We start from the raw sequence: 72,089 nt of genomic DNA on the forward strand, positions 1-72,089 counted from the left end.
TATTATTTAACACCAAGCGTTTACTTGCTTGTATGTGGCTTTTATATCTGCTCAAGTCTTGGAACTCCCCTGGTTCTCTCTGCTAAATATTTGGTTTAGAATGTGATTAATGTTTATTAATACTATATTTGATCTTTGTTTTTTATTCTTCCTACAGTTAGCAGTACTCAAGCCAAGAACCAATGAAAAATATTCTGTTTCCAAACTTCACTAGCTCATATGCTGCATGTGATCATTTCTAATGAATGACCTTATAATCTGTACCTTATAATCTGTACCTAGACTTGTAAAGCACTTACTGCTGTAATTATGATCTAATGAGCAATAACAGTAATTCTTAACAACAATGTGTTCATGTTCTTTTGCTTTTTTTTTTTTTTTAACAAAAGATCCAATCACAGCATAGGTTACTAAGGACCAAAGGACATTTTCACACTGAGAAACCAACCATCACATTTAGGAGTTTTCTAGCAGTCCCATATAGAATCGGTTCTGGTTCTGGTTCTGGTTCTGGTCCTGCGAGTGAAGTAGAAGAACTGAAAACATCCACATTCATTTTAACAATAAATATTTATTAAAGTGCAAATAATCATAAGAGCAACATCACACGAAAATAAAAAAAAACACTAGAACCAGGACTCAGGGGAGGCAGCAGTGCAGTGGTACAGAAAAGGCTCCTATCTGGATCAGTCCCAGACATTGTAGCTTTCATATGAGCTCAGCTAGTCACAACTGGGCTTAGCTAGACATCACAGAGGCCACAAACTCTGCTGCTACTAATTAAGCTTATTGTGAAGCCAGAATAGCCTGAAGTGCATCTGTTACACTGCAGGAGCCGGGTGATTATAACGCACACCAACTAGAGCTTTAACCAATAATAATCACAATGTCAAAAGCTTCAGTTTGGCACACTGCCAAAAATCTATAGTTAAAAAAAAAAAACATAAATAAAAAATATATATGTTTAACTGGGGTCTTAAGTGTAAAAAAAAAAATATATATACAGATACAAAAACTCAAAACGCAAGCTTTGGAATAGTGTTCCGTCAATTGTAATCAATTGTTACATCATGAAAGAGATAACAACTGTGTCTCTAAATAGTTAATAGTCTACAAAGAGCAATGCAACTTTATGGCTATATAAATACCAAGGGGAAAATCATTTGGTTGGTGCCACATGAGAAGTAAAGAGGTTTGTGTAATTTCCATATAAATGAACTGTTGTGCTTCACAATGTTGCACAACAGAAAAGAACTATCAGAATCCGTTGCTGGGGCATTCCTGTCTGCCGATCTGTAGGTCTGCCAGGTCATTTGCTCTGTAGTAGTTTACAATGCCCAAACTATAAAAAGGTTTTAGAAAGAACCAATTGCACATGTACAGTACCATTAGATGAATACGCAAACTGGCCTGACTGTAATAATACATGTCCTAATACAATGAATAAAGGGCACTGTACATGAAACTAAAATAAATTGGTTCAAGTGGCAGGGTTTTCTAATTGTTTTTTTTTTTTTTTTTTTGCACTGATTACAAAAACATTGCAATAGCTTTAAACTTTTTTTGATGACATACAAAAACAACATATACAACATGGTGCAAATACACAGTAACCATCTGTGGGCATGCTGTCTTGCATACAGTGTGTACGGTACAGGGAGATTAAACATTAAACCCGAAGCACAGCTGTTCAGCAAGCTGTAGGATCAATGGCAGGACGGTGAACAATGCCAACAGTTCCCACAAGTCTGTATTGATTTTTTTTATTTTTTCAGGATGTAAATCTATGTTTACTAGATTGACATCTGGTTTAATAGACCCCCGATTAGCACTAGTCATGGATTACCTTACCTAAGGTAATCATAAAAAGATTTTAAATCAATGGAAGATTCCTCATAAAACAACAAATTTTGGTTAAAGGTTTAGTGAAAAAAAAAAACAGTTTATGTTTTCGTTAAAACTTTTACAGCCTTAACTGCTCCCATCGTGCAATGGACAGCTTGCTTTCCTCCCCGGCAGTTAGTTTGATCGGTGAGGTTAAATCAGATATTCTACAGTACTAAATCAATGCACATAAATAAACAGGTACAGTACTAAAATGAAAGTTTGTAACAAAGAGAAAAAAATATATATATGTACTTTTAAGGCAACTTCAGTGGCTGTCCTTGGTTTTGTAATCCTGTACCTTTAACGTTCCTGGGGCAGATCCCAAACCAAGCGTACTGTGTTTGCCAGGGTTATCATCACTGATATTTTAACTTTGCGAAGTGTCTTGAGATGCTTCCTTTACAAGGTTCCAGAGAAAGGTTTTGTTTGCTATTCTAATATAAGCAATGCACAAGGGAAACGGAACACCTAATCTGTCTGGGAGTGCATTGCCTGTAAAAAAGCGAGATGTGAGAAATGCCTATGTGCAGTACCAGTAATGCATGATGACTAAGCATTGCAGATAACGTGGCACTCTTAACACACATTATGTGCCTGTTAGTTATTTATGTGAATACCCCCCTGACAATAGAACAAAGTGGTTTGGCTTGCATATAATCAGGTTACAGCTATTTTCAATTTAAAACTAGGACAGTGTCTGAAGCCAGTAGATTGCAGCAGCTACAGTCATAGTGATTGCTTCAGCACAGGGGATTCTAGGGTCTACAAATCAAGAGGGTCATCAATTGCCATGCATTTGCTTCCTGTGTCACTCGAAATGCAGTGCAACCCCAGCAGGGTATCATTCAGGACTACATTTCCATCTGAAGAAACTGAATGCTCAGAAACGTGAAAACCTTATTGATCACAACCAGAACCTGTTTCATTTACAGTAGATAATTAACATTAGTGAAGAAGCTGCATGCAGAAGGATTGTGCAGCAAACCATTTGATTGAATGCATGTTTGATTGACTTTACCAAGTAATGATTGCTCAGTTAAATCCATTTAGCCCCCACAAATCTAGGGCAGAGCAATATTAATGTGACAGTGTTGACACTGGAACACTAGTGTCAGCACTCAAATGCAGTAGCTGGAAACACGTCTCCTGATCTATCCTATACACCAGCTATCAGCTTACGTGGTTCAGACTCCAAGCAAATAAAATAGGCATAGGCACTTTATAGGAAGGCAAAGTCTTAAAATATCCTCTTGGGGGCACTGCTAACATGAAAGTATAGCGCTGTCTTTAAAATTATCGGCATGTACTTGACATGTCTGGCAAGCCAAGGCAAATTTCATTATAAATGAATAAATAAATAAAATACCATTTTTTTTCCTCTTTATGGTTTGAAACCTCCATTCTCCAAAGGAACCAGGGGCGTTTCTAAAGCGGATCTGATCAGATCATTGAGTTTTGAAAAGTGATACTGCATCTCAGTCAGTCCAACCATTCAACTGAGATTCTTCAAATACAAATCAATAGACCATGCGGCCACTACCTACTGAAACACTGACCCATTGAAATGGAATATAAACCTCAACTAATTACTGACACACATAAATAAATAAAAAACAGATAATAATAATAATAATAATAATAATAATAATAATAATAATAATAATAATAATATAGATTCAAATTATGCTATACAGAGCGATAGACTGCAATCCAAAACATCATAAACAGTTTTAAAAATCGGACTACAGTATTAAATCCTAGCTGAGGTATCTCAAATAATGGGCAGAGGAAATCAAGCGCAACATCCAGGCAAGCTAGCATTGCACACACGCGATGAAACTGCGGGCACTGTGCCCCACGTTGAAGCAGTGTACTGTATTTGAGTAACTGTGCTGTACAGCACACAAGAGTAGGGTGGAAAGCTAGGAGAGGTGATTTTAATCTCTACTCAAGCATTTTTATATCACTGCTTTCCATGTGCTGTTAACGAGCTGTTTCCTCTTAACCACTTGTGCAAGACTAGGATGGGTGAACAGCAAGTCCCACCTTAACTGAGAGACGGAGATACTGAGCTTAGGTTGAACTGATTGTCTGCTCTGTACATAGAGAACACAATAGGGTTACTGAGCATCACCCCATTATTTGTTTTTGTTCATGTAATTTTGGTTTGCCTTTTCAGAAGCCTACAATAATGTGTCGTTAAATAAATGATCAAATAAATAAGTGATAAAACATAAAAACGATATTCATTTATAATAACAGTATTTTAAAATATATAAACTGTGACCGAACACTTTATTTAGTATTCCTAATTTAATTATTTTTTAAATGGTTAAAAAATATAATTAAATTTAAAAAAATCAAGTATAGAACAATGCGTGGGCATTGGCTTGTCAAGCACAAATGGGTCACATCTCACATACTCACAGGACGCGCTAAAAAACCAAATCAAATAAAAATACCCATTGCTATAACGCGGACACACCATCGCCGGATCCCAGCTAGCGAGCCAGCATGGTGATGATACTGGCGCACATCTCGAAGAAGTCCATGGTGTGGCTGCCCTGGCGCGGTGTGATGGAGGGGGTGCTGCCTGTAAGCGAGCCCGTGAGAGAGCCTCCGAGGGACACGCCGTCGCTGGCTGCTGCATCGAGGCTCAGCCGGGGTCTGTGGAGCCCAGCCAAGGACCCTGAGCGCTTAGGGGTCGAAGAGCCCGACTTCTGCTCGATGACGTCATCTGAAATCATTTATCAGAAAACAACATACGAGAGTGAGGAGGTAGATTATTCACACAGAGAGAGAGAGAGAGAGGGGGGGGGGGGTTTATACAAAGAGTGAGGATGTGGATTACACAGAAAGAGTGTGAGGATGTGGATTATACAGAGAGAGGGGAAAACCCACACTGCTGCAACATGCTTTTCTCTCCCCCCTTACCGTCGATGCTCTTGAAGTCCAGGAGATAGCTACGGCTGTCGACCTGGTACAGCTGCAGGCTCATTTTCACAAAGTTCCCCGTCACAGGATTGTTCCGTCGCACTCGCAGGTGATACGGATTCACCACCTGGAGGTCAAGTTTCAACGTGTTTTAAACAGGAGGCCAGAGGTCACAAAAACAAGATTAGTCTGTCAAATTAACAGGGAACCCACAACAAATGCATGACCTCATAGTGTAGTCAGAATCCAATTTGAATTGTGCACTGCTATCCATATAGCGTTTAAGATATGGTCCAAATGACAAAACTGTGTTAAAGATTTTTTTTTTTTTTTAAGATTTTTTATTTTTTTTTTACATTGTAGTTGACTTTTTGTAAGGTCATATATGTATTTTTGTGTATGTGTGTGCATATGTATGCACATATGTTCATACATTCCTGTGTATACCTAGAATCCTCTGGTTTGTTTTCCCTTACACTCATACTCAAATACTATGTAGTAAGGTTCCCTGTGGAGCAGGTGGATTTTATGGAAGGGTTTTGTGTTTAACAAAGAAATAAAATAAGCAACAGCAGGATGACCTACAAACCTTCCAGTCGTACTCCAGCTGCTTCAGGGCCCGGTACACCTCTGCCATGATGTCATAGGGCTTGCTCTGGCTACGGATGCCCAGGTGCCACTTGGCCTTCTTGACCGTCATGGGTTTTGGCTTGGTGGTGTTGAGGGCATCGAGGGGGCACCGTGCCTTGGGGCTGTCTGCGAGGAGCGGGGGCATGCGCTCCGGGTGGGGCTTGATGCCGGGGGGCAGCTGCATGCTGTCATCCATAAAGGAGCCGGTGGGGGGGCTGGAGGCCAGGTAAAACTCGCTGGCCTGGTTCATGATGCGGCGGTTGTCGATGATGAGGTGGTACGCCACGGACAGCTGGTCCTGGGGGTCCCCGCTGTAGAGGCTGTTGCTCACCTCCGACTCAGTGCACTCAAACTTCTCGCACACCTCCCGCACCGCCTCCTCATCTAGCACGTCGGTGTTGTAGGCCGCATCCTCAGGGAACAGGTAACTGGGCAGGTCCTGCTTGAACCACTCATCCTCCCTGTGAGGAGGGGAAATGGGGGGGGTCAGTCAGTTCAGGTGCATGCTTAACTCCATATTTGTTTACAGACGTAGGTAAAAATTATTTTTTAAAATTGCATCAGTGTTAGCACTAGCCTTATTTCTTACCAGTATGGCCTCAGTATGTATGAATGGTTAATGTTATGGATACACAGAGAATATGGGTCTCCTGTCATTGTGTCTGTTTATCTGATGGGGGCTCCAATAGGACACAACAATAAGGGTCCTTCTCTCTAATAAAGCATTCAATATTTTGCTCTATATACTGGCAACATAAATCATTCAAGCAGCTAATGGAAATTGATTTAAAATTGCAATCTGCACCACTGTCAGAAGCATCTTACTTTGGACTGTTTATCTCTAAATGGTACCACCTGTTACAAATACAAGTATAACCTCATTAAATAAATACACCTCAAATAGCTGTACCACAAACTCAAAGATAAACTGATACTGAGGTGTTGGATTTGAGTACCTGATGTCTTTGATGGTGGCTCTCTTGAGTGGGTCCACCTGCAGCATCAGCATTAGGAGGTTTGCTACTGAGCGGTTCAGGTACTCGGGGATATAGAAGACTCCTCCTCGGATCTTCTTGAAGAGCGTGGGGACGTGGTCATCATCGAAAGGCAGCGTGCCGCACAGGAGAGCGTACAGGATGACTCCACAGCTCCAGATATCAACCTCAGGGCCGGCGTATAACCTGGAGACCAGAGAACCAATACACCATGGTGCAGTCCATCAGCTGTGCATGCACTTTAAAGAGAACCCGGTCTGGTGCTTTGTACATAACATATCACATCAGTGAAATAGTATGATCCCCCACAGCTGAGCTCTTTCGTGGTAGTTTTAAAAAATCGAAAATGAGAGTAAGCTTTGCACTGGTGCAAACGAATGGAAGATAATGTCAGTGGAAAGCAGCCAGTGTTTCTGCCTCCAGTTCTCACCTGCCTGAGATCACCTCTGGAGCAGCGTAGTTCGGGGAGCCACAGCTGGTTCGAAGGAACTCCCCATCTGACATCATGTTTGAGAGACCTGCAAGATAAAGGGGTTGAAGGAAATGTCAGCTTTACACATAATCCGCAAAATATGAAGACACGTGAGGAGTCTCTTTGGGGTCTACTGAACTGATTAGAAGAGCAACATATCTAAACAAGGACATACAAGTATATCAGTGACAATCACCCCCCACTTCAATTAGAGTCACCAGCAAAATGAACAAATAATTCACTTGACTTAGATCCAACTTTTGAAGAAGTTTGACATAAAGACAAAGGACTTCATATACCCCAAAATTCCGATACTCAATAACTAACTCAATGTTAAAAAATGCTGTAAACAAGGTTCATCATCACAATTGGATAAGTGCTTCTCTAGATATATGGATGCATGTACAGACCTCCTTGTATCCCTGGATTCTGATACTTATTAACTTGTGCAAAACAATGACAGTTTCACACAATTTGATAAGCAGTTCTCTAGATGTATTTAAAACTCATTCCTGCCATGGGATAATACACCACTACTAAAACACTGTTGGTTGTCAAAACATTAGTGCACAAAGGGTCCAGTGCTATCTCAGCAGCAGTATTTAGATCAGTTGATGTTTGACATAGACCCCTTTGCATAATATTTAACACATGTATGTCAGTGATGTCGTTTTCTAAGCAGAAGGATGTGGACTTCTTCACTTCAAACCACATGGTCACCGACACAGATAAATTAATCACTGGTTCCACACAATAAGACAGCAGTCAGATAGGTGCAGTTGTAGGGTATCATAGAGCACACCCCCCCACTCCCCTGTAACATGCTCTGCCAATCAACACTCAAAGTGACCTAGCTACCCGTGCGCTGCGTGGCTTACACATTCCTCACATAGGCAAAGTGTCACATACCAAAGTCAGCTACCTTGGTGTTCTTGTTGGCATCAAGAAGGACATTCTCTGGTTTCAGGTCACGGTGGACCACCATGTGTCTGTGGCAGTAATCCACGGCTGAGATTATCTGCTGGAAAAGGCGGCGTGCTTCTGTATCTTCCACCTAGCGAACAGAGAAACCATGTGGCTGCACAGGCTTTGTTGAAGCTGTAGAGCTGCACTCAGTTTTAAAGAAAAATAAGATCACTAGGTGCACAGTGAGCCCTTTCTGGCTCACCATTGTGTTTACATAGCCATTACAGCCATAGCTGCATGCACACAAGCTCCTTCCTAGCCATATGCAAGCTGTTTTAGCTTGCAAAAACTATAATGTAAATAACCTAACTGCAAAGTGGACCACTGTAACTGGCCCTTTAGGAATGATGTCCAATAGATACAAGAGTTGTTGATAGTATAATGCACACTGACTAGTAATACATCAGGAACCCCTTCCACATGCTGTTCACTGGACTCCCAGTGTAATACAGAGGCTTGGAGATTCTTACCCGTCCATGTTTACAGATGTAATCGAATAGTTCCCCTCCAGACACATATTCCATCACCATGAAGAAGTCAGTGGGTGTGCTGATGACCTGGTATCTTAAACGAAGAAGGCTCTGGTTAGTGTCATGCTGTTCTGCTAGAAATGGATTGAACTGCTGGTGTGCGTCCGGCAGCAGCAGCAGCAATACTCACAGTTTAATGATGTGAGGGTGGCGAAAGAGCTTGAGGTTCTGAATCTCTCGTTTGATCTTCCCCACCACATCCAGGCTTCGGATTTTCTGCCGATTCAGGATCTTCACTGCCACCTTGTGACCGGTCAGCTGGTGTTCTCCAACTAATCAACCAATGAAAAGTTGTACAACGATTACATTCCATAATATCCTCATAATAGCTTCTGTGGTTCAGGACAAACCCCTCTGACACAGACTCTGTAACAAATGTATTTGTGTCGTGTTTATGAAGTTCGGGCAAAGTTGAAACGATGGGATCAAATACACTTGATTTAAAGGCCCGTTGTCGGGCCATTTGGACGAGACAATAGACCTCTTGTGGATAACCATTGGTTTCATTGAAAAAAGGTGTGATTAGTTGGTGGGTATTATCTTTTTTGAAACAGTCAATGTAATTTGTAAAGGCCATCTACTGTACTCAATTTCATGAATAAAAATCACTAAACCATGACTACAAAAAAAAAAAGAAATGCTCTAGAGAAAAAACTGCTTAATCCACATCCATCCATATCAATCACAAAGAAGCTTAAGCAAATAGATGCAGCTTTACAACAGATGTAATAACTGGCAGTGATGTGGAGAGGTCATACCCCTAACAGTGTGCCAGGCAAGTGAAGGAATGTGCTCTGTGTGTTAAAGAATGGAGCCGGGATAAGAAGGGGAGCAGCAGAGATTTGCAAAGCTGCAGATTACTGTTTGGAGCCTTTTGTGAGTGGGGGGTGGGGGGTCCTTCAGTACTTTTCCTTTCCTTGTTTATGTTAGTACCATATGAATTCCTTATGGGCAGAGCGTCTGATTTTTTTTTAGCAATGCAGAGTTACATTATGCAGCTACCACAGTACTTCCCCCCACATTAATCCCGGTATTCCTCAGGCTGTGCTATTTTCAGCCTTGCCTTTCCCAGCTGTTAGAGGGCACTGGATTTCAACTTTGCCTGTAGGTTTCGCACTGTAATCACAGCACCTACATTAGAGCAGACCTATCTATATGACCCCTTCACTCTGCTGTAGCTGCTCCACGAGACAAGGTGAGCACACAGTGAAGCAGAGCTTCAGCCGTACTGTGGGGGAAGGCAAACATTTCAAATGCAATAGCAGTAGCACATTAGCAAACCACTAGGACACTTCTATATAGTGCTAATAATAGCAGGCAGAAACAGGAGCTGCTGCCAAGAATTCTTTCCTTAACGTAACACAAGCTTCATGATATAAAAGCTCTGTAGCAGCTATCTAAGATCAGCTCTGCTAAATCGTATGGCAGGCAGCTAGAGAAGAAGAGCAGCTCTGAACGCAGGACAAAGAACCTTAACACCGATTTACATGCAGAACCATGGCTGAGACATTACTTGTTGACTTGGGACCCTGCAGAGACTAACTACGTTTAACTACACTCTCTGGTAAAGAGTAATGCTGCAGCTTTGGGCTGGTAAACACAGTCCTGTAGCCACACAATATAAGGTGAAAAAAAAGACCAACACAGCTCATGAGGTCATCAGCATGCACCTGTCATGGTCTTTTCCCTCGCTGTCAAGGTCATGCATATTGCAGTAGGTGTGGCAAAATATTTACCATTCATGTAAGTACAACACACAGAGGTCTAGAGATCTGGCGAATCACAGCCGTATTCAGGACTCCGGGAAATGGGAAGTAGCTGTAGTCTAAACCAGGATATCATTTTTATTTTTTATTTATTTCTTTATTTATTTTTACACTTGTCTTTTTACCCCCAAACCTGGTGTTTTCATTTTAGTGTCTCCCTAATGTTTAGGTCCGTCCACCCCAAGGTAGCCCAGAGATAACAACAACTCAGGGGTGGAATTATTTATCTTTAGGGGTGGTTTGGCGGGCACCGCCCCTGCAAAATACTTGTTTTAAAATGTGTTGAAGTCAATGCAAAGTTACAGAAGAAGATTGATTTATTATTTTTATTTGGAATTAAATATTGCAATTCTATTGCCAAATAAATGTTCTATGTTATATTTGTGTGTGTGTGTGTGTGTGTTCTGATAATAAGCACAGCTATAAACCACGCACTGTAGAACATGCACAATTTAATGTACTGTTAATCGGCCTGATTTATACACGATGTGTTCTCTTTTATTCTCGTTCAAGTTTTTGCTGCAGAAAAGTGCTGCAAATCCTGAACGTATATCCTGTTCCTAATACTGGTGGAGCTGACAATAAACAGCGCTCTTACTGGTACAAAACCAGTCAATGCGAGGCAGCTTTCCACCAGTTCTGATGATCTCTATAATATAAAACAAACACTGTGTTATTTAAAATCTGTAGGCCTAACCAAAATGTAAAATCGCCAGTCAGTGTTTTCGTCTGTCACCTCCCTGCGCACACTGCGACGCCACATCCAACGGGTCACAATAATATTTACAGGAGCTGCAGCGGGGCCGCCCCTGAGCTGTGTGTGCAGCCTAGCGAGGAAGAGATGTACGCAATGTCACATCAATCCCAATTCTCCAACACCATTTAACCTATCCGCTTAATTTAAGACATTCTAGCTTCTCTCAAGGCTACGCTACGCAAACGGCGTAGTCTTCAACTGTCACATTTTACTATTACAATCCTTGTTAATACACACGACATTACCCTATGGCATGCAAATACAGCGTAATAAACGAAAAGCGCACTTAACTCTTTACTTTTCCGAAGGTGCCAACTCCCAGGGTGTCTCCGAGGACGTAGTGTCCTATTCTAACCCTGCCTTCGTGCTTCGCTTTCTCAGCCATTTTACCATTGGAATCTGTGCGGAGTCTACCCAGAGTGCAGAGAGAGGGAGAGGGAGAGAGCGGAGTGGAGCGCACTCTTGTCAGGGGTAATGCTTACCCTGCGCCAGGCAGCCGAGGGTTACAAGCGGAGTCTGGAGCGCCAGCACTATATATGGCGAGACTGTGTCATGCAGGTTGATTCTAGAACGTCGAGGCACAACGCTTATCTCTACTACGTCTGCAGATTCTAAATTTGATGACGTCGAATTTGTGAACGTTCAGGTGTCTTATTATGACCTCATATGCTAAGTCATGAGATACGTATCATGAATTAGCGGGGGGAGGGGCTGCAAAATCCCTGGCAACGTGTATAAATCCTGTTGCACTTTCTTCAAACTAGCACCTCACTGTGTTTATAATAACGTGTCTACGTTCATTATTATCTCCATATTAACATGTGTATGTTTGATTATTGAGTGCAGCGGGTGATTTTAACCTTATCTGCTGTTCTATTTTGGACAAAGTGGAAAGGCTTAAATACATCTGCTTACAGACTAATGTGCATCAAAGCAGGTATTCCTGCCTATCGATGGGAGTAACAAGAAAGGACACGTTTTCTTTGAATAATTATTTACCGCTGGCTTTCAGTTCCAGACGCATTCTCCCCGGATTTTATTTGTCATATCTACTACAAGACACTAGATGGCAGCAATTGCTCACGGTTAAAAAGAGAAACTTTGAAAGGGATGCTTTATCCATCAGGCACAGACAAGCAGGGTAATAATAATAATAATAATAATAATAATAATAATAATAATAATAATTACTGCAGTAGCAGTATTTTCAGAATCCTAGATATGCCAGTATTTTCAGAAGGCCCCCGTCCTGGATATGCCACTATTTGCTCATTTAAATAGAAGAATTCAGCTGGAACTTGAACTGTGGTTTCTTGCTGGTTGTACTGTTAAGATAAAAAGGTGCCTTTGTGCACTTGCTTCGGAGTAGTGTAGTCTGTGTTTTAATTTCATTGGAAGTGTTAATAAAAAGAATGAAACAGAACTCCTGTCTGTCCTGGTCCTCTGAACTAGTCCAAGTGCTTCGGACAACCATGCAAACAACACATTGCCATACACAACATGCAAAAGAAAGAGCTTCAGCTGTCACAGATACTCCCGCAGATTGTTCCACAGATAAGGTTAAGTATATACTAGTTTTTTGCACAAGTGTTTTTTTTTTTTTTTTTTTTGTTCTTCACCCTTCACTCAAATGATGGTATCTACTACTCGCACAGCTGTCTAGAAACACTCAAGACACCTGGGTTGGCTGCAAAACAATGACATCATAGGAAGGTTAAAATTTTCATAATGCTTTAATACATAAAGTACAGTAGGTGTGTCATTATACAATGCAATATTAGGAACTGGAATGCTGTCTTTGCTAAGAGGAACGTGTATAAGGGTCTATTTTAATAATCTTGAATCTTAACCCAATCGTCCTAAAACTCATAACCCTGCTTTATTACCCCACTGCATTTGTATTTCAAGTACTATTGTTAGGGACACCAGCAGGTATATGCTTATCATACTTTCTAATGAACCGGTCTCAGGCAAACGAAAATTCTGTTCTCTGCTGAAAAGTTCATCTGTGTGAGAGATAGGTGGCGCCACCGGCTCAGGCACTAGACTTAGCCTCGCTTGCCTTTCACTTCACTGGAGGTCTTGGTTTGAATCCAGACGCTCAGGTCACCAGTTAAATTTGATGGTTTGTATCAGCGCAGTTTCCCCCACAGGGGGAATAATCCATTTCAAAAAGGTACTGCTCAATTTGGCACAGAGCAAGTGTCAGTCTCTGCTTGAGAGGCACAGGGCTGAATGGGTGTTCAGGTCAGGGTTGAGATGAATGGAATTACAATTCCTCTTTATACTGTGACAGGATATACTATGATATATATATATATAATATATATATATATTAATATAATATATATATATACACACAGAGAAGAAACTTGACCTGACTAAAATTTTTTGTTTGCGTGTGCGTGTGTTTGGGTATATTATTGATACGGTGAACATATAAGATAAAGTGTCGGGTCAACTTTTGAGCTAAGGGTCGTCGACAATCAAATCACGCAAACGAAATAAACATTCTACGTTCCACATCGCACGTCCTCTCGCCCGTCGTTGCCGAGAGAGAGAGAGAGAGAGAGAGAGGGAGGGAGGGAGAGAGAGAGAGAGAGAGAGAGAGAGAGAGAGAGAGAGAGAGAGAGAGAGAGAGGAGAGGGGGGGGAGGTGGGGGGGGGGGGGGGGGGGGGGGGGGGGGGGGGGGCTCATTAATTATCCTTTACACGTATGCGAAGCGCCTCGCTCCGCTCATTTACACTTCCGCTCCGGTCTCGTGGGCTGATCAGCGGGCTTAAATCTGACAACTTTATGCCAATTGATGTTTACTTGTTTACTTGTTGACTTGTTGATTGATTTTCAGCACTCTGTGCGTGTTATTACTTCTCAGTGTTTTTTCAAGGCTGGTCAGTTTAACACGTTAACATGCTAACAACATGTTTTCTGAAAAGCAGTTCTAATTGTTATTAGATAAATTGTTCAAAATCAAATAAAAACAAGAGTGTAAATATTGATTTAGTGTTCTAAAAAACGCACGTTAAATAAAACTTGAACTTGTACAGAGAAAACATTCTTAGCACGAATGCATTTCAGCCTCAATTGTTTTATTTTGTAAACTTAAATTAATAGTTACTTGACCAGGGATGTTATTATCACAGAGCATGAGCCCGCAGCAGATTTAACAACAGCTGGGCTCTGCACAATGGAGCTCTATTATTATTCTATACTGTAAAATATGCATAGGGTGCCAAAAATGTATTATTCAACCATTATTACATTTGAACGTATAATTGGATCAGCTTGTTTATATTAATACATTTTAAATATGAACACATTATTTGAAAATATTTCAAAATCAATTTATAAACAATAATAAATCAATCATTAACATAAAAGATTTATTCATATTTGATTATGTGGAATAAATTCCCTTTTGGTTGGTACCCAAATATGAACAACACATTTTAAAATTTCAAACGATAATAATAATAATAATAATAATAATAATAATAAATTAAATGTTTGCTATGTCTGTTATTATTCATTGATATTTACAGTGCAGTAATAAAAGTAATATTATTTTAGGGAGTGCTGCTTTCAGTACAATATAAAGTACAGGTTCGTTAGAGATCACCCCTCAGAAGAGTGTGTGGAGAGGAGGGTGTACACGCGTATTATTATTAACTTTTGTACTGAACTGTGTGTCTGTCTGTCTGTCAAAGCTACCCTGCGCGTTCTCCTAGCGCTGAAATAATAAAACGTTCCCGAAAAAAGGGGCTGAACCTTAGGATTTGGGGGAGGAGGAGAAGATGAAGGATTCATAAAACAGGAGGGGCAAGACAAAGTGCAAACACAAATAGAGACGCTGCAGTTAAATACATGCCCTTTTTTTTTTTTTTTTTTTTACTATCACAAAGTCGTTTTCAGCACCCATTCACTTACAACTAAACAAGACCCGTTTTTAAAAAAAAAAAAAAAAAAAAAAGCCAAGTACACCTACAACGATAAAACAAACAAAAAAAGAAAAAAGAACGGCACAGCAACGAGCTTAAAGAAGCCGACGTTCTTTTTTTCAAAACAGAATAAGAAATACTCTAACAAGAGATTCAACAAGACTGGGAAACAACTCGGGAGTTTTACTGGAGTGAACATTTACAGAAGTCTCCTGTGCTCGACAACAAAGTCGCTAGAGAAACAACGTGTTTGCTTTGTTCCTCTTTACAAACGCTTTTGTTGTTTTGTTTGCGGTAAAAGAGGGTCACGCTCGCCGCTACATTTTAGTTTTGTCCCGGCTAAAAACAACAGAAAAAGAAAAAAAAAAGTTTTTAAATGCAAAACTACAAGTACGACAAAGCAATGGCCCCAGAGACCAGAAACGGTGGAAATCCGACCTTAAATAACAACAGTAACGGGAAAGACAACAGCAAGAAGGGCTTGCTGGTCTGCCTTGATCTCTTCTGCTTGATTCTGGGTGAGTACAGTATTACATTTAACAACAAATGCAACATTCCCCAGTATTGTATGTTTCATTAAAGGGTCATGAACAACGGACAAGATGCGCTCATTTTCTAAAATGCTTTATTTTTAATAAATAAACTGCGTACAGATGTTTGTTTTTTTAATGACCTACTTCAATCACATTTTATTATTATTTGAACCATACGAGTCTAATTAATGGCACCGTTTATTTTTGTTCAGAAATATGGGCTATACTGTGGAAGTTTAAATTTTTGCTCATGCAGCTAACCATGTGTGACAGTAGCTCTGTCGATCCAATTCCCTGCCACATAACGAATTTCTGATATAATTGCTTTTGCATGAACAATTTGTCCGAGTGTGCTGAACTTTCCTGGTTACAGTATTACAATACCCTGTTGCAGCGCAGACCCGAGTCTGTTGGTGCAGCTGTACACTGGTGCATGCTTTGTTACAATAATAGCAATTTGACAGAGAGGTGAACGTTTGGTCGTTGTGCGAGGCAATAGCAATAAATCATCCATCATTTAACACGTTTGCTGACAGTAGAGACATTGAGATTCCCATGTTACATTTTTTGTAATTCGATAAACACTCGGTTTATCTTGGGCGGTGAAGGTTTCAGCACTTTAACTTAATTCCTCGAAGTTGATTACTGTAGTATCGGGTCAAACGGACACATTTACGTCGGATAAAGTAATCTAACGCAGAGTCTGCGAAGTACCATCCCCGCCAGTATTTTGACAGTGCGCTTTGGCAAGCACTGGTTAATACTCATAGTATGTAATTGCACCAGACTAGCGGCTTTCACGCTCTTTGCGGAAGGATTTCAGGTGTCTATAAAGACGACAAGAAAAGAGAGTTTAAATATAATCATTAAATGAGGAATATGCCTTTATAATAGTCATTTAGAAATGTCACCATAGACGTTCAATCTCAGACTTCTCTGTGTTAGATCCCCAGGCATCATCAAGTGCATGCACACACTGGGAATAATGTCATTTCTCTGGAAAATAACAGTGATGTGAGTACTTTAATTCATTTGCCAGTCAGCCACATGTGAATAGCATATCTGTGTTGGTCCCGTCACATTTGATGTTAAGTGTGTTTGTCAAGTTTATAACATTTGGTTAAAAAAAAAAAAAAATAGATTAATTACAAGAAATTACCCACCCCCCCCCCCCCCCCCCCCCCCCCCCCCCCCCCCCCCCCCCCCCCCATTCTTTGTCAAACGTAGTTTTTTCTGTAATGTTAAAGTTGCTTTTTTAATAAATTAGCGTGTGTTCCCAGTGGCATGTCCTCCTCTGCCTGAGACATTGAAATCTTGCCTTCTGTTGTGGTATTTTTTGGAAACAAAGCACACAACTTGGGTACAAACAAAAAAAAAAAAGAATGTGTCCTGCAGCGTTTGATTCTGGTTCCCTCTATGCTGGGAACCGGATTCCTGCTCCACCATGTTTTGACTCAGTGGGCTTTGCAGCTGCTTCTGATTACCTGCTGCAGAGATTTTGTGAGGCACAGCTTTGCAAATTCTTGTTTTTGTTCCTCTGCGAATGGGGCTGGAGGGATGAAGATAGGCTGTTGAGGTGTTCTCTTAATCAACAGAGTATTCTTTTAGATACTTAGCCCTGTGTCTTTCTTTTGATGCCAAAACACAAACATGTTACATTTATCAGAACCCTAATGAGTCTTGTGCGGATCATATCTAGTTATTCTGCTGTCCAGTAGAATAACAAAGAAGCAACTATTACAGATGCATTGAATACCATTTTCTGATCTAGTATGTCCCTTGTGCTGTCCTTCAACGAGGTGCTTATACGAATCCATAAAAAAATAATGAAACACACATGCAAACAATTTATTCAGAAAGAATGAAGTCATATGTATTCTCAGTACGACTGATAATAAATATGACTTCGCCCTTTCCGGAGAATATTTACAATAGATGCTTCTATTACTGCTTCTAGTGTATACAGCAGCTACCACGTTGAAGCTGTGGAAGTTATTTTAGCTAACCTGACCATTGAAGTTTACTGTGGGGAAACCTCCCCCAACAAACACTTTCATCTGACTATTGTGAACTTCCAGTAACTCCTTCACTTGTGTCTTACTGTGCAGCCCTTTATAAATCTTGGTCACATTTCGTCTCCAGAAAGCGACTTTATAAAGGTCGCGTTATGCTGACGTATATATATATATATGTAGATATATATATATATATATATATATATATATATATATATATATATGACATACCAATACTGGCATAGTTTGTACTTTTTAAATACATATATTTTTGATGCGGAAGTGGCAGTGGTCCGTGTAAGAAGGTGGTCGCTCACTGCCGCGGGTCAGGCTGTAATGAAAGTGGTCTCTCCCCTCCAAACCTCATTATTGGGGGTTGTCTTTGATCTCTGTTGGTGACGGCGGGGTCAACGGCAGACCCAGCACAGTTCATTTTAGTGTTTGCTCTGGGTAGCCGGCTCCTCCCGCTGGGAGGATTTCTGACACCGGGATCTGTTAGATGTTTATTACCTCGGAAAGCTGATCGCTGGCGTTGAGTTATTACTCCAGCTCCACTAATGCTTTTCACCTACAGGATCATTGTGTTCGTTTCTTTCTCCCGTAACACAAAAGCACTGGGAACTCATTCAAGCTTGAACTGAATCTTGAAATCAGGTCAGAGTTGTTGTGTTCCAGTTGTAAAGTTTGTTTACAGGAATATATCACCCTATTGCCCTTTCTATAAAAACCTGAGGTTTGTGCTGCCCCCCACACAACCCCACCCCTTGGATATCATGCTGGCAGTAAAAATAGAGTTGTCATCCAAGGGTGATACTTAGCAACATTTCACTGGTTCAGATGTGAGTATTGTACTCAAGTTTAATATGTTCTAGAATGAAATAGGCACAAGATTCTAATAATTAACTCTGACAGGAGAGGGATTTTAAACAAAATAAAGCCAAACATTGGGTTACAAACCCCTTTATTGAGTTAGCTAAAGCAACAGTTATAAAGTAGTACCAATAAACATAGTAAAGACCTATGTGCCTTTGGTCAATAGTATCTTTTAAAAAGAGTATTTCCAATGCACTTTGCAGTATTAATGAAATAACCCTTAAGAGGCTTTTATTGCTAATTTACCCAACTGCAGTTTGGAGATTATAAGGAACTATACGTTTGCTCTGTGTATGAAGTAGGCCACTTAGTGGTTTAAATCTTCATATTTTTTTCAGTTAAATTATTGTCCTGGCAAAGTTTGTTGTTTTTTTTTTTTTAATGTTTTCAATTTAATTCGGTTTCCTGGTTGTCTAGTAGCTCTCAGCCAATACACTTTCTCATTTTAAGCTGTGATCAGAAGATTTACTGTTGCTTTCACAGCCCCATTCTATAAATATTTCCCATATTTCTGACATTCCTCAATTTAAGTGGCCAGAGACCCCTCTTGATGTGACATCTGGAATAATTTTAAAGGGGGTATTTCAGGAAAGGCTGGTATACTGTAGGTAAAAACAAAAACAATGCCTGGACTGAGGTGTGGCCAAGTTTGGTCAGAGATGTGAAACTTTATTGGTCAGCCTATTCCCACTGCACCCTCTGTTAATTGCTGGATAATTGCTCAGACTGTGATCCGATACAACTCTCTTCAAGGCAGAATTCAAAGGCTTTAATAGGTTTATAGACCCTTAAGCATTTGATTTATACACCTCGGCATTGACATCTGCAGATTTAGTGGTCTGATGGCTGAGCGAAATGTTGATATCAAGCCTCCAGCTCCTATAAACAAGACCTTGTTCTGCTGCAATTGAAATGAACTGCTTCGCATTTTAGGAGATTTGGGTGGCCAAAACGCTGTATACGTTGAGATCTGATATGACCATAGCTGCACAAAACCACAGCCTCTTTAAAGAGGTTTCATTATTATTATTATTATTATTATTATTAGTATGATTACAATGCGCACACCACCTACAACGTTAACTTCCGAATAAGCTTATGTGCTGTGCATGTTATTTAAATTAGACCTGATTCTGACTACACTGTCCACACCGTCCAGTTATGTTGCATGACAAACAGCTGCTATAAAACTGCAGTAGAAATCTCTGAACCCTGTTGAGCACTGCTCTGCTGTACAGCAGAGTGCTTCATGCACAATACTGGGACATGTAAAGGGTGCTGGAGGGGCTGTGCTCTCTTTTTTTATGGGAATGCACAGCTAGTTTTAACGGCTAGGTTTCTTTATGGTTGATGCACGGTAGTGCTGTGTGCTCCTTCTGTAACACATTTTCACAATTCATAAGCAGCGTGCTGGTTTAAAAAGCCTTTGGTTTTGAGGTTGGTTAGAACATGACTGAATTATATACCTACAGAATTTTACGAGGGAAGAAGCTTTACTTAACGTTGTAATTAAAAGGGCATTTACAGCAAGCATGTGGGATGTTTGTATGTGTTTCCTATCCTAGGTTTACCTCTCTGTTTATTTTAACCATACTAGATACTGGTGTGTTCAGGATTCTAAAAACTGTTGAGAAAGAGCATGTCTAGATACTAGTGAAGTGTTACAGGTGACATAAGTGGTGTTCCAGGACCACATGTTCTTAGCGCAGGTAATCACCCTGACCACAGTGCACCACACACTAAATAATAGCTTGTTTTAAAAAAGAAGGCTGATAAACTTCTCAAGGTTTTGGAAACTGAAATGCACTCAACTTGTAACCAATGTGAATGTCAGAGAAAGTAGCCAACGTCGCTCGAGATAGTATATGTATATATCTAATATATATATATATATATATATATATATATATATATATATATATATATATATATATATATCTATATATATATGGTCCCTGAAAGCTTGTGTCCAGAACAGGGCCCAAAACACGTGCAAAGCAGTGTGGCTAAAGTGAGCTTAGCACACCCTGGATATCTTCCTCTTGACTGTCAACGATCTCAGTGAAACTAAAGGTACACCATGACAGAAGAATTAGTTTCCTGGTGTTAGCTGATGAAATGCTGCAAGCTAAAGATAACTCATTGCTGATGCTTTGACAGTGTGAGTCCCCCACACCCTGCTTTCTGCTTTCAGGCAGGACTCGACTCAGCATCCCTTAAATTAGTAAACTGGCTCACCCCTTTGGGATCACAGCGGTGGAACTCAGTCCCCTGAACAATAACTCTGAGGACAGTTAGAGGCGCATCAATGTACACAATGCATTCTTTTGTGTCGTCACGGACAGCGAATTACCTACATTAGCATGTGAACATAGCCACCATGTTGCTCTGCCTTTAGCTCAGATATATTCATTTCAGAGCAGCCATTTCTGATCACTCAGGACCTTTTATTGGAGTGTTTCTTGCATGGCATTTGCAACTCGCTCAATGTACAGTGCCATTGCCCTGGATACAGCACAGAACACGGTGTTCTTTTGCATGTGGTGCAACAAAACTGAACGTGACTAGGAAGATCAGAGCCTGTTCATACCAACAAGCTTCGTAGGTAACCTCAAAGAAGGGCGTGTGTCTGTGTTAAATTTACATTAAGAAATCTAAACATTCTTTTTTCTCTGTTTGGCAAGCATGATTCACATTAACGAAAGCATGAGCTACAGACAAAGGCTTATTCGTGTGTGGCTTTTGTCTTAACCTGTGTATGTTTATTTTCTGCTTTAGCACTTCTTGGCAGTGGAATGTCTGCTTTATCATATCAGCAGAAGCTGAGAAGAATTATATGTTGAAGGGTGAAGGTGGTGATTGGCTTTCCCAGCCCTGTAATGACTCTTAATTAGTTTATCAATGGGCTGTGCGCTTTGTCAGCAGTCCCAAGCTAAAGTGAAGGCAGGACATCCCTTCTATACGTCAGTCACTTTAATTAAAGCAAGGTTCTTCTTTTTGATTTAGAGGCCCCTGGGTGCGTCCTCTTACTAGTGGCAATAAGCAACATCAATCATCATCCTTCATGTGATTCTGGTTAAGTTGTGGTAAAAGGGATTTACCATGAAAAAGGAAGTGGCCACTTTCGTTTCCCACCTTCACAAACATAATCACTGCACACACAAGCTAACCTGTTACTGTTGCTGAATCCACTTCATTGTTAGGTAGCATTATCCTTAATGTTTTTCTTTCCTTTTTTTTTTTTTTTCCAAAAGAGGACAGTTTCGCAAATCGTTAAACCCTGCCGATTATTTGTTTTGATTAAGACTGAATGGTTCTGTGATGCCTCACTGGTGGCAGCCATTGTTATCCTACAATCTTTACTTTTTCTTCTAAACCAGAGTTTTAAAGCACCGCCTGTTCGTACTGCCCATTCCCTTAGCTGTTTACACAATAACGTGTTTACACAATACATGCAGACATTGAATCTGAGCAGCAGGTCTGTAGATTGATCCATTTGTTGTGTTCTCTGACCCCCGGATTCATGATGTGGCCCCTGTATCAATGAAAAGAATGTAAAACAGGTGCAGGAATTGTGTCTGATGTTTTGTTTGTTTGTTTGTTTGCCAATTTCCTATAGACATTACAATATATGGTTCCCATTTATAAACTGACAGATGCGGCCATAGTATTTAGGTACTAGAAACATACTTTTTGCAGTTGTAGAAGAGAGCTTTTTTCTGTACAGATCTGTATCTGGATACAAAGCATCTTTAACAGTTGATCACAATCTCTGTTTTTTTTGTTTTGTTTTGTTTTTTTAAACCCTAATTGTAATTCTACCCTCAAAGCCTGTAGTGCATTGGTAATTGTAACTGATTTTCACAAATCACTCGAAGCATTTTAAGTAGACAAAAGCAGTGGCTTTGTATGAAAGATCTGAGGCATTCGTTTTGGATGGGCTGACATGGATAATTCCATTATTGTTTTGAAAAGTGAAGTGCTTGCTTGAGAATTGTCTTTCTTTTTAGGTGTGTGTGTGTTTTTTTTTTTTTTTTGTGACTTTACAGATTTAGCATCTGAAGAACAGAGTGTAAGTTGAAGGGGATTTCTTGTGTGTGTGTTCTGAGAACTTTCTTAAACTGTAAATAAAAAATAATAATAATAATAATTATTATTATTATTATTATTATTTTTATTTATTTATTTATTTATTTGACAAAGTAGTGTTTTAATCTCTAGCCACACACAGACAGAATTGCATGCTGTCCCAGAATGATTAGTTTCAGGGTCATGAACCTTCTGGCACATTAAGTGGGGATGACCATATAACCGAAGAGGCTGCCAGCTGTTCCTCACTGTAGTAAAACTTGCAATGGACTGTACACACCTCTCCCCTTCAGTACATGCATACTCTTTTAATGGGGTCTAGAAGGATTAGGCATGAATCTCAGATGAGGTACAACAAGGACCGACCTCTTTGAAGCAAACGCTGCTTGAAGCTATAAAACACACTCATTCTTAATATCTCCTGAACACACAGTACTTCATTCAACAAATTACACCATTGTTATCCTAAAATAACCTTCTATTTTACTTTGCTTGTGGACTAAGGGAGGGAGTTTCACGAGTATTGAGTTTCTGCTCTGTTTAAACTACTGTACGACCAGAAAGTTTTGTTTAGTTCAAATTATTTTATAGTTGAACACACACACACTGTACTGGTTTCAGTGTTTTATCTTGATGGTTAATATTGTCCTGTTTGTCTCTTGATGTAATAAAGTAGGTTAAATGAAATTGTAAAAAAAAAAAAAAAAAGGAAAATTAAAATTCTTTCACGGCATTTCAAACAAGATTAGAGAGATCAAGGTCTGTTCTAATTGAATGCTTGATAAGTCTTTGCTTGGCGTTCTCATCTGTAGTGTATTACATATTTTGATTAAAGCTGCAATTATTAAGCTGCCACGCAAGAGGTAGTGCTGCGAACAATTTGGAGTCATTTCGTGAAGTTTTTTTTTCTTAAAATGAGAAAGTACTGTATTCCCTGGAAACCTTCGGCGCTGAAGCTCTTAGGGTTGAGAGCAATTATGTTGCAGTGACGAGGCAGGCAATTGACTGCACAGCAAGGGAACTAGAATATTGGAAAGCTTAGGGGTTCAAATGCAGGATAAGGTGATTTGGGAGAGGAGGTGGGGGAACAAAGACATCTTTCACTGTATCTGAAACGTGCAGGAGTTCAAGTTAGTGAAGAGTCCTGGGACTTGGAGGGTACACTCTCCCTCACTGGGGAATCCCTCACTGGGGCATTTCAATTGAAGGACTGGCTTCGTACAGTAATTGATTGAGGATTGTTCTGCATTCCAAGAAATATTCTCTCATGCTTCGTCTGGATGGGAATACTGCATACAGTTTACAGTGTCAAAAATAAAGAACTAAATTCTTGTATAAAAATGAACCGAATGTTGCGAAGGGTCATGTAAATATGGAATATTTTTATTAAGCCCCTGTGTGCTACTGTGCCTACAAGAGCAAGCAGCACTCTAGTACTCATGTGGATAGATTGTGTAGATAAAACTGTACAGAGCTGTAAACCAACATCATGAAACCAACAGAACCACCTATAAGGGAAAGTTTGTGAACTGGTGGCTGCTTTTTAACTTCTATTAAAAAAAAAAAAAAAAAAAAAAAAACCTCTTAGTAAGCAAATGTTTTCATGACTGGACTGGCCCTGTTTCCTGTTTAATGTATTGAGAGAATCAAAAAGGAAGGGATTGGCTGCCTCTCTCTAGCCTGTTGACATCAGCAGCTTTTTTAGACAAAGCTATCTGCACTGGACTGGTTGACATTACATTGCTTTGGAGTGCTGTCTATAAGGTGGAGGGATGACTGGACAGGGAGAAGTGCACAAAATTGTGGCAACTGTAAAAGACTGTGTTGCAGAACTCAAGGTTGTAATTGCTAACTCAATACAAGGTAACACGTGGTCTTTGTGCAGTTTGAAAGAAACAGACTGGATTCGGAAACTATTGTTAAACATAGAAAAAAAGTGGGTTTTTTGGGTTTTTTTTAACTGTGCTGTGCGTTTTATGCACGGAATGCCATTTAGACACAGGCATAAGACATCATGAAATTCTGACAAATCCCTTACCAGTGATTTTTCATATGTGATTTATAAGAAACAAAACCACAGCTCCTAACTATACCCCTGGCTCGACCAACTAATAAAATCAACAAACACAGAGGCATTCGAGATCTAGCCAGTGCAGACACACCCATTTATAATGGTTTTTAAGATTCTGTTTGTGGGAATTAATCTTGGCGGCAGAATTCCCTTGCTGGTGTACCAGTGATACAGCTTAGCCTTCCTTCTGGCTTGTGTTTTCTTCTGATTCTGTGTTTTTACTGGTTGTTCTTCAACAAAGCCGTGTTTTGTCCTGCCTGTGGGAATTGTCACCTTAGCATTCTGTCACACAAGCACTGGTTTCCTGTGATGTGCAAAACACTGCCATGCATTCCAGTGAAGGTGGTGGAAACATCAGGTTTAAAAGGCCGCAGAGACCAGCATGTCACATCAGTCCAGCGATCTGTCCCGCTGAGTAAAGAATTATCTTTTGAATGGAGGTTTCTTAAAACCTACCCACTTTCAGAAGAGGGGTGAGAGGTCTGGGGCCATAGCAACATTAATCTGTGGGTTTGGATGTAGAAGTTATCATCCACTCTCCCAAGATCACAACATGGATTCCTCACGCTGATCTTCCCACTGAGCCTGTCTCTCCGACATGCGGAATGTGACACAAGAAGATGCAGACGTCTCAATCTGCACCACCTTCCTTGTCAGGACTAGGCGTCCTGGTGATGTGATAATTACCACGTGCCCCTTCTCCTCGCTATTCCCTAAAGCCTGTGAAGTTTACTAATTAACATACATTTCCCAGCTTCCATTCCCATAGTCTCACTTTTGTTCGGTTTTGAGCTATTGGTCTGCTTAACAATAAGCAAAAACTCACAAGAAACTTGTTGGCACACTGCCAATTTACAACAAAAAAAATCCCAGTGTTTCTCAGGAGCAGACACTGGGAACCAGCCTAATACAAAGATTGCCATTGATTAGTGTCATTTAATAATGATAATGAGAAAAACAACATATAAAAACAAACATTTCTTACAAGTCGCTATTTTGTAGCGTATTTGTGGTGAGATATACTTGTTAGTAATAGAAAATCTTCACAGTTTGTCAAAAGCCTGATTTTTATATATATATAATATATATATATATATATATATATATATATATATATATATATATATATATATATATATATATATATAATGTTTTATTTTATTTTATTTGTTTATTTATGTATGTATTTTTATTTGTGAAAATCAGTTGAATTGGATTTAAGAAGCAGCACAGGGAAATGTCATAATCACTAGGGGATGAAGATTGAATTGTTTTTAATGTAGAAAACAACAGAAATAAACTACTAGGGCAGAGGCCCTTCATATCTTTCACAAACATACAATGTTGCAGTTAAGCACATTCCAACAGAATGCCAGCCCTTCTGTGTGTTTGTTCTCTCCGTTCCCAGTAACTGACAGGCTGGATGGCTTTTGATCCGTGTTACAAGTGAGGGTCTCAGTTACCAGGTTCAGGTCACATGAGCAGTTGAACCTGCCCTGCCAGCTATAGAGGAGCTGGTATCACTGCACCCATATACAGGTACAGTGTGACACTGAAATAACACCTCTGAACAGAGCGCGTGTGTGAGTGCACAGCCTGCAGTGGGGCGGGTAGACAAAGGTTGGCCATTTATTGCTCATTGTTTCTGTACAGGTGAAAGGTCATATGGACAGTGGCGTGGTGGTCACTTGCGCTCTGGTTAAGGCTGTCAGCTTTGGGAAGATGCCCTGTTGGGAAGCAGGTTGCTTGGAGAAGAGAGAAAGGGTTAAAGGTACACTCACACTGAAGGGTCAAGGAAAGGGAGAGACTTGAACAGAGTTTCTCGGGCTTAGTGCACCTCTGTGGAGGACCTGCACATCTACTTATGTTCATGGCCTTTTCCTTCTGAAGGCCTGTGAGGTCACCATTTGGTCCATGACCTGATTTAATCAGTCATTGTGCTGTCGGGCAGGGATGTGAGAAGGAGGTCCGGGTTAATAGATTGTCAGAGTTCAGAATGCCATGTTTCCATTGCACTGTTTTTTTTTTGTTTGTTTTGTGTGTTTTTTTTGTTTTTGTTTTCTTCTGGAGAGAATGTCAAAGAAGGAAGAATAAAAAGAGGATACCCCAACAGGTGTACAAGAATAGCACCCGGAGACACAAACACAGAAAATCAAATGGTTCTGCTAAACTAAAAACACACAATTGCCTAGCTTGAAATTTGAATACCAGAAAAGTGCCAGAATACATATTCTATTCTCTTTTCTTTTTGTTTCTGTCCCCCCCCTCCATTCTTTGGTCTGAAGGATATTTATTTTGGCTGTTTATTCTCTGAAGGGTTTCTCAGTTCACATGCTCCAGTAACATTGCCTACCAAGCTGGAACTAGTGACTCCTGCATTATGAAATACCTCTTGGGAATGGGTAACCCCTAATTACCCCCCCACCCCCAGCAACATGCAACACAGCCCCATCTGATGGGTGTGCAGAATTAATGTTCTGGACATGGTTATGAAAATTGAAAATATGCCTCAGAGACCAGGTTACTAGGACTGGCAAACTGTGCTGGCAAAGTAAAAGGACTCCTGTTACAGAGCTGTTTGTTAGTTTATTTATCAGGTACCCCCCCCTCCTTGGTCAGTCTCGCTTGCACGTAAAGACAGGAAGTGAGGTCACAATCCACTCCAGTGGCTGGTCTGGCCTGTGAAAGAAGAGTCTGCTGGTTCCCAGTCCCCTTCACACCCGGCAGTGTTGTTGCATTATGCAAGAACCTGGTTTGCATGTTATAGCAGAACCACACGCACAGCCTCAGCTGAGTTCCAACTCCACAAGATAAACTTCTGCCAAAATCAAACTTAATTTCCAAGATTTTTTGGTGTTTAAACTGTTTCACTTTAAGTATGCAGCATTTTCAAGAGGCATGACCGTCTAACGACCGGGGCACTCCGCTGCTTTTGAAAATAAACTTTAATCGTGATTAAGAAAAGCATGCTTCATTGTCTGACAAAGAGTAAATTGCATTCGGGGGGCTGATAAGCAAATATAGTAATTGTACTTGCTGAAGTTTTATATGGAAATGCATACCGTACTGTAAATGCATTGACGCTTGTGTCTACCCGGTCTAGTCTCGTTGTTTTGTTTAAACAAGCTTTACATGATCTTGTTTATGCAAAGAAAATCCAAACCACTTGAGTAAAATGAGCCCCATGCTTTTTCCCTTTTAAAGATATTTGGTTTAACATGCGTGTTTAGTACATTAGCATTTGTTTAGCTCAAGTTATGGCACTTGCATTTTTTTTTTTTTTCATAACAGCAGGCGTGAGGGGACTGATATAATTGAAGTGCTAAAAGCACAGAGGATGAATTCACAAAAACACAAACCAAGCCAACATTTCAGCTATTAGGTCTGGACTTCATCATGGCAACCAGCTGCTTGTCGTTGCTTTCTGTTTGCGCTGATTTTAGAAGTTTTTTTTCTTGTGCATGTATTTCTCTGACTCAGTTTTTGCTGCAGTAAACACCACAGTCGCAACACAAGTGTGGGGTTGATTATATAACCAAATGTCTTGAGCGACTTGTAAATTGTTATATATTTGTATTCTTCTACTTTGCAAACAGCAATTTAAATCGGGTATCACAGATCTTTTGAATGCTGTAATCCATTTCTTGTATAAAGGGCTGCCTAGTTGAGCCTCCCTATTTTTAACCCCCCCCCCTCACTCCTTACGCACACACTCAAAACGCTGCAGCCTAAAGGCCTTGATTGGCGGAATCACTTTAACATTTCTGTTGGGTCTTTTTTGTGTGTGTGTGTGTGTTTTGTTTCTGTGAATTACACAAAGACACTTGTTGTTTTCCCCTTTTGAAGAAATCTTAACATACCAGGCAGCTCTCATGGCAATGCCATAGACGGGTAAACAGCGTTCCCTGGCATTGTGGCTTCTGTTCGCAGGGGAGTGGGCAGAACAGTGGGGCTTTTGTAAAAAGAAATCACAATACGGAGAAAGAGGCTGCCATTCCCTGGGGCTGCTTGGGACCCCTTTGTAACGTCCCTTTCACGTATTGTTTGACGGCAGGGCACTCCATTGTTGCTGAAGGTCTCGTTATGGAAGTTGGAATTGGACTTTCTTTGAATCTTAAAGGGGCAGGGTGCACTTTGAGTTGCTCGCTTTGTTGCCTGTGCTGTCACTCCAGGGCACTACAGTGTGAAAACCCATCATTATTTCATTGAGTTCCTCATTCTGCAGTCCAGAGTGAACCTAACCATTTCATTTTAATCATCATTTGTCAGTGGATATCCAAGATTGTAGAAGTTTCAGTATTAGCAGAAGCTTCCAAAGTATTGCATATATTCAATTCTGACAGTGTGGAATTTGTTTGAATTAGGGGAGGGGAGGGAAGCACTCTGGGTATGCATTGATTAAGAAGTATCTATCAACTACACTTATCCTAGGTCCTCTCCGAGCCTTATAGCTTCCACTTATAGCGACCACTGGAGTATTTAATTGGTTTGGTTAATTCCCTCAATGGGCATCCTCAATTAAACCTGTGATTCAGAGGGAGGAGACTTGGTTTTCACTGGCGTCATGAACACTGCAGGTACAGTGTAGTTTACACTGGGGCCTTGAGATACTCCAGGGTGTTAAGCACAATGTTTGTTTTTATCCTGTACACTTGTTACAATGTTTAGTTCTTTACAAAGAAACTTATTTAAGTTTATTTCAATAAACATTGAAATAATCCGTTAGTTAGGACAGGACAAAGGAGCATACAGAAATGAAGTCAACACTGAAATTTGACTGAGAAGGGGGTGTTGGTGGGTATAATGGTCAGTGTTTCAAGACCCCGCTAAAGGATTAGCTCTGGCATTGTACTCTGCTGCATTAGACCGTTGCTGTTAGAGACTGTTTCAACATCTTGAATGCCACACATCACTGAAATGGTCTTTCTTTGTGTCCTCCGTCTCTTTCACTGCCTGTGAACCTGGTGCTTGCGAGTCCTTTTGGGAATAAAATGCCACAAAATTGTGTTGAGAGAAAAACAGAAACATGTGACACAGATTGTCTTGGTTGCTGTTCTCTCCAGACCTAGAATTTAGGGTGGTTACATTACTGGCATAACAGAAGAACCTCAGTGTTTTGATTAAATAGATTCAGATCTTGGGAAAACACTGCTTCTTGGATCTTTCATTTAGCAAGCGTACACAGCTGCATGCATCTGTCATTTAAACGTTATTACAGAAATCGGACGGTGATTGAAATACACTAAACCAACCCAAAACAAGAATACAAATGTATTCATTTCTCATTGTAGATTAAGTATCACTACTGTATTACAGCCAATTACTGATCCACTTCTGAGACTAAACTCTTAATACATGATGCATTGCTAATCGGATACAACGCCAGAAGAAGTAAGCAGTGCAAGATCAAAAGGATGTAAGAGGTTCCTGCAGGAATGATGGTAATCCGGGTGATGCCTGGCCTGGAGTTTCCATGTTGAAAGCTACGCCTTTCTAGGCTCCAGAGTTTGTCATCAGGTATCGATTGTTCCAAGATGACAATGAACGTGCGGACAGATCAGGCTGTTGTCTGTACTTATCTTGACAGCAAAGGAAAGTTTGAATTGGATCCAGCTTAACCCTGGTGCCCACAATCCCAGCTGACAGAACAAGGTCATTGCGGTGGGTTTTCTGAACAGAGTTCATGCCGTTGATGTCCCTGAAGTCTAGTACCTCCACCTATTTAATTTTAGTTATGATTAAATTGAATAACGACCGTTACCGTTTTGTTTAATGTTTTAATTACCGAAAGCACATTTACACATTCACAGCTTGACGTTGATTTAATGCACAGCAACATTTATATATGGCACTGAATGTTCAGTTATGTAGTTTCCTTGTATAATAAGTGCCACTTTGTTACAGTGCTTCGCTGTGCCAGATAAGCATTGCCGATGGTAAGGTAAGTTAACATGACATTTCATTGCTTGTTTGCTCAGTGGGTGTTGAACACACCCAACTTACCATTCTTTCAGAGAGGGTTCAACTTTGAATTATTCCCTCTGTTTAAGATTCTCTGAAAAGAAACGTCTCCTTTGCATTTCCCTCTGGCTACCCTGTACACTCTGTGATCTCATGTTTTGTCCTGGTAACCTGATTGATTTATTTTGTTTTGTTCTTGTTTCTCCTCTTTCACTGTCTCCCTAGCTGGTCTTCCCTTCCTGATTATTGAAACTAGCACCATCAAGCCATACCAACGGGGGTTTTACTGCAGCGACGAATCAATCCGGTACCCTTACAAAAACGGAGACACCATAAGCGATGGAGTGCTTTCTGCAGCTGGCATTCTTATTGCAGTTCTTTCTGTAAGTCTCTCTTCAATGTATTTCACTCCATGTTTGTTTCAAGATGTGTTCTGCCATTATCTTTTTGACTTTGTTTTATTTTTTTAATACAAATAACAGATTACAGAATATGTTTCCAAAACCTGAAATAAAAATAACAGCATAACATCGACAATGATACCAGACAGTGGTACCAGGATTTTTCAGAACAAATCTGATAATATATATGTTAATTATATATGTAAAATATTTTTTGATTTAATCTGGAACTTTTTTTTTCCATCTACATCTTTTATTACCATTTGGAGAAATGACACTTTCTTTTTTTGGGGGGGTGGGGTGGGGTACCATCTGCTGTGTGTGGCTCTGCTTTCCGTGTGTAGCTGTCCTTGTGGTATTGCGAGTCAGTTTAATACTTACAGTACTCACAAGAGCACATATAGGAAATGTCTGAGTTGTTCTTTTTTTAGGTTAGTAGCTTTATTATTAAAATGAAAAGGCTAATGGTAAATAATAATATAAAAAATCAGAGTTTGTTGTTTTCTAAACATTTTAAAAGAGAGTTTGAAAGATGGAAGATTCAGAAGTGTGGGTTTTATGGCAGGAGAGCTAGGAAACTCATTTCATTGTGTGTCTGATGGAGCTCAGGTATGATGGTTATTGACAATGATCCCAATCCACAGTAAACACTTTTGGGATGTTTGGGTATAGCAGCGAAGGGAGGCAATGCTGAGCTGCAACGCAAAAACATGAATGTCAAACATGAAAAACATGAATGTCATTGAAAAGCTCTAAAGTGATTTTGTGGTGTTTTTAAGAAGAATGATGAGACCGCTTGACATTACTGAGAGCTGAATAGTGTTTGGGTTCAAATTGAGAACTTGCAGGTAGATAAAAAACAGGATTTTTTCAATTCTGTAAGCAGACAGTTTGTTGCAGGATGTTTAAAAAGAAAAAGAAAATGTAATAAAAGTAATCGTGACAACAGAATCAAACTAGCAGCATGAGAGCTGCAGGTCCACGGGGTTTAGGTGGAGAGAGGACTTTTGTTCATGCCCCTGCATTAAGAGAAAGTGAAGACCACAGCACTTGGCTTATTAAAAACATATCTTGGAAGCTGCGTGTTTACATCTCTTGCTGTGCTATCATTTTTTTTAAAACAGCTGTGCTGAATTAGACACCCCAGTGGCTCTCATGCCCGATAATGTTCTTTTTGTTTTACGTTTTATTAATCTATTGCTTGCTGTCTGTCGGAGACCCTGGAACTACATGCACCTGTGCCCCCTGCTCTTGGAGAGGTATTCTCAGTTGCACACTAATACAGCCCTGTTTTGTTCACTTTCACAAAGACCGCCAAAGACAGAGCAGAGGGATTATGAAATCATAGGGTTCATTAGAAGTTAAATAGTCATTACATTTTAAGCGTTACTAAAAGAAACTCTGTTGAGGTAAACATATGTTTCTCAAAAAAGTTTTGCCAGGACTTCTTCAGTCTCATGAATTGTAGGAAACCCTTCCCATGAATAATAGCTGTATAGCACAGCACTGTATGGGTTGCTTGTTCTGTGGCCCAGGTGATGCCCCAAGAGCACCTGGGTGCACATTTTTATGCCTGCCTGCTTCTTTGAAACTTGGCTGGCTGAAAGCCCTGGAGAGGTGTTGACCCCATGTGTGCATTAACACTGCTGCCTGGTATTCCAGCTACAGAGCTGCTTCTGTAGACCAGCTCACAACTTTACTGATAATTGGAAACTTGCAGAAGTTGTAGAGTTCAATGTCTATACGGTGACCCACAGTGCAGTCACATACACAGCCAGGTCAGACTTTCAGTTTCGACCCTCCTTAATTCTTTTGAGTTTCTCGTTGTCAGAGTAACGCTGTGAGGATTATTACCCATGTGTTCAGATAGTTACCTTGGTGGACTTCGTTGTATGTTAATTATTTAAAGACCCTGAGAATCCTGCAATACATTTGTAACTGAATGGTTTTACAGCAGCACTATTTCAGCTTGTTGGGTTAAAGACTTCCTGTTTGTTTTGAATGGTTTTTATTGACCTGTTCCGCAGCACAGTGGATGAGAAGAGATTTTTATACTCCGCACAAACAAATCCACTGCTGAATTTTAAAACCTCTCTTGATTTTTGCTTTCTAGATAATCATTGGGGAATGTTACCGGATTTGCTACCTGAATAAGAGCTCAAGGTCATTCATTAGCAACCTCTACGTTTCCACCCTCTACAAGCAAGTTGGGGTCTTCATCTTCGGCTGTGCCATCAGCCAGTCCTTCACCGACATTGCCAAAGTATCGGTTGGCCGCATGCGCCCTCACTTCCTGGCAGTGTGCAAGCCAGACTTCACCAAAATCAACTGCTCACTGGGCTACATTGACGACTATAACTGTTTGGGCGATGAGAGCAAAATACAGGAAGCAAGGTGGGTCTGTCGGTCGTGTTAGACTACTGTATGCACCCAAACAAGCTAACAGACAAGAAAGATTGAGCCAAAATACCCCGGCAACTTCAGTACATCGTTTCTAAAATAAAATTATTATTATTATGTATATTCATACTTTCTATTTCTTTCCCCCCAGGAAATCCTTCTTCTCCGGCCATGCGTCGTTCTCCATGTACACCATGCTGTATCTCACAGTAAGTCCTCTCTCTGCTCGTAGACTCCCACTCTCCCATCCACTGAACTCTGTTTTTGTTTGTGAAGCGTTAAGGGTTTGGAAGAGCGCAGCTCCCCAGTGCTCCTGCTCTCCTGTGCTGTGGGGGTGGGATTCGGTAATCCCTTCACTCTTATGCATCCACTCCTTTTAAGAGTTCAGTTCTGCCAAAATTGACTTTAGACAAGCATCTGGTCCCGGTGTCTGTGTGTCTGTGTGTTTGCAGAGTACTGAGTAAAGGTACACCTCCGCCAGATCAGGATCTAAACCCGACTGCATTATATTCCTCTTATTTAATATACATACAAAAACACACTATTATAACAGATTAAATACATTTTGTAGCTTAAAGTAAAAAGAAGTCCAGATCGATTCCTCTCCAGTATACATCTCTTTCTCCATTTTTGCCAGATAAACTCCCCACTGACTCAAGAGAGGTACTTGGGTTCTTCAGAAAAGCAGCCGCCGAAAGGCTAAAGGTCAGACAAAAACCACAGGGTCATCCACATGAGAGTTCCAGTCGGGTTTACAAGCCACCTCACCTGAAATAGATGATTTACAAAGCCATTGAAACAGAGTCCCTAGCCTCCCCTGCACAAGAGGCAGCAAGCCTGCAATAACTCAAATGCTTTACTTGCTTTTAAAATACTCTAATTGTCGGCTTTGGAAAGCTGTGGCATTCTTCCGGGATGGGGCTGCTATGAAACGAGCCATTGTTTTCGCTGGAGGCCCCGGAGAATGGTGAATGCAGTTTGTCTGTAATTTATCCTATAAAGGGATTCTTGTCACTGGATACTCGCTAATGACCTCCCTGCATTCGGAGCTTGTTACTGAAAGACAAAAGTGAAGATGACAGTAGTGATCGGGCTCGCTGTCATTAAAGCAGTGCTAGCATCTATTTTGCAGAAACAGAACAGTATTGTCTCTTCCCTCCCTCCCCTTCCCCATATTGGCTATATGGCTTCATTCTTTGTTTAGCTTGTCTCTTTGATTTGAACTAGTCTTGTGTTGTATTTGGTTGTAAAGCTGTATGTAAATGTATGTTTGTTTGTTTGTTTTTAATTGGATCTTGTACTGCCTTTCCAATACATACATTTTGAAATAAGTCACTGCAGATATAACTAGTGTCATGGTACTAATAAGAAAAGGATCATATATCTCCCAGTACTGGAATCCCCTTGCTTGTTATTTTAAGTATAGTGTAACCATGACAAGGATGACGTCAGTTTGTGTGTGGTTCAGAACTCATGCATGTTGGGTATTTCCCAGCCTTGTAGTAACCTCCAGACAGACAAGCTCACCATTACAGCAAATGTCTTTTGGTTGTGGGTGTCTTGACCACACAGCGATGTGAAAGCTTTTGCCAATATAACACTTTCGAAAACGGTTAAAGGATTTAACGTAAAGTCCTTCCTAAACTTGACAAGTGTGTGTGTGTGTGTGTGTGTGTGTGTGTGTGTGTGTGTGTGTGTGTGTGTGGTGTGTGTGTGTGTGTGTGTGTGTGTGTGTGTGTGTGTGTGTGTGTGTGTGTGTGTGTGTGTGTGTGTGTGTGTGTGTGTGTGTGTGTGTGTGTGTGTGTGTGTGTGTGTGTGTGTGTGTGTGTGTGTGTGTGTGTGTGTGTGTGCTTCGAAAGAGGAACAAGCAACCTAGACAGTGTTGCATTGGTTAGGAATGAGATTTCTAGGAAAAGGGAAAATAGAAAGTCCAGTTAAAAAACAGAATAAATTAGACAGTCAGGCTTAAGTTTAATTCTGCTTCCGAGAACTACCTGGAAATCGAAAGTGATATCAGCCTGGGTAAGCACTAGTGATTTAAACCTCAGTTTACTTTTGCTCGCTGTGTTTAGCTAATATGAGCTAGGTATAAAAAGCCTCTTTCGGGTGCTTGCAGAGGAGAACAAACCAGAGTTCCTGTCCTGCGACAGCCTGTGTCCTCGCACCACTTTGCACACCACTTGACACAGCTGAGATATGCCAAGGACATGAGTGTGACGCCTGCCCTCTGGTGCACATTCAAACGATGCTATCTTCTGTAGGCTTTGGAGATTGCCTTTGTCAGGCCATATGGAAGCATTTCAGTTATCACCTTCTAGTGGGCGCCTCCCTGCTCCTATTTAATGCTGGAAAGGCTGGAAATAAACATTATGAATAGTTGTTAATGTGCCGTGAAGGGCAATCCACTGCTGCTTATGCAGCCCCTGTTGAAGGTCCCATGGCCTAGGTGAGGCTTGGCAAGGGCTCCTTCACTTGTTTTTGTGGCACAGCATTCCAGAACTCCTCAACGTTGACTGCTGTGTATTCTAGATTGGCACCCCGGATTTTGTGGCTATGGTTAGAGCGGCAACATGCCCATGTTATCCCAGGGCTTACGCTGTGAGTCTGAAGCAACACGATTACAGACAGCTCTGAGCAGTAGTACAAAGTAATTGAAGGGTGCGAGGAGGAGGGAGGAGGGGGGGGGGGGAGGGAGGGGGGGGGGGGGGGGGGGGGGATCAATAAGCTGACTAATACAGCTGATTAAACTTTCCAAGCTGGGCTCCTTTTGATGCTGGGGCCTGCTTATGTGATTAGGTCCAGTGGGCATGTGTTGTGTGACAAGTGAGCTGTAAATCACATTCATTAAGTGGCCTGTGTAAAACTGAAAAAGCGCATTGCTCAAACATTTCATTTTTCAAACGTGTAATTCAGAGAGCCTGGCTACAGCACAGGGCTTTGCATTTGGTGGCATGTTGCTTTGTGTTGCACAGTGTTACTTTTGTAGAGTGTTGAATTCTGGGTTTCATTGCTGTGAATTCAAGGAATGTTTGTTGTTGTTTCCTATGGGAATTTTAGTGACCATAATTGTCTCTGGAGAGAGGAAACTAGTAACCAAAACTTAACCTAGTAAACAATTTAAAAGAAATTCTGGCAAAGGTACAGTGCTTTACAGAAGTTTAAAAAGAGGGGGTAGGCACATGTAAGGAAGATATTCTATTAAGCTATAACAGAATCATACACTCAGTTTAGACCTTAATTAGCCCTTAAAAAGGAACAAATTTTGACGCTTTGAATTTGTACACTTATCACTGAGAAAATAATTCTGCGCTGAAGAGCAGGGAGGAGTGATTCTTTTAGAAGTCCTCCTATCAGTTGCTAATTACTAAACAGTCGGAATTGAGATAGCAGGACATGCTCGCTTGGTTGTAAAGCCATGGTCCTTTGAGACAGGATAAGAGAATGTTTACGGACGTTGCTGCTGGTGAACAGTAACGTTTACTTGCCCTCGCATTCCACCTGGCCAGCATCCTGAAACGCTTGGCCGCCCCGGTCTGCAAGGATGGCTGCTTGAAGTGGGTCAGCAGTTTCAAACATGTTCCTGCAAGTCAAGTGTTTTATCAGAAAGCGTGCTCCATAAGTGATCAAAGAGCTTGCTTAACTCCAAAGAAGTCCACAGACTCTCAGTTCATAACATGCACTTACAGTGCTTTGGTCAAAGAGAGATATTACATATTACAAGAGCACTCACTTTGCATCTTTAAAAAAAAAAAAAAAAGAAAAGAAAAAAGATGACTATTTATGTCTTTGTTTTTAAATTCTGTTTTAAATCCAGCAGACGCACAAGCACAGACGAGGTGCAGCTAGATGCCTCAGTGTGGAATGGATAACTAATCCGTCTCTGTGGTTTCCTGCGTATTTGTTTCCCTTTTAAACAGTATATTGTTTTGTCTGTCAGAGGAACACTTTCTTCCATGTACACTCCAGACCTTAGTTTCTCCCAGCTTTGCAGCAGAGTGCTTAAAACACACTCATTTCAGACCCACCTTCCTGAACAATATGCTTATCAAGGGACTAAAAGAAAGTTGTTGAAAGGTTTCCAACAAAATATAAATCCATTTAAGAGATTCTGATAAAAATAGGATTAACCTTGCCCGTACGCTCCACACCCCTGGCCTGCAAGGCAGTGTGAAAGAGCTGGCACGGTCCCGCAAAGACCCCTCCGTCTTCGGACAGGTCTGTCCATGCTCCCTGTTAGATGAGATGGAGGATCATCATTGGGTTTCCTTCTGGCCCCTTCCCTTTGCGTTCCCACAGGAACCTGGAAACATGCGTGCCTACAGATTCCATCGGATGTTGAGTGTGGGATAAGTTGTGAAAGACAATGGGTCTCTGTTTGACGTCATGAGCCACTGAATCCACTCTGTCACGACACTTTGCTGATGAGGGGCTTTTAGACCCGTTCAGATCTGAACTGGGTCATAAACACAGTAACCCCTTCTCTCTGTAACACTGTAGCCAAAGCAAATGCGTTGAAATGTGACAGTGAAGTGAGCGACACAGTACAAAGATCAGCAAACACACTGGCCTCTGTTTGAATTACAAAGATCGGTAACAAATTATAAAACCCAAAACACAACTGCAGTCCTTAGTTGTTTCTTGTTAGTTTTAAAATAAGTTTTTATTCCTTTTAAGGAAGGAAGAAAGAAGAATGGGCACACTTTGCCCAGTCTTCAAAGTACTGCTCTTTCAATCAAGAGCCGAAACTGTAATGAGAATTTCTACTTTTTGCACTGTAGCGTTAGTTTCTGAGAATGCAGAAAATAAAAAGTCTATAGCAATGTGAACAATAATTTCCAGTAATAGAAAACCCCTCTGAATCAAGTCCAGTCCCTGCAGGTTTTTGATTGCAGAATAAAAGCCAGCCACAATGCAACAGTACAAGGCATGTTGAGCTGCTCTTTGCATGGTCGCATGCTCATGTGTGTTCTGTTTTTGTGTTTTTATTCCAGTTCTACCTGCAGTCCCGGTTCACTTGGCGAGGAGCCCGTCTGCTCCGTCCACTGCTCCAGTTCACCCTCATCATGATGGCGTTCTACACAGGCCTGTCCCGCGTCTCCGACCACAAGCACCACCCCACCGACATACTGGCAGGGTTTGCACAGGGGGCCCTGGTGGCATACTGCATAGTAAGTACAACTAACCCTCCCCATCTCACAACCCAAAACAGAAGCACTGGATTGTTTCATTATTGCACCAGAAATGCGTCTGATCACTCAGTCATAAAGCAGGGTACGTACTGGTTCTATCCATGAATGGGATATGTCATCTCTGATGGCAGTGAATATTAAATAAACATTATATCACTTACTGTTGACTTTTTTTTTTTTTTACATATACAGTTATGGTCATATGTTTTGTGTCACCTAGAATTTTAGGATTGAGAAATAAGATTTAAAAAAATTAATTAATATGTGAACATGATTTACATCTTTTATTTAACATTATGTAATCAAAGAAACTACAAAAATTATATTGCAAAAGTCTACCGCCATAAGTTTTTTGTCCATTTTTCGTTAAGCATATGGAAAACTACAAAGCGGTATGTAATTTAATATGTTAACGAAACATTATTCAGCAGGTTTCATTCGACTTTATGAAGCAAAATGAGTAATTGATGCGAAACCTTTGGCCATAAATAGAGAGATAGAGAGAGAGATAGATAGATAGATAGATAGATAGATAGATAGATAGATAGATAGATAGATAGAAAACAGAGCAGTATGTTACTGATTAGTTGCTGGCTGTGGCGGTGAACTTAACCACCAAGTGCACTGGCAACTAATCAGGACATTTATTCCTCTGCAGAATCCTAAAATCAGCTGAGTGTAGGAAATAAAATCCACGCTAATTAATTGCAGATTGCTTGGAACAGATCAGCGGCACACGAGATACTGACAGCGTTTCAGTCGTAACAGTATTGCATCTATGATGGCCTTTCTGTGAGCTGCTGGACAGGTAGCTTGGAGAACCGCAGCACACACCTGTGTCCTGAACCTGCTCCACAAAGCGCTCAATCGTGATTCCATTAAGGGAAGGCTAGCAGTAGCCTGCTATATGCCGCAGGCATGTGTGGGCACTGCTGAAATCCAGAATAATTCTGTAAAGTTACAGTGTTTCAGAAATTTCATGAAGTGACTCGTTTGTTAGCCTTTTCTTTATGGCTTCAGGTGTTTCTTTATTTTGTATTTGTGTTTGGTTTAGTTAAGATGCCTTGGAAACGAACCACACTGCAGAAACGCTATCGGGAGGGCACTCTGGGGATGCCCAGTCTGCAAAGGGGGCCAAAACAATTGTGGAAATTGTTTGCTAAAATGTGTGTGCTTTCACTGTGAGCTCTAAAATATATAGATGTCTTTTTTAAGTTGCTGCTGCTGGCAGTCTTGGCAGAGCTACTGTCACTTCGCCCAGTTTTTTTAGGGGGGCTTTGGCAGTAACCTCCTCCTCTTAATAGCGTGGAAAAATTAGTTTCTGCTTTTCTGGAGCACTGACAAAGTTTTTGGGTCAGCGTTCTAGTTTGGAGCATTTTTTTTCTTCTTTTCAAGAAAATGAGGAGTGAGAATGTTATTGCAGCCTGTTAATCGAGAACCCTTGCTTTTGTGTCATTATGGTCACAAATGCACAGTTCAGCTTGGCAGGCATGGCATGGATTTGGTATGAAGTCTGCGATTGACGTGATATCTTACAAATATTGTGTCTACTCGCTAGTAGCAGTAGTCGCAGCTTGTTGACTAGAGTACAGGCCATGGTTTTCTGTGACCTTTTCACTCAAGCTGGCTTATTGATTCATCAAATAGTGATTGTAGGTCTTGGCTTAAACCAGCTTTTTATGTGCCAGTAAACTATTTACATTCTTTAGTTTTGCTAAGTACCAAGCAGTAAAAAGTTATTAAAGCATAAAATCTAGTTTACCAGCAATTAAGCTTAAGGTTTCTTGCAGCATATTTAAAGTATTGCTCAACTAGACTCCTGACCATTAGTAGTTTTGTCTATGGTACAATTAAAACCTTGTGTGGAGTGAAAGCTGGTCCCCAATATTAACATCATTTGAGGTTGCCTCCAGTTACAGCAACCAGACTGGCTTCTCTCCACAATTTTAGAACCAGCCCATAATCATGACTTCGTCTGCCACGGTAATGGCCCCATGTGGTTCTGTGGCTGTGTGCAGCTGCTGTTAATTCTCCCTTGCTGGGGATGCATTTACCTGACGTAGGGATCCATGCACCACTCGTCACACTTGCATAAAGCATGTAGATGTATCAAGAGAACCACTCACTCAGTGCAGATCAAACCATTGCTTGGACATTCACTGGCACAAGTTTGCGGTTCATCTCTTCGCTCTCATTGAGAAATGAGTTTCCCAAGTATTGATCTGTGGAGTTACATTACTCCGTAGCTATTGCGTAAGTCGCACCCAGATGTATTCACTTTACAAAACATGATGAAGAAAATAATGTTTTGCAGTACAATGTGTGCTTTGCTACAATTGTGAAAGATTGGTAGGGGAAAACATGTTGTTGAAGCGTCTGGATCTAATGTATTGTGTTACAGTACAGCATAATGCATAGTTCTGGAGCTATGAAGACAGGTTAAAATAATTAAATCTCTTCAGCTTAGGAAAAAAGAAATGGGGAAAGAGGGGACTTGATTGAGGTCTTTAAAATCATACATGGTCTCAATAAAGTTACCCCAAGACACTTCTTCAAATCCAGCACAGGGAGAAGAGCAAGAGGGCATAAAAGAAAGTAAAAGTACATTTAGAACAGAAGGCAGGAAGCACTTTGTTTTGCACAGAGTTATATGAAATACACACTCTGCACACTGTAATAATGAACATCTTCAGTATTGTCAGTTCACAGGTGGCCCGGTACACAATAGGAAATTCATTAATACATAGATACGGTAGAGAAGGTCAGTCCAGTCCAGCAGAAACTTTGTGTTTTTCAGGTCTGTAGATGCTGGGATTGATTCCTCTGTATTTCCTTTGTGCCCCTGGACAGATGGCATACTTTGTACTGTAGTGGCAGTAGGTGGGTAGAGTTGATACTAGCAGTCATGGGCTTTTCCTGCAGCACAGTGAACAAGGACAGTGTCTAGGAAGCAGCTGTGTAAAAGCGGGTCGACGTTGGCCTTCTTTTAAATTGAAACCTTGAGCCGAAAGGCCTGTTTCCTGTCCTGTGCATCCCATAATTCCTTAAGACTTGTCAATGTAATGTCCTAAATAGAGGGCTTCTCCCAAGATAAGACCAGCAGGAGTTGAGAGCTTAAGTGTGTAAATGATTAGCATGAGTTTAATCACATTTTTCTTTATTCATGTTTTCTGTTTCATTCAGCAATTGAAGTGCACAACTGCTAAGCAATTTGTTTACTATTCAGTTTCATGAATCTTCTCCAAACCTTTATCTCCTGTAAAAAAAAAAAAAAAAAAAAAAAAAAAAAAAAAAAAAAAAACAGCAGAACTGATTTAATTGCCTTCCATGTTCCTATCCCGTATTGATTTAATAAAGGGTTTGCTTCAGCATCATTTTATAACTTTCACTAGTCTTGCTATGACTTCCTCACTTAGCGCTTACACAGTGTGCAAAGAGATTCAGGAGAGATCTGCACTTTCTGACCTGTTCCCTGAAAGAGTGGAGGGTTGATAGGCCCCAGCGAGAGAGAAAGGGAGAGGCAGTTCTGCCAGCGATGTCAAATTCATTGAAAATGCTGGAAATTTCTCACTTGAGAATCCAAACTTGGCAGCCCTGTTTAATTTAGTTCGGTGAGATTTTCATTAGCCATGAATGCTTGTAAAGCATTCTTCGTACTGTTTAAATATTTACACTAGAAAAGACTACTTTTCTTAATCTCCTTAAAGAAGGATTGACAGATAAACTGAGCTCTATCAAAGTGTTTCACACACATACCAAAATCCCTTGACTGGTACAGTACGGCCTCGCTCGTTTTGTTATTTGTTTATTTTTTTGACAAATTTAAGGGAAGCCCAACTAGGACTATAAAGCCGTTCTCACTTGCAATTTCCTGCCTGACTAGCCAATTTTGTGAGTCAGATGGAATAAAAAAAGTCTTTAAAGGGTTCCATCTGCAAATACTTAGTAATATAACTCTTTTTTAGTGATACAACTGAGATCTGAAGTTCCGAAAAAACACAGTATGCATACTGCATAACAAAAGTTGCTTCCTCCACAGCACGGAACATGGAATATCTTTGAGGCGGAAGTTGCTTGGAATCGATAGACCTGCTCTTTGGCTGTGGTTTTCAAAGTTAATAAATGTTCATATCTGACTGCATCAGAATTCACGGGGTGCTTTCATGTTTTATACAATACAAGCCACTGTCCCGTTCCCCCATATCACCCCCACCCCACCCCCATCTATCTAGTGGAATGTCATTCGTTTGGCAGGGTTGTCATCTCTGCATGCATTCGCTTGCTGTACCCTGGATGTTATCAAAAGAGACTCTCAGTTGCACAAGAAGCAAGCCTACAGTTATGATTTAGTTTCCTGCTGACTGTAGCAGCCCAACACAATAAGGCTACAGTTCATCTAAAGACTTTCATAATGGGTCTAGTTTTGAATATGACACAGGAAGCTCTTTATGATAAAGATTAATCAATTCTTAATAACTGTCATACTTTGCGGGTAGATGGGGTCATCGTATCCTGAGTGTAAGCAATGATTATTCCTCAGTTTGTTATGCTGGATCTGATGTATGTGGTGGAGATCAGTACTCGCCCGTTGTATAGGTCAACACTTTCCTGTCCTGGCAAATGATTTTGGGATGATTCATAGACGCATGCTTCCCAAAACTCTGCAACTGAGGTCCCAAATTACTCATTTAGAATGAGAAGACCTCTTGCGTTTCATTATATAAGGATGGCAGAGGTCAACATCATGATCTAATTTGAAAGGCAGACCCGAGAGACAGCTGACCTCACGAAACGCTAATTGTATTAAAATGCTGCTGAATTTGGATAGGTTTTTGTCATTGAGTCACCAACCAGCTGGTGTATGTATCACATAATAAAAAATAAAAAAACATGGTGTTCAGAATAATAACTCTATTCTGCTGTGGGAAGAATTACACAGGATCTGCAGCTTTGCCACACAAATGGTCAGTTCGGACAAGGTCATGTTAGTTTATTACAGGAAAGAGAACTCCATTTTTAGTGTTCATTTTATGACATGCAAGGGTAATGACTTGACAAGGGTTATGGCTTGAAGCAGGAAGCATGACAAGCGTCTTATGCCAACATACAGATTTGACAAAAATAGGCAACCTTTCCGCTTTCTCCGTGCATTGTATGCAAGTGGAGTAACTGTAAACACGCAGAGATGAAGGACACATAATAAGAGACTAAAATACATTCTGTGAAACAAAATTCTAAACAGTGTGAAAGGATTTGTGACACTCGCAGTACTCATTCTCCCACACTTCCACTGTAGCCTGCAAATAGACATACATACATACATACATACATACATACATAAATCAATAAATGAATCACAGGCAATCTGCCCATTTCAATTGCCTTAGGACTTTAAACAAATTGTAATACTATTGTTCTTTGGGCATGTCATGTGCGATTAAAAACAAAAAGCTAAAATGTTATGAAAAAAGTATATAAAACAGTGGCACTGCATGTTTTTGTTTTAATATATTAGTTTTTCCTGATCCTTTAAAAAAGATGTCATGCAGCACTCAATAACGTTATTAAAAAAAGAGTTAAGTCTTGAACATCCACATTTACGGCACTGTTGCGAACTGGTTAAATGTTGGGATTAAATGCTCAAGGCATGTCGGCACAGCCTGTGTTCTCAATAGGCAGAGAGCCATTACAGGAAGAATAGAGTGTCTGCAGATAGCTAATGTCTTGAGGCTTTTTCAGATTTCACATTGGGTCTTTAAATGTCATTTATAAGCAGGAAACCAGCTGAGTACCTTGTTTGCAGTGAGGAGGGTATTGCAGGAAAAGAGAAACATTATTGGCACTTTTTAGAGCCAAGATAGCTGGAAGTAAAACCAATTTTAAACCAATCTAGCCAAGTAGATTTGCCTCTATGAGAGTCTTTAAAAGGGCAATGCATTCAAGTTGTCCTTAAGGCAACTGAAGATCGATCATACATACATATATACAAACACTCACTCCTTGTTTAAAAAAAAAAACAAAACAACACTTTGTTGAATATTTTAATATATATATATATATATATAAAAAAAATGGGGCCAAAAGACTATTAGTGGTCCGTTATTTTCTATTGCATTACTGGGAGCATATCTTGAGGAACAGGAGCAGAGCCCTTAACAGCTATAGAAAGGAAAACAGGGAAGGAACTTGAAAAACAATCTTGAGATGTTGAGGTTTCAGGGAAGCTGTAACCTTTTCCCAACAATGGTAGCTTTCCTGTTTGACCCCACCCCGCCTGTATTGTCAGGTAGCTGTTCCTTCACATCCCGTCGGGGTATGATGTCGTTGAGAATTCAGGAAAAGCACCCTTTATGCATCTTTTCCTCCCTCCCTCCCTCCTATGCGCTCCCATGTGCAGCTGATTAGAAGCTAGCTTGGTGACCTCTGACGCTCGGAGGGAAACGGGATATATTAATAATATCAAAAACCGAGAGAGAGAGAAATGAATGACTAATAAAGTTAATCTCACTGTCTGGGGGTTGTTTTTAAGACGACCCTGTTCCTAATCTACAAATGCGCAGGTCACATGACTGTTAGAATGGCTCGTCGCAGTGGGCAGAAGCTACTTTCATCACTTCCTTCCTTCAGAGTATTGCTCACTTGTCTGGGAGGGCTTGGTTATCAGAAAGGCCATGTGAACTTTCCCATTCACACCATTACATGGCTTTTATGTGTCAGGAGGAGGCCGCAAACTGACAACTGCAATCTACAGATAGACTTTAACTTTTTAAAAAGTCAGCCAAATGACTAGTCAATGTGTATATGTTTCCGTCTGAACTCTGCAACCAACAAAATTTAAGATGGCATGACACTAACAAGAATCCTGTATTTATTCTATAGTAAGTGTTTGCACATCAGCACGAGAACTGCGTATCAAAGCAACCAGGGTGACTTTTGTCTAACTCTCAAAAGTTGTAATCTCCTAGGAACTGAGCGAATTGAAATAGTAGCTTCACTCGGCAATCCAGCCCTAACGTCTGTGTGTATTTTTAATAAAAACAAACTCTTCTTGTGTTTTGCAGGTGTTTTATGTGTCTGACCTCTTCAAGCCTAAAACGAACACGACTCCTCCACCACCGCCACCCATTAAAAAGGAGATCCTTCCTTGTGCAGACATGATTGAGCGCAACAACCACCACAACATGGTGTGAGAGAGCCTGGGGGGACAATCAAGGGACCTGGTGAACAGCAAGTGCCTGCTGCACTCGAACCTTATCTGACAGTAGAATGTAGGGAAGAGAAACTTTTAACCCACAATTCGAGATGGACTGCAAGGTGTGGAATTTGGGACCTAGAGCTTGCAAATTCACCTGGAATGAATCTCAACCACAATTGCCTTATTATGGATTCCCTATCTATAATATATAATATAATATATAATATATATATATGTTATATTATATATATATATATATAGGATATATATAAATATATAATGGACCATAACTGAGGATGTATACCATGGTATTTTGGGTCAAATTTAACTGGGACGGACTTTGAAACGACTGGTTTAAGTCTTTCACTGGGACGCAATACACTTTGTGGCCACCTTGATTTTTGGACAACAAATTCCTTAGTTGTAGGAATGGATTTTAATCTTTTTTTTTACAATGATACTAGCACAGATTTATTATAAATATAAAATAACGTATAGCACTATATTCAAACTCCTTGTCGACTCACATCACTCTCCACTATTAAGAACCAAGAACAGCTTGTTGATGTATATTGGTTTGACCATGGCACGGTTTATACCAAACCTAGAGAACATGAATTGAAAGTTATTTTTAAAGGGCTAAATGTAAGTAAAACCAAGCTGTTGATAGCATAGGCTTAACCTTGCCATAGAAGTGCAACAAACAAGCTAGCAATGTAAAAGTTTATCCTTCATCAGCTGTTTACCGTAAAGGTAACCACAGTGAGCCACCCAATGCCATCTTTATAGACTCAGAATTGAATTGGCATGTAAAGCTGTCAAAACACATCACAAAGGATTGCCACCTGCTGATGCTACCTGATTAGGAGGGTCAAGGAGTTCTATTTAAAAAAAAAAAAAAAAAATACATACAATCAAGTGGACTAAATGATACTTCTGAAAACCTATATTTTTTGTTTAAGGGTGCCATGAAGTTAATACATCCCATCACAAACAGACTTGTAGAACGGGGCTGTGCCCTGCTGATGCTCTTTGTGCTGAGTTGTGTCATGCTGTGCCTGGGGCTGAGCCCTGGGGTTCAGAGGCACACACCAGCTTCAGGGCGTTTTCCGCTGGCAGGAAAAGTCCTGTGACACTCCTCACACAGAAACACGTATTCTAGGTGTTCACACAAACCCCCACCTGCTGCTTCGACAAGACCCGCCTTTTGAGAGCCTCTTGTTTTTCTTCATATCTAGCTTGGTTTCTCATGCGGTGACCCCTAAATAAATATGCAATTCCTTACTTGGAGGCAACAGAAGTCCAAATAGGGTTAATGTAAACGACAAACTGTGAGTTAAAAAATAAAAAATATATATCTTTGTTGACACATTATATTAAGAACAGATACAGTAGCCTGTACAGAATCTGATGTAAATGAAACCAAATGGCAAGCTGTCAATATTTTTTCATTTACAATTTTTTTTCATCTAATTTCTACAGGTTTTATTGGCATTATTAAGTTTTCTTTATACACTGTGTTTTTTTTTTGTAGCAACATGTTTATTTAACATGTTCATACATGTTGCTGGGCTACCTCATCATTCACATACAAATGTTTTGCGAGAGTAACGGGTAGCCCCGCAACACGTATAAAGATCTACAAAAACTGGATTTTTTGTTTTCTGAAAATTTCTTTCTTTACTTTAAATAATGTTATTTCTGTGATTTAACAATCTGGAAATGGTAAAAAAAAAAAAAAAAAAAAAAGAAACAAAATAAAATACTAACCACAATATAGAGTATACATATAGAAGACCATTAAACACAGACTATTGTGCATCCTTTTCACTGTATAGTCCGTCCTCTCATTTCAACCACAGCAGCTGTTTTTATATAAATATATAAATAATGTATAGAACATTAAAAATTAACTATGTAAAATATTATTTGATTTTTTTTAGATATTATATCCACTATGAATAATAAAAACTGTGTCATGACCTGTGTTATTTACAATATGCTGCTTTAAGGAAGCATTGATTGAAAGATTTTGTTTTGTATGTAGTTAACTACAGTATTGTAGATTTGAGTTAGTCATTTTTAATAATAAAAAAATCAAACTACACCTACAATTGTATTAAAAAAAAATCACTTTTAGTATTTTTGTATTGTCTTTTTTTGTACAAAAGAAGTATATTAGCAAAATGTTTCTGCTAAATGTATTTAGCTGTATTACATGTGCTTTTAAATAATAAAAAAGCTAATTATCAGTGACATTTTATGTATTGAGTTCTTTGAGTCCATCGCGGTGGAGAAACGGGGTTTTCCAGCCTCCTTGTACTTATGAACTGTATTGCACTGCATGCTGGAAGAGTGGTTCATTTTTTACTGGCACTGTAGTGTAATGCATTGAGTGGTGGTCAACCTTCCCAGCATTTTATAAACTAAATAAACTTGCTTCTCAGATTCTGGGCCATATTCACAAAACTTAAAACTAAGAAAAAAATTCAAAGCCATTGTGAATAATTAAATCCGTTTTGCAATTAATGGAACCCCTTTCAACTGTTTGAGAGTTAATTTGGTTATTCTCCTTCTTAATCTTTATGAAAATGTAATGTTTATACAGAAAGTAAATTCATTAGTTCATTATATTATACAAAAAAATCATTGCTGGAATACACGTTTACATTGTATTTGAGTGTATATAATACAGCTGCCTCCTTTCAGTTGGCCACTCCCTTATTCCTGTTCATAGAAGTTAAAATAATATGAATCTACCCCTGGGACATAACTGTCTTTAAACTTTTGTGAATGCAGCCTATCGGGCCTCTGTTCTCTAAAGTCATTTACATCATATTTCATTTTCACATGAAAACAGACTTTAAATGTTTTTTTTTTTTTAACTTTTAAAAGAAACAGGTATGGCCAAAAGCGTTGCATCCCCCTATGGAATGAACACATTTTGCTTCATAGTCAAATGAAATCTGCATTTGCCAACGCAATTTTCCGTTAACATATTGAATTACATACCGCTTTGTAGTTTTCCAGATACTAAACGCAAAACAGACAAAAATCCCAAAAATGTGGCATTTTGAAATCATATATAAAATACTGTACTGCTGTTATGGCTTCCAGTAGACTTTTGCACTAAAATATTGTAGTTTCTTTGATTACATGATGTTAAATAAAAGATCTAAATTATGTTCATATAGTTTTTCTTTTAAATTATTTCCCAGTCCTAAAATTCTAGGTTTTGCAAAACTTTTGGCCAGAGCTGTAGAACAGTTTCATCAATATCAAACTTTATTTTATTCATAAAAACGTTTTTTGAGAACCGGACCAAGGACTCTGATTGGATCGAACGGCACATCAAATATCTGGACGGCTGTTTCTGACCATCGGTGTGCAGCATTTGTGTAATTGTTTAAGTTAAAGGCCTTGAAAATTTAAATGCTTTGCAAAGAGTCTGACGTGTATCCTAGAGATCGGAGGAACGTGCGCTGAAACACTGCAGCGTGTCACTCTGGATTATTAAAGAGAGGGGCTTTCTCAGTTTTATTGCTTTGATATGTTTACATCAGCTCAGTGTGTGACAGCTGATGCTAAACATTATTTTGTTTTGGCACTGCTCTGTCTTCGCCCTTGTTGTTACAGATATGACAATGGGCCCGGATCCCAGTGCTTGTTCCCAGGCCTGTTTTCTATGTGTTTTCCTGCAAGTCATTCTGTTGCCTGGTCTTGCCATTTCACTCAAATCCCTGATTGTTTTAACATTTCTGGTCACAAATACAATGGCCAATGGTCATGTTTAACAAGTACAATAACATGTTTACTGCACTGTGTTTACTTTCTAAACAGCTGAAGAAGGGCTTTGGTCCCAAACGTCCTGAAATAGAGTAATTTTGAATCATTTAAACCTTTTGACACAACAATATTAAGTCTTTACGGGTTATAAGTAACTAATAAAACATTGCATAACAAAAAAAGTTGTTTTTTGTTTTTTTTTATAGTTCACAGACAGGCACACAATGTACTGATAGCAATGTGCGCCTTCGTCGCCACTGTCAGGAAAGCAACTCGAGCAAGTCCATGTGTTCTACAGCACTTCCTGCTCCTCCCCCTCCTCTCCTGAGAAACTCTCTTCAAACCTCCTCTCTGATCCCCTGCTAATAATATATATCCAGAGCTATCTCAGCTGATTCATAAATAAAACCCGGCATATACACTGTAGGCAGGAGCCTAGGCTCTTTATTTCTACCTTTGAGACATTAAAAGCTTTTCTCATCTGTGATTAAAATAAAAACTACACTGCAGCAAAAGTTTGGAAAACTGAGTCCTGTATCTCTGGAGTGAGGTATAGTGTCACTAAGTGGTTCAAAATTAGTTATTCCACAATATGAAAGAATCTCTCAGGAGAATTAAGTATGTTTGGTAACACTTTACATCACACGTCTCTAATTACTGTGTATTTACATAGTAGTTACTATGTAAATACAAGTGTACTTACCTATAATTACACTGTACTTAATGTGGAAATCCTTGTGCATGATATAACCCTGACCCTAACCCTAACCCTAACTCTAACCCTGACCCTGACCCTTTTCCGATCCAATTGTTTACTTACACATATCATGCAAAAACATTCACACATTAAATATATTGTAAATATGCATAATAACCTTGTAATTATGTGTAAGTACACATGGATTTACTAAGTAACTGCTATGCAAATACACAGTAATTAGAGAAACAGTGTTGCGGCAATACAATGCTGGAAGAAAAAAGGTTTGAAAACAAGCCTGCAAAGAGATATTAGTAATTGTTATTCTCTTGTGCAATAGTTCATTATTGACTACTGGCCTACTACTATGCCTGGACAGGCACGGCAGCTCAATACAGTCTATTCTGTGACCCTCATTCTGCTATATTACTGTTGCATCCCATCTTGACAATGAGACCTTATCAGGCATTGCCTGTCCTAACAAGCTGCAAGGGCAGCATTCCTGACCCACACACAGTGTGCTAATGTGATTAAAACACATCTAATACGCTATTGGATCCCATGTATCCAGTTTCTATTTGTTTTCCAATTTACCAGTAAAACATTTAGTGTACAAATGTAAAGTAACATATTATGAATAATATATTATGAATAATGGATATTATGTATGTGTGTGTATATATATATATATATATATATATTTTTTTTTTTTACAAAGTCAGATACACTTGTAGACATATGAGAAATAAAATGATATTGCATTTTGTGTTGTGTTATTTACACAACACACGCGTCTACAGACACCAGAATTAAGAATGAACTAGCCAGCATAGTGTGTTTGAAAACTACCAGTGGAGATGCTTATAGACTTGTGATGCCCTTGAAACAACACTCATTTAATTCGATTATATTTTCAAATCTCAGTCATTTGGATGATTTCATATTTCTACACATCTCTGCTTTGGCAGCATATGAGGCTTTTCTTTCAGAAATATTCATTGATTATCTTTCATTTGTTGATTTTGATTTATTTATTCATTTACTTTAGTTATCCATCTGCTTGAATATTTTTACAAGGATTTCACCGGTCGAAAGTCAGTTCTGCTGTGCCACTGTGAGCTTACCAAAGTCTTTGACACAGCATATTGCACACTGGCAATACAGGTTGTCAGTACTGTCAGCTGTCAAGCCACCCACACTGCCCGGGAAAAGGTCGCCAAGGTCCTGCTAAAGCCTGACCCCAAGGTCCTGCTACATAATAACAGGTTGTTTGAGGGGCATGGGATATTGAGAAAAAAACACTTGAGTCTTCACATGTTAACCTTGACCAGTGGCTCAGATTACAACACTGCCAAGAGGATAATTATATTTGTTCTCCATCAATAATAATAAGATGTAATAAAACAGCAAACATACACTGGTGTCCAAAATAAATACAATTTAATTGAAATCCAGTCTGTAATAAATTAATCATAAACTAGGATTAACGTGAAACTGCAAACAGATGAAGGAATAATCTGCAACTTAACTAGCCGCTAATCCAGAGGATTTGAGCAAAGCTAGAAGCTGTTTATGAGTCTGGAATTCAATCAATGAGTCGACTCAACTGCAATCACATGTCAAAAGAGGAGTGGGAGACAACTTACTCAGTAGGCATCTTCAGGAAGCTGCCAAGGTGTATAGGTACAGTAATACCCACGTAATACCCAGTCTAATGATTACTAGAGGCTCTCAGTCCACCGAGTTTATCAAACACCTTTCACAATCATACCTCTCATGTAGTGAGACTAATTAAACAAAACAATCAGGGGCAAACACAGAGGTGTAAACAACTGAAGAGACCCAGGCTCCCTGTAAAGTCTTCCTGATTGTGTAATGGGTTTAAATCTGGTATCCAAAATATTTATGAAGAAAAAGAGGTGCTATAGTGCAGACAGACTTGAATCAAGGTCAGGTTCCTCCCTAAGGAGCAGCACAGGTCACTGTGTAAAGAGCTTTGCCTCGGTCTCACAGACCCAGGTATAGGAGCATAGCCTTGGCCAGCCCCAGCACTTCCTAAAGGGAAATCGTAGACATGCCGATAAACTGAGGGCGGAAGCGGCTGAAACTGCAGTGTTAGCACTAGGAAGATGTCTGGGAAAGCTGGAATCTTTAATTAAATTAAGGAAAGGCGGTGATATTTATTGAAATCTAAGGCAAACATGGGTGCCTCCTTAAGCAGGAAACAGCAGCCTTTCTCAAAGTGTTTGTTCAAGCATTTGGAGATAGCACAAGAAGCAGCCTCGATTCAGAAAGTATGGAACAAAGGTGTCTTTCTATCAGCGCACTGTAATAGCTGGGGGATTGTTTTTAATAGCTGCATTTCTGCACAGATGACATTTCAGCTCTGCTCTGCTGCCCTTCTGTGTTTTTAACCCAGTTTGAAGCTCTTTGATGATGCAGGTGTAATCACATAAAGGACGCAGAAAGCAAAAAGAACAGCTCCGGTGGAAATTTCCATTTTAAATCCTACTTTGTTTATGCACTTTACAGGTGAAGACATGACAAATGGCATCCACGTTTGGAAACATTTCACTTTCAATTCCATTATTCTCCCACGCAGAAAGAAAAATGATGCCAAAGTGCTTTTTGTTGTTTTATTATTCTTCAGGCTGCATTTGAACAATCCTCCCCTAAACCTTCTTTCATTCTTAGCACATATACCTGAGTACACAAACATATCAGCTATTGTAAAAAGAGGCCTAAAAGTACCGTTCACACTCACATTTACCACCCCCCCCAACCCAACAACTCAATGTAAATTTTTTGTCATTCTAAGGGTATTGATATTCACATTTTGACTTAACTACCTGCAGTATATAAGCTTTTAATGTAGGGTTATTATTCTGAAGAGCAGAGCACCTGAAAAGAGTAGCACTCCCAGAGGATATAGTGAATAGGATCAAGCAAGTCCTTCTGGTATTGGCACAATGGATGGAATATATCATAATGGTGTTTTCACTAATACTATATCAAAAAAATAATTGCATTTATACCTTATGTTAGCACTAAAAATTACAGTGAGAAGAAAAACCAGCAGGAACATTAATGGAAGAAACAGAGAGAGAGCTAAAACAGTTTCTTCTGAGTGTATGGGGAAAAGAGGACAGGAGTGGGGGAGAGGGGCTTCATCCTGCCAATGCAAACGTGTGAGACACTCAAGACACACAAAGATCAAAAGTATTCAACAGGACTTTTTCCTTTTGAGAACGGCACATAAGCAAGGTTTTTGGGCAGCAGTAAAACAGGTTTGCAGCTGCACAACCGCTAATAGCCATCGAGCTGTCACTGGGGCGGCTTCTCAAGCCTGAACAGCGGTCTGATTAATAGACTGGGAAAAATCACCATGTTGCCTAGCAACATCTAACCTCCTGTGGATTTGGTGTGATTTCTTTAAAAAAGAGGGGTGTATGGCCGGCTTATGGAGAGAAAAAGGGGGGGGGGGGGGGGGGGGGGGGGGGGGGGGGGGGGGGCTGCTGCAATATATGTGCAGCTGTCATATGTTGTAACTGCAGGCCATTCATTAGCTGACTGAAGTTATTATTGGAGCATAAATTGATTCTTGCAAAGATTGCTTAAAATGCACCCACATTTAATTTCAAGCTTTTATTCTGTATTTTAGACCTTCTATTTACAGGATCACTGTTCCTTTTGTATCTCTATTTTTCCGGAAAAAAAAAAAATATGAACTGTTATACTAACTGAAGATGTTCATGCTAACAGATTTATTTAACCCATGGAAAATGGAAATTTTAGCCTAAAACTGACAAACTTTGAATGTTTTAAATCCGTGGCACAGGTGGTAAAATCATCTGTTTGTAAGCAGTGGCTCTGTTACGAGGCTCCCTCCAAGCTCTGAAGGTCGTGTTCACCTTCAATGCTTCCGAAATTAGATTTGGATTTTATTTTGTAATTTAAATCTTATACATGGACTTGTCTACTGTGGAAAATAAATCACTTTTTTTCATGGAGTAGTTCAGAAAATACACTACTGGGAACCTCACCGCCTACCTTGCAAGTCTGGTAGCTTTGTACGGTGAGTCTGTTCTCCAGACACTGGAGTGATGTTGAATACAGATGTTAAAAAAAGAAAAAGAAACAGCAACCAGGTACTCAGGAATAGGCTGTGTGACTAAGTGTGATCAGGAGGTGAAAATGTGACAATACAAGTCAATTTCATCCTGATCTCCTCCAATGTGATCACCAGACAGAGACACAAGAGGCAAGAAGCACCACAGGAAATTACACGCTGGAATTACACCTTCTAAAAACATCTGGGAAACCTACAGACATGATGATAAGACATATATCCCATTTCTCTGCTTTGACACTAAAACAATATTTGACAGCAGGCCAGACAGGGTGTCCATATGGGCTCAGGTTTCCTGGGACAGTTCAGGAATCTTTTATAAGCCTAGGCTGAGATTCGGGGGGGGTGGGGGTGGGGATCATGGGGGATTGCTTTTTCTATCGAATCCTCGTCCCTAACTTATTTAAGCCTCTATGAAATCTCAACTAGTCGTCGCTGGCACAATCCCACTTGTAACTTTATCCTCCACCTAGCTGGCCAAGCACTAAAACAACCCATACACCAAAGAAGTAACCATGATCCAGACTGTTCTCTTATTTAAGGTGATGCAGGACTACAAACTATGGAAAATGTACATTGTATTAGCATTGTATTAGCATGAGGAAACTGAAGACTTGCCCTGCATGCTAAGCTTTAGCTTGTGATTAAAAGTTGTGTAGTATTGGAACATAAGAACATAAGAACATAAGAAAGTTTACAAACGAGAGGAGGCCATTCGGCCCATCTTGCTCGTTTGGTTGTTAGTAGCTTATTGATCCCAAAATCTCATCTTCAGCTTCTTGAAGGATCCCAGGGTGTCAGCTTCAATAACATTACTGGAGAGTTGATTCCAGACCCTCACAATTCTCTGTGTAAAAAAGTGCCTCCTATTTTCTGTTCTGAATGCCCCTTTGTCTAAACTCCATTTGTGACCCCTGGTCCTTGTTTCATTTTTCAGGCTGATAAAGTCCCTTGGGTCGACACTGTCAGTACCTTTTAGAATTTTGAATGCTTGAATTAGGTCGCCATGTAGTCTTCTTTGTTCAAGACTAAACAGATTCAATTCTTTTAGCCTGTCTGCATATGACATGCCTTTTAAGCCCGGAATAATTCTGGTCGCTCTTCTTTGCACTCTTTCTAGAGCAGCAATATCTTTTTTATAGCGAGGTGACCAGAACTGCACACAATATTCAAGATGAGGTCTTACTAGTGCATTGTACAGTTTTAACATTACTTTCCTTGATTTAAATTCAACACTTTTCACAATGTATCCGAGCATCTTGTTAGCCTTTTTTATAGCTTCCCCACATTGTCTAGATGAAGACATTTCTGAGTCAACAAAAACTCCTAGGTCTTTTTCATAGATTCCTTCTCCAATTTCAGTATCTCCCATATGATATTTATAACGTACATTTTTATTTCCTGCGTGCAGTACCTTACACTTTTTAACAAGTAAAGCTACACGCAAAATGCAATTCAAGTAGATGAGTAAAAAAGCTTCTTATTGTATGTAGTCGTATACTGTTTCATACATGCTAACATTCTGAATATTGTTAAATATTGAACACTTGACTTGGCATGTTTTATGTTTATAAAAGTATTACATAAAAGTCAGGCCCACAATAAGATCCTGCACTGGGGCCCATCTTTCTCTTCCTCTGCCACGGAGCAGTGACTGTACTCTTTAGTGGTAGTTATTTAAATGGTTAAATATTAAACCCCAGAAATGCCTCAGGAGAGTATGGTTTGACAATTTAATGTCAGCAGTTAAAATCCTAATCCTCACTTTCCCTGTGTGTCTTCCCAGAGATGAATCTTGCCACAATGTCATATATTATTGAACACTATAAACATTGGTACGAATCGCAAAAACATCCTGCTCTAATGTGAATGTGCTCTTGTTTTCATTTTTCAAGAAAAGCTTTTAAACAGCTGGAATGCAGAACCTCTCTACTCCTTTCCACTCTAACCCCTTTCCGGGAATTTCATTTTTAAATTGACCATGAACTGTGCAGTTTCCTGTATTCTGCTGATATACTTTTCCAATGTTTTATACATTTCAGTATGTCATGCTTTGATAAATCCATGTTTGATCTGTTCCTCACCCTTTTGGTCCAACCTGTACCTTCATATTTCACTGAAAATGTGACTGCATAAAGTATAGAAGGTTTACAGCAGAGACAAAATAAGAACCTTTATTATTCTTTGATGAAGTTCTGTCATAATTATATTTCATGTGGCTGAAATCATCTGCTGTGATGGTTAACGGAGATAAAACTGATGTACACAAAACCTCTATAATATATATGGAATATATATATAATCTGATTATACACAGTATATAATATATATATATATTATAATTATTTTTAAAGTATTTTGGATATCCGAAATTTTTTTATACAGAACAGCTGTGATAAGCTAGACCAAGCAAATAAGCTCTATATTAAAATTGTAAAGCTTACAGCTGATGTAGTTTGGGAGCGCGCCCTGACAGCAATTACATGCTAGTACCAGTATAAGTAATCGTCGGTGTACCATGGGTAAAGTCTTCAAAGTTTAGTAACGCACAGGGTTAAAGCCATGCAATGTGCAGTAAATCAGTAGCAAGTGCATAGTAAACTGCACATGTGCCATGAAAACTTTTATAAGGGAATCTTCTTGACCTCTTTTTTAATAACATTCCTATATTTTCAACTACTGCGGCTGGAGGGATTTCCTGAGCTGGTTTGGAGTTTAAGGTTCAGTGAGTTAGAATGAGAGACCTTATGTGTAAAAGGTGTTGATGTCAACGTGCTGATTGTCATTCAAAGTGCAGTCTTTTGAACCCATGTGAAACCCAGGACCTACTAAGATCAGGGGCAAGGCTTTGTGAAGATGGGAGGAGTGGGTCAGATTCTGGACTCATTAAAGTAACGGCACCTCAGGTGCCTGCTTTGTTCTCCCCACTAATTGTGGGCATTTCCACTTACTAGTGATGAGCCTTCTACAGAAAATGCCCCCCAATTAGAAAACAACAACAACAGTACATCAGCATATTGCACAGACCTCTCACAGCAGGGTGAATGGGTTTATGTGTGTAACATGACCAATATGCCTGATCATTAGCCCCATCTTTGTCACGCAGTTTATAATGAAAATCCATATTGACTAGTTTTCCATTACCCTAGGAAACCTGTACCGTCTCCAGTTCCACTAGGCAGTTCCCTGGGGTTGTTAAAATTAACCTTTAAAGCTAACTGCTTCGATCCAGCCACTCTAATGCATGTATTTGTTTCTATTCAACCTTCTGCTCCTGAATATTTCATGTTGATTCACATCTTGGATTGCCAGTACATTTCTGTAAATTATCTTTTTTTTTTTTTTTTTGAGGTGTAAAAGCATATTGTATTGCGTGTACATAGTACTGAGTATAGCCGGGGTAGGTAGAGTGTGAATGTTTTCCATGCAGCTGCGATTCACAGTTAAGAAATGGCTTTTAATATTTTGAAACTATTTTGATGATAGAGCTTTTAACTACGCAGTCCTGTCCTGTCTAGTTGCTCTATAATATATAGTATCCAGGAATATTTGCGATACTTAACCGTCATTAGAGTAATTGCAGAAGACAGAAATCAAGCATGTTTTCAGAGTTGAATTAGGTAATACATTGAAATGGTTCAGTTTAAAATGACCAATGTGTTTTCAATAAACACAGTGCATTAACGTAATGGGGATGGAGAGGGGGGGATACAATTCAAAACTAATAACACACACTGCCACTTAAAAGCATTGCACCCCATGGTTCTGTAACATTCCTCATATAAAAGACAATGTGAATCATGACAAACAAGAACTAGGCTAAAGTTTACAGAAGTGGTTGGAGAACCACATGGCAGATGCTTTATGTTCATCATGCACAGACCTGTATAAGACATCAAAACACTGACTCATAAGTTACCCCAGATCAGCGGACAGCATAATCTATTCACACTTATGTCGTTTTGTTGGACTAGAAGTAGAGATTTACAGATGGCCACACACCCCCGTCCCACAGGGTCCCGTAGGGGGTTGAATATCCCCCCATAGGGGGCAACTAGGGAGGTTGAACGGGGTCCCCCCCGTCCCAAGGCCGTCCCCTTTACAAATATGGCCTCACAGGAGAGTATTGGCTTTACGAGAAGTTTTAATGAAATCCTGGCACTTTTCCAGCTTCGGGCCCAATACTCTAGGGCTGACTACTCACCACAGCAACAAGATCCAGCGTCGTTGTAACAGTTCCTTCTCACCTACAATCAGAGGCTAATACATTGCAGACTGTGGGTTTCACATGTTTAAGGTATACGTTATGTAGAAATAAAAATGCTTTGGCTATTTTTTTCTAAAGTGCTCTAATTAAAAGCTGTACAGAAGAATCTTTAGATTAGTCAGGAAAGGGTAGCCCCAGCCTGTGACAGGTATGTGTAAACAATACATTTGTATGCTACTTCTAGGATTCATATAGATTAATTCCAATTGAGCGTTCTTCAGCGGAGACCCTAATGATGTTACTGTCTGTTTAAATGTTCTTGAACTCTGACTTTCATGACATCATCTTGGGTAAGTGGCCAAAGTGCCCCCTATATTGATAAACTGCATAGAAAGGCCCACTCTGTTAAGTTTTAGTAACTAAGATTTAATCAATCAATCAATCAATCTATTTTATATCGCACCTTTCATAGTGGACGATCACCACAAAGTGCTTTACAAGATGCAGTTTAGTAACTGTAATGAGTTTTTACGTTCAGCGGATATTCTGCAAACTGCATGCCTTTTTCACTTGAGCTCATTTCTACTGACCGTTTAATCGCCGACTTAAATGACTGCCAATTCTGCACTGCATTTTGTGTCCATTCTTTGCTAAAGATAATAAAGTCTAAGTGTGGGTTTCTTGATAATGTGATGCCTTGGTTCATATATACAATATAAAGAAGCTGACAAGTCATCTTAGTATTTCCTTTGCTTGTCTGGAGTTTTTAGTTAAGGATTGATCTTTCTCCTTCTTGTCTCTACGGGTGTCCAATCTGTCTTTTCAGCTTAGTATGGTGTATCCCTTTCAGACTCACAGTCCATAGCTAAGTTAAAGCATGTGTTTAATGTGTTTGGCTCAGAGACCCCTGACTGACGGAGCTGTTCTGTTCTATAATTACATCATTAAATGTAACATTCCAAAATGTTCCTCTGCTGTTTAATCAGGGTGTGATTAATCTTTCTAAAACATGAAGATACCTCTCCAGCTTCTGAACATTGCACAGGAATAATGCCATATTTAACTGAATTGGTTCCTGCACCCCAAAGCAAATTTATGAGTTTTGAAGCTTCATAAAGTAGAGCGTTGTTCTGAATGGACTCTTTGGTAAGCTACAGAGATGGTTGTCCTAACCCTTGTTAAAGTTGCTGATTATTAAGATTTTAGTCCTGCTGGACCTTAGCAGTGGTTTCAGTAGGTTTAGGATAACAAAAGAGGGTTTGGTATTTAATTAAGTAGGTAAATAAAGTTTGGTGTAAAGACAAGATGTGGAATAGTTTCAATACATTGTAAGCAAAACAGTCTGGTCACTCAAAAATCCAGTGGCTATCCTTTTTGTAAAAGATCTCTTCAAAAGAAAATGCACCTGCTCTTGATCGTTAATTTACTGTTGCTGTGTGATCTGCCTGATTGATTAATGTGTGTATGCATGAGTTCTAATGATCCTGCAGACAATTGACAAAAAGTAGGGGTCTGATGGTGCTGAACATTTTTTTTTTTTAAATATATATTAGTTTATATAAAAAAGGTAACAATATATTAACTAAAACAAACTCTTGCAAAAAAAAGAGCAACATTTGTTAACATATTGGTAAGCTAGCTGTTAACAGTTAAAATAAATCCAGACATTACTGCAATAGTAGTGGATCTTCTTGCTCTCTACATATTTGTCCAGGTCGTCTAGTTGGGACAGGACCCTGTAACTTACTCTTCAATCTGCATGTGCCTGCGCACATCTGCATTGTGTGTGATACAGCAGGTTGAGAGAGCTGAGGCTTCATTCTGGAAGCAGAACTCTGGCAGCTGCTCTAAGGCCAGATGGCCGGAGGAATGTCTCAAGCGATGAGGTTATCTCATCGTCCCAGCGGAGGCTGATTAATGGTCTTTCAAACAAAACAAAACAAATTCAATAATTCAATATAAAATATACAAATGAAGCATAATAAAGACATTGGAGACAACTGTTAAAAAACAGCTGTGCCTAAACCCCAGTACACAATTTTTTTTAATGCCAAAGACACAACAGGATTATTCAGTTGAATTGTATTTGGCATATAGGCAAAACGCATTAGCCCCTGCTGAATTATCAATATGGAATCCATTCTACAAGTGCGTCTGTACTTCACAGTCAATTTCACGCTCCCTACAATGGAGTGAATGCTGATAACAAAACACATTTTGTGCTCGTGAATTTTCCCAGAATTAGACTCTTCTCCAGCACAGGGGGCAGAAAGTATCTTTGCGTGACTAACGATTCAAGTTGCCTAAATTTATGTCAATTATTTAAAATTTTAAAATAACAACAGGGGCTTTTAGTTATCTTTACAGGGACACCGGTGGACAAAGGGGTCAGTTGTAGACTTCTGAAATCTAGGAGAAACCAATTGTGACAGTGCGACTGGCTTTGTGAAAAAGTCTATGAAACAGATACTCTGTACTGAAGCAGCAGATTATTTACAACATCATTTTCTGGGGGGATGACTGGAGTAACATATCCAGTTCCCTGGTGGTTGCCCACTCTCCATTTTCATTTGTGTTTTACAGCTACTAGAGAATCCCTTAAACAGGGGTTCCCAAACTGTGGATGGAGACCCTGGTGTGGGCTGTGATGCAGTCCCAACTGGGTCGCGGCCCTGGTGTAGGCTGTGATGCAGGGCTGTGATGCAGTCCCGAGTGGGTCGGGGCCCTGGTGTGGGCTGTGATGCAGTCCCGAGTGGATCATGGCCCTGGTGTGGGCTGTGATGCAGGGCTGTGATGCAGTCCCGAGTGGGTCGCGGCCCTGGTGTGGGCTGTGATGCAGTCCCGAGTGGATCATGGCCCTGGTGTGGGCTGTGATGCAGGGCTGTGATACAGTCCCGAGTGGATCGTGGCCCTGGTGTGGGCTGTGATGCAGTCCCGAGTGGATCATGGCCCTGATGTGAGATGTGATGCAGGGCTGTGATGCAGTCCCGAGTGGGTCGCGACCCTGGTGTGGGCTGTGATGCAGTCCCGAGTGGATCATAGCCCTGGTGTAGGCTGTGATGCAGGGCTGTGATGCAGTCCCGAGTGGGTCGCGGCCCTGGTGTGGGCTGTGATGCAGTCCCGAGTGGATCATAGCCCTGGTGTGGGCTGTGATGCAGGGCTGTAATGCAGTCCCGAGTGGGTCGCGGCCCTGGTGTGGGCTGTGATGCAGGGCTGTGATGCAGTCCCGAGTGGATCACGGTCCTGGTGTAGGCTGTGATGTAGGGCTGTGATGCAGTCCCGAGTGGATCACGGTCCTGGTGTGGGCTGTGATGCGGTCCCGATTGGGTTGAGGCCCTGGTGTGGGCTGTGATGCAGTGCTGTGATGCAGTCCCGAGTGGATCACGGTCCTGGTGTAGGCTGTGATGTAGGGCTGTGATGCAGTCCCGAGTGGATCACGGTCCTGGTGTGGGCTGTGATGCGGTCCCGAGTGGGTTGAGGCCCTGGTGTGGGCTGTGATGCAGTGCTGTGATGCAGTCCCGAGTGGATCACGGCCCTGGAGTGGGCTGTGATGCAGGGCTGTGATGCAGTCCCGAGTGGGTTGAGGCCCTGGTGTAGGCTGTGATGCAGTCCCGAGTGGGTTGAGGCCCTGGTGTAGGCTGTGATGCAGTCCCGAGTGGGTTGAGGCCCTGGTGTGGGATGTGATGCAGTCCCGAGTGGGTTGAGGCCCTGGTGTGGGCTATGATGCAGTCCTGAGTGGATCGCGGCCCTCGTGTGGATTCATTCCTGAATGGTTTGCAGGAACAAAGACATTCTGTTATATTTTATGTATAACAAAAAGCGACAATAAAATACTAATGAAGAAAAAATAAGATTCAAATAAAAAAGAGCAATTTAAATTAAGTTTACTTACAGAATTACAAATAGTTTTTAATTGGTCATTGTTCTTAAGAAGTACAAATAGTGGTTGCAGTGTCTAATGCAGCTGAACAGGTGGGCTTCAGGTAAAACAAAGTTTGGGAACCCCTCCTGCCTTGTGGGGGACAGGGCACTGGTAATGCTACTCCCATAAACAAATGTTTCTCTCCTTTGAACTGTACTGATTCAGAATTGACTTTAAGCATTATATAGAGTGTTGCAAGCTGACTTGGTTACAAAGCAGCACGCCAACTTTTACCAGCTGGAGGGAAGAATTTCCCCAGGGACTTAGAATCCTTCTTAAATATCCTAAAGTTTATTGCTTCAAGATCACACCAGGTCCTTCCAGGAAAATGATAATATTACTAGAAAAGCAATGAGTCACACTACACAGGGGTCTGCTTTGCAATGGATGCTTTACCAAAGGGTTTTGTTCTCCTGGTGATTAAAATGCCCTTTTTAGACAATTGATGGTCTTGCAAAATATGTTGTTTCATTCATACTGTAATTCTTTAAGTAAAATGTCTTTTGGACTATCATTGAGTCATCTACTTTTTGTCCATGTTGGGCATTAACAGCCTAGGCAGACTGTTAGTTAGTTATACTTACTGTAACCTTCAATCAGGAAAGCTTGTTTTAGACATTGAATAGCTTTCCAGTGCGATTGACCTGATGTGGGAGTAGATAGCAGAGACATATTTATAATCTTCAAAACAGTCAAAATCTGTTTACTAGGTGTTTCTGCTGCAGTAAATTAGCAGACAGATGATGTCATAGAAGTTATGGGATGACAAATTTCTTGGACTCAACTCCTGGAGCCCCTGCAACCAGAAAATCCCAATGATGCCATAGGTGAAAAATAGTGAAAGTGAAGTCGTCTTCAAGTTCTTGTTAGTGGTCTAAGAAATTTGCCGTTCACACTTTTTACAACCCAATTTAAATGGACCCAGAGAACAGAAAATGACTGTTTACCTCAAAAAACAGCATCCCTTTGATGCTGCAGAGACACTGAAAACACTAAAGACCAATATAGCATAGCATGATCTTCAGATCATCTGTAAAGGACAGTGTTGTGTAATACACAGCAGTTACAGATTCTGTCCAGTCCCCTGTTGGTGGGATGAGATGAAGTTAAACAATCTAAGAAGAACCTGGCTCTTTGGCATTGTGGTTAAAGATGCAAGGGTGCTGGAACTAGGGGTGCTGGGGGTGCGGCTGGACCCCCTTGGCTTTGCATGGCTTCTAACATATACAGGGGTTACAGTTTTGTTCAATGGCTTTCAGCACCCCCACTTTAAAAATCGTTCCAGTGCCACTGTTAAGACTTACGGGTCTTGGGATTGATGGTTTGCACCCAGCCTCTTCCCTGTTGCACATTTACACTGACCGTTGGCCAGTCCTACTTTTACATCTTTATTTGTCAATAAGGTTCATTTTTTTCTTCTGGGACATTGTGGATAACATACAGTACAATATAGCTTGAGTCATGTGTTCACCAACGAGCATCCCTTCACTCATCAGGCATTCCACAGTGAAAGCCCCGACTCTATGATAAACAAAGACGGGCCAGCTCCTGCCTGTGGTTCTTTTGGCAGCGGTGTATGAATCCCGGGACGCCATGGGTCAGTGTTTCAGTGGCAGCCAGATGTGGATGAAAGGCAGAGAGTGTTTTATTGTTGTTGTTCTAGGAACAGACCAGAGTTTGTGTTCAGCAAAATGCCCATCTCTCCATCGAAAAAGTATTCCACATGTGGTTTGCATGTTGGCTCTCAATATTGCTAGCACCACCAAATTATCTGCCTTGTAGTAAAACTACATTAAGTGGGTGAAGGCAACAAAATGATGTTTCCTGCATTCATTTTACATTTTATTAGAAGGATGAACATTCAAACGCATTAGTTGATGGCTCTCAGCACAGACACAAAGATACTTAATTACACTGTTGAACATTTTTGTTTTATAAGCTTTGCTACACAAAAGGCCCCATTTAGATCTGCCGTTGTTAAGATCAATAGAATACAATACACTCATACATACTATAACTTTATAAAACAGAGAGGTGTCTGTCTGTCGTGGACATTTGCTGTATGGAGAAAATGATGACAGCATGAAGCCCAGTAAGATAAGTGTGTAATTTAGTTATATCAGGAATTTCACAGTTAATTGCATAGTTTCATAGTGGGTCACATACACGATTCAGACATTTCAGACATTTCATTTGTGTGTGTGTTTTTATGTTATGCTTTCATTGTGTTCAGCCTAATGAAACTTTCCTCACAACGTATTAGGCTGTATTTCCATTAACCTTCATTAATGGCTAAGCAGAAAGTCTTTACAATGTGTTTTGAATCTATTACCAGAAATGCATATATGGAGTTATCACAATCCCCTGTCATATTTAACAGGCAAGGGAATGGATTTCTTTTAAGTTTGTTTCAAGTCATGGCCAGAAAGCATAATCATAAATACAATTTGGTGTAGAGAGCACCAACAGTGCACGTACATACAAAGGGTCCTCACACAGTAATTGTGCAATAAATTAATTGAGAGTTAATTTGGTTAAAGACAAATGCAATCTGATATGGCTCTAGGAAGCCAGGAGTGTACGATGAAAGCTTGGTGAAGATTAGTGCCAAATCAAGGCCACTAACATGTTGACCATGTAGAGACTGGCAGACGGACACTATTAGTGCACAAGAGTCCCTATTTCTCTAAAAGCATTTTGTGCTTGACTATTAGTAAAAGCTGTAGTTGCCCACAACATTTTGTATGAAATGGCTTCATATCATTGTCATTGTCTGCACTAAAATAGCTGCTTTTTCTGTGCATAACTACTAAAACACAAAGAATCTCATGAAGTCACTGTGAGAGTGTGGGGTGCTGGTATGTATATTTGTCACAAAAAGACTTCTTGTAAAGCAATTAGACAAGCAGCGTCCTGAGATATTTCCATAATCCAGTCACAAAAGATCCATTCTACCCAGCCGATTCAGTCATTTGTGGGCTTAATCATTGTGATTCAGAAAACATTCCATCCATGTTTAGGATTTTGAGTGCAAATTGATAGAATGAATTCCATCATTCTGTGGGTAATTCAGGGGAGCAGCTGTCCCACACTCACTGAATTCCACTGGATTTAGTGGTTAGCTGGTTTACAGTCTGTGGACATTTTACTGCAGATTTTTTTTTTCTTTTGTAAATTGAGTGGAGGAGAGCGCTTTCCAGTCAAACAACCCATCACTCGGCACAATGCAAACCTCCCATGAACGTGCTTTATTATGCATTCAGAAAAACAGATTACTGGCCTACCCAGTGGGCTTGAGGTTTCAGGTTTTAAACACAGACAAAACCCCTGAAATAAAAAACTAAATGAAAATGGTGTTCAGAACAGCCAAGGCTACTTATTTTGTGTTCACCCCCATGGTTCTGTTCATGGTGCAGTTTACTGTATTTTGTTGCAGTTCTTGTCTGTGCTGTTATTTTATTTGAGCTGTTTACAGGATACGCAAAAGAAGCATGAAATGATACTGAAGACATCGTTTGGAATATATAACCATATAGCTAATGGGCAAAATTAGTTTCTTAGTTGTTTTTTTCCCTGACAATAAACAAAAATGACAAATGACAAATGAATCCTATGAATCCTATGAATATCTTATTATCACAATTATACAACCTCCACAACAATTACACAAAAATATATCAATATAGTATAGTATTTACCCAAAACAATAATTATTACATTGAATGATTGTTTATTAGTTATTTAATAAAATTCCTCTGAGGAATGTGTAAATAGATAGACTAACTGGACTGTTCCAAAATTTTGGGGGAAAACCTGCAAATTTACAATTACAAGTGTGAAAATATGAGTTTTTTAGTAAAAAGAATCATTTAAAAAATATTTCAACTTCTGAAAATTGATTGACCAAAAAAACTAAATGTTTCACTTGGCTAATAGTTTGTCTGTAAAAATCATCTGTGGGTACAGAAATGATTCCCTTCAATCCGTGGATTCCTGTTATCAGTTGCTCTTTCAAGAGCTCTCTGCTGTACCTTCACATATTGAGTTTTATTTTATTTATTTTTTTGTCATGTGGTTCTTATTGAGTCAAAATCAACTGGTCTTTTTATCCATGTCATTTATATTAATGCCACTCATTAGATAAAGTAACCACAGTTGCCACGGGAACCCCGTTCACCACTCCTTATTTCGTATGTGAAAAAATAACAGTTTTGTGCTCTCTGTGAAGTTTTAATTAAAATTATGTTATCTGTGGTGTTTCAATTGAATCTTTATTTGGTTTATTTCAAGCCTGACTGGGAAAAAAAGGCATAAGTATTGGAAATGCGGTTTACAGTGTTAGAAAAAGCATAGAAGCAATGTGTCATTGCAGGCATCTTTGACTAAACATTCCATTGTGTCGACTTGAATCGTCTCCATTCTAATCATCTCAAATTCTGAGCCACTACAATGCTTTTGAACAAACACCACGTGATCTATGTCTGAGGCTTAATAAGAATAGTACGCTTTGCCTTATCCCAAGATGGAAGAGGTTTGGGCATCTATTTAAAATTATTTAATCCAGGGGGATTCGAACCCAGGACCAAGAGACAATGTGTCCCTCTACCCTCCTTACTTCTGAGGCCAGTCTGGCCACTAGTCCACAACCAAAAGCATACTGTATTACACTGATACAGTTTATACCATACATGTTGTATATTAAACACAGGTGAAAATGTGCACTTAATAAGCAGATTCACCACATGGGTTGTGTAACCGTACACTCTTTACTATCTATCTGCACCAGTAAAATAAGCTCAGTCATTTGTCATTTCATCATCTTTCTTTTAACAGGGACTTGGAAATGTCCAAAACTATGAATTAGACACAAGGACTGGATTTGAGAGAAGAGGTAATTTACTCCACATTCATCAGTCAGTCAATCAATCAACCCATCAATCATCCAATCAGTCACACCACAACTCAAATAAATTCAACCTTTAGAGACTCACCCAAAGAGTCCCAACCACCCCTCCCCTGGTGTGGTGAGGAGGGGGTCAGAGGGTCGGAGGGTCCTCCCCTCAGGCTTTAGCCTCACTCACAGAGCCCCACCCAACCACTTAACTGTAGTTTATTATCTATCCAGCTTGTCAAGCACGGCAAGGTGTATCATTGCTAATTAATCTATTTGATTTTGTAATCGATAGCCCGTCAATAACCCTGCATCCATGTGTGTTTAGTATTGAATTACTAAAGCCAGTCTTCATTAAAACACCTATGGTGTGAGGTTGTGCTCCCACCAAATGAACCATTTTGTACTTTATATTCCAAACGGTAAACCCCTTTGGGAGGTTGGAGGAGGGTGGGAAAAATTAGGGTTAAAAATGTATTCTGTTATAATCTACATAGCGTGAATGTTACACTTTTTTTTTTTTTTTTTAACAGACAAGTGATCATTCTGTACTAGCTAAACCTTGTAGATTCCAGATGTGTAAATTAGTAGTAAGCTAACTGTTAACAGTGACACATATAAAAGCCCTCTGTAGTTTAAATAATGAGTTTCCTTTCTTGTATGGTATAATTTGAAGGGAGCAGGTGCCAGGACTCCACTAAACATTTTCTCAGATCCGAAATCCCACAGCCCATGTATAGTTGCATTCTGTGTCTGATTGACACAGGTGCCACATGCTTTAGTTTGCGAGCAACGAGTATGCAATAAATAATACAGAGCTGCCTGCAGGCATTTACCTCCTGAGTTTTTAATGCCCCCCCCCCCCCCCCCCCCCCCCCCCCCCCCCCCCGGTTTGCTTTTATGTTTTGTTGTTGTTATGAGTATCCCCAAGGGAGGGTCCACACTTTGTTCTCAAAAGAGTAAAAACAAACAAACTTAATATTTACTGTTAGACGAGATTTGATGGAGTTCTAGGCAAGGAGCAGACGGAGCAGATGAACATGTGCTTTTATTAAATGTGTCCCTGGAACTCCCCCTGTAGATGAAATGCGTTTGACCTCTCTGCAGTCTGCAGATTGAGTGCAAGGCTGCAAAAGGGTTTACACCAGATAATAACACATAATTACACAATTAAAGAAATATACTGCGATTAACCAACAGGGGCATTAAGAGGGAAAGAAATTCTAGGGGCTGCCTAATAATAATAATAATAATAAATATAATAGGTTAAGAGGAGGGAGTTAATTGGATGAGATTGTCCTAAAATAAGATTTTTTTTTCCCGTAAGTGTTGTTTAGTATGTATGAATTGTATGTGTATGTGTGTATATATATATATATATATAATATATATATATATATGCACGTGAGTCATTCCAATAAATGACCAACATAAAACAAACAAAAAGCGTGTTGAGAAAAAAATGTAACAGATCAGTTGTCAAATAAATTTTATCACATGTGCTTGCCAACAATTTACTACTCACAGTTTAAGCTCTTTTGTCTTAAACATGCCAGCATGAAGTATACATTACTGATCCTGGTGATGAGGAGAATGACTTGAAGCCTTTGTGTTTTAAATCAGTGAACAGAGTTTTGTAAACCATTTATCCAAGTGAAGCTCAAATTACAGTTACTCCTTCTCATCTTTGACACCCACTTTAGGAATCTAACTCCTTAAGTGTAAACCAATTCCGCTGACCCCACAACGAAGCTCTAGAAAGGATGCATTATCCTAAACTGAGCAATGTGTCCTGGTTTCCTTATTGTAGGCTGTCATTGAACTGCTAAGCCTTTGTTGTAAGCTTCACCTTTACTTGCTTTACCTGGAAGGAAAGTGGACAAGTAGAGGAACAGCATCAGGGATGTAATCCACTGATTTTATTTATTTTATTTATTTAATTTATATAGCACCTTACATCATCAACCCCAAAGTGCTTTACAGAAAACAAAACACACACACAGCATAATAAAACATTAAAATAGCATAAAAATAAAATAAAAAGACTATTTCAAATAAAAGTAAATTTATTTCCAATCATATTTATATTTAAAAAAAGCAATAATAAAAAGAAATGTGTATATAAATAAGTCTTCAATCTTGACTTAAAAACAGCAACTCTCACAAAAAAGGCAGAGCATTCCATAATGTAGGAGCCTTATAAGAAAAGGCCCTTCCTCCCATACTAGATCTAAGATTCTGCTTAGGAATGTATGGGATCGACAGCTCTTGAAAATAATTGGGTACTAATCCATTAAGGGCTTTATAAGTTAAAAAATAAAATCTTAAAATCAGTTCGAAACTGCACAGGAAGCCAATGTAAGGAGGCCAAGACAGGAATAAGTTCACCTTTTCTGGTTTTAGTTAGAATTCTTGCAGCAGCATTCTGAATAAGCTGCAAGAAAGACACTAAATACTAACCTTATCCCTAACACTAAATCCCAGAAAAAAGTGCATTACAATAGTGCATTACAATAGTGCATTACAATAGTTGATTTTCAATGAAACAAAGGCATGCGTTAGCTTCTCAGTGTCAGATACAGAAATAATAGATCTAAGTTTAGCTATATTTTTCAAATGTCTTCAAAAGTTTTATGCTGACTCTCAGAGCTTATCTCTGGTAACCATGGTCTGTACTTGGTGACATCCAGGTTCTCAGTATTTAAAAAACCTTGGACTAGCAGCTCATGCTTGGGTAAAGTTATGGAGATGAAGGAACATGCCTTGACCAACCAAAACATTTAAACTTGTGCTGTTGAAATTTGGGGTGCTGGTTGTGTCACCTTTGATGCATATTTAATTGTATACCCCACTTAGTATTCTGATAATCACCCCCTCTTGAAAAACTAAGATTACTGAAAACAGAAAGACAGGTATCGCAATCAATTCAACCGGAAATCCTGTGTCAGCTTGATCCATTGGTGCAATGTGATAGAGCGCAAAGCAAGAATTGAACCACTGTTGCTGAGTATCAGAAAATTGCAGAATGATAATAAAAAGGGCAACCAAAATGTTGCTGAGGGGTGATGCGCATACTGCACAGTCTTTTGTTTTTTGTATTTTTTTTTTTTACATGGAAAACTAAATCCCTGAAAGGCACTAGACTAGAGAATGGCTTAGCTAACTCTACACATGACTCTCTTTTAATTGGACAGTTGCATGGATCCTGCCTGTTATTGATAATTGGCGTCACTGTGGCGAGGGGGAAGATTAGGGCTTTATGGAAGAGAAAATCTCTTCTAAGAAGCTCTTCTTTCAGGTTCATGCCTTTCACCCTTGTGCTATTCATGAAGGCTACTGTGGAGTCCACTCTCCCTCCCCAGCCTGAACCCATTTCAAACGCATGCCTTTGTAGTGAGACTGATTGAATGGTGTTTGATTAAGAAATGCAGAAGTAGACCTTATCTGCTTTACAGCCAACTTCGCAGTATAATCACACATCATTATTCAACTAATGCACAGCTTGTCTGGTAAGCACCCAGCTGAGCAGAAGTCAGAAAGTACCCCTTAGGAGGTATTATAAAGGTATAATAATGAGAACAGCAGTAAAATGTAATATTACCTTGAAGGGTTAGTGCTAATCCCGAACACAAATTTGAATCTGATTAATATAGACAGTTCCACCCATATGTTCTTCCTGGGAGCAGACTGTATATTCTGGAAAGGTCAATTTATGGATTACAGACTAAAATATATTTTAAATATATCCCATATATTTTAAATATATAAAAAGGGGGCCAATTTCTATATATGAAAAATATAAGGTTCATACTTTTCTACCATATACTGTATTAAAAAATATGTTTGTTCCAGAAACAATACTATGAGTGCTAGCGAATACTAAATATTCAGCTATTTCTTTCTGTAATAATTGAATGAGTCTTTTTTACAATGTTACAATCAGAGAGTATAAATGAGAGTCAAGCTTTAACACACTCACTGATTGTCTGAACTGAATCCAAACATGAATAGCAACACATCAGTATCCCCGTAATAGGCATAGTACCCATCTTATACAAGACAGATCTGGAGAATGTACTAGAAACTATAACCGTACCACCAACCTGCTGTGACATAGACTAAAAGAAAGCATTGCTACATTATTTTAAAAAATGAGATAGCACCGACCCAAAATGTAAAGACTGTTCGACTGTATACTATGTGTTGCTTCTTTGACACATAACAATTTTTCCTTGGAAGAATAAGGCAGATGTTTATCACACATGCTTTTTCCTAATAATCCCTAGGGCCGAGACACAGGGGAGGATAAAATATCCTTACAGTTATGGATGTCAGAGGAGATACAGTAAATGATTTCCACAGGCTGCTTTTAATTTCAGCCAGCAGTTGTGATTGCTCTGGGTCAAGCATTTCAGTGCCAGAAAAATATGATCATTGTAAACAGAGCAGTATTTTTGCATTTGCTTGTTCTAACCGAACGTGTTATTTAATCATTCTCATATGCAAACCATTTAAAGTCAATAAACCATAGGTCCAATCCAGAATGCATTATTGATTTAATGTATTAGATGCTGTTTTGCTGCTGAATGGAACAAACAAACCTAACAGAAACAGATCCCCGATGCCCTCTCTCTCGCCAAGCCCCTACAGAAAAGGAACTGAAACCTGTTACACTGTGAAATCCTTTAGGTGCAGCTATCATTCAGGAATTTGAGTCCAGCTCCAGATCACAAATAACAGACTTTTGTTATCTCTGAAACATACTGTACCTCCCTATTCTCTGTCTTATTACATTTAGTCATTATGCTATAATCACATCTTCTGTAATTGCATCTGTTTCATATACTCTCTTTCA

The 72,089-nt window shown here is 39.8% G+C and overlaps 2 protein-coding genes across 3 annotated transcripts; one reads left to right on the top strand and one right to left on the bottom strand.

The window, feature by feature from the left end:
• Positions 1–560: 560 nt before the first annotated feature.
• LOC121326929 (5'-AMP-activated protein kinase catalytic subunit alpha-2) lies at positions 561–11,521 on the bottom strand. 2 transcript variants are annotated; one of them, XM_041270583.1, is made up of 9 exons: positions 11,229–11,521; positions 8,545–8,686; positions 8,355–8,448; positions 7,828–7,972; positions 6,877–6,964; positions 6,408–6,632; positions 5,411–5,912; positions 4,822–4,948; positions 561–4,624 (listed from the first exon to the last, which is right to left on the bottom strand). In XM_041270583.1, exons 1-9 carry the CDS (start codon positions 11,320–11,322, stop codon positions 4,389–4,391), a joined length of 1,653 nt encoding a protein of 550 aa, XP_041126517.1. In that variant the 5' UTR covers positions 11,323–11,521; the 3' UTR covers positions 561–4,388. The 2 variants fall into 2 exon arrangements, with proteins under 2 accessions (XP_041126517.1, XP_041126518.1); XM_041270584.1 differs by lacking the exons at positions 8,355–8,448; positions 8,545–8,686; positions 11,229–11,521 and having other exon boundaries at positions 7,841–7,927.
• A 3,249-nt stretch (positions 11,522–14,770) lies between these two features.
• On the top strand, positions 14,771–45,775 carry LOC121326438 (phospholipid phosphatase 3-like). The gene is made up of 6 exons (XM_041269701.1): positions 14,771–15,393; positions 30,643–30,800; positions 32,932–33,212; positions 33,370–33,427; positions 38,210–38,386; positions 45,469–45,775. The coding sequence occupies exons 1-6, from the start codon at positions 15,252–15,254 to the stop codon at positions 45,595–45,597; spliced, it is 945 nt and encodes a 314-aa protein (XP_041125635.1). The 5' UTR covers positions 14,771–15,251; the 3' UTR covers positions 45,598–45,775.
• The last annotated feature ends 26,314 nt before the right edge of the window (positions 45,776–72,089 follow it).

This window comes from Polyodon spathula, chromosome 14 (assembly GCF_017654505.1).
Source record: "Polyodon spathula isolate WHYD16114869_AA chromosome 14, ASM1765450v1, whole genome shotgun sequence".
Lineage (NCBI taxonomy): Eukaryota > Metazoa > Chordata > Actinopteri > Acipenseriformes > Polyodontidae > Polyodon > Polyodon spathula.

What these genes read in the sequence shown, in the direction of transcription:
- LOC121326929 (XM_041270583.1), bottom strand. Translation starts at nt 11,322, where the DNA reads ATGGCTGAGAAAGCGAAGCACGAAGGCAGGGTTAGAATAGGACACTAC. An exon ending in CACCCTCACATCATTAAACT is followed by an intron (nt 8,449 to 8,544) that starts GTGAGTATTGCT and finishes TCTTCGTTTAAG; the next exon opens with ATACCAGGTCATCAGCACAC. An exon ending in CCAGAGGTGATCTCAGGCAG is followed by an intron (nt 6,633 to 6,876) that starts GTGAGAACTGGA and finishes TCTGGTCTCCAG; the next exon opens with GTTATACGCCGGCCCTGAGG.
- LOC121326438 (XM_041269701.1), top strand. Translation starts at nt 15,252, where the DNA reads ATGCAAAACTACAAGTACGACAAAGCAATGGCCCCAGAGACCAGAAAC. An exon ending in TCTCTTCTGCTTGATTCTGG is followed by an intron (nt 15,394 to 30,642) that starts GTGAGTACAGTA and finishes CTGTCTCCCTAG; the next exon opens with CTGGTCTTCCCTTCCTGATT. An exon ending in CCCTGGTGGCATACTGCATA is followed by an intron (nt 38,387 to 45,468) that starts GTAAGTACAACT and finishes TGTGTTTTGCAG; the next exon opens with GTGTTTTATGTGTCTGACCT.